Raw genomic sequence first — 69446 nt, forward strand, 5'->3', positions numbered from 1 at the left:
TACATGGGGGTGTGGAGGCTGGGAGACACCCGAACCAATGTGATAATGCCAATGTTCCCCACCAGAGTGACAATGTAAATCAATAGAAACAGGACAAAAAGAGGGATCTGTGCACATGGTCTGTCTGTAATTCCCAACAGGATGAATTTAATCTGTGTGTGGTTTCCTCCCATGACCAGGTGTTACCTGCTGAGGTAGAAGGAAGAGAAACATTGAAATTATTGTAAATGGAGATTCAGATTTGGACCATATTTATCTCCAATCAATGAGCACTATACCTGCCACAGATTCGATTATTCCAATATATTTTCTAACCAAAATTATATATACATATAGAATATTTTTCAGGTGAGGTATTTAGAAGAGAACAGGCATTTTGTTGAAGCAGTAATTGGCATTTTATTTTTTCTGTGATGGAACAATAAAAACTCTGCATTTACTCTAACACACATGGTTTTAGATTTGACTAAAGATTCAGATCTATGTTCACATTCAATGTGAAGGAAATTTGTGTCAGAAGACACCTCAAAGGAACCTCATAGGTTCTCATGTAATCGTGGAGCAAGAGAAATTCCCAGTCCCAGTGAAAAACCAGCTTACACATGCATGACATAGAGGCATTTTCCTTTCACTTTTGATTATCATTCCAGTCACAAAATCACATTTACCAAACTATTTGTGATTATTCACAACAAATAACATTGACATTGTTAAATACACGATTTACACACTTCTGAGCTCCAGCACGATAAACCACCTAAACCAAAGGGCATTCAGTTTCTTGCCTTAAAAAAGACTTGATGTTGTAACAGGCTGATTCCAAAGCCTGAATTGTTATGGACCATGTTCTGCTGACAAACTGAAATGTTGAATTTCTGTATAACAGACTAAGATTCATCCTCATGTATCAACTAAATCAGTGCATCTTGCTTCAGCTGCCTATGTAATAGAAAAACAATTTGTAAGCCAATGCTGCTGCTTCTTCTTATGAAGAAAATCCATGTTAGTAAAGCTGTTCTCTGGCACAGCTTTCCTGAAGAGGACCCGAGGACATGCAGAAGCAAGCCCACTGCCTCAGTGCAGGTGAGGCTGTGCTTTGTGTTGGTCTTACCTCCTGTGCCTTCCTTCTGCCACAGAGTGATGGGAGCCAAGGGTTTATCCCCAGTGCAGCAGAGAACATCCAGGTGCCAGCATCAGCTCTGTTCAGCTCCTGATGTGAAGAGAGGTGAGCTCCTGCCAGACTGCAAGAGCCCAGCTTGTGGTGCTGGGGCTGTAAATACAGTTGCATGTGCTCTCCTGGGAGGAAGCCTCCAGGGCTGCTCATGCTTTAGCAGAGGAAAACAAAGAGAAGGAAAAGCAAAGGGTGTGAAATCACCTCTGAAAGGCATTGTGGTGCTTGGGCATCTGAGAGACATGGCATGGATGAGCCATGCCTGAGCACAGCTGCACAGCAGCAGTGATGAGGGCTCATAGGATGCTTCTGACATACTTGTGGACCATGCAAAGGTTTTGGTCTGAACAGACTGACACAATGAGAATGGGTTGAGAGACATTCCAGATCTTGCACACAGTCCTCAAAAGGGACATGAAGCACAAGTGACTCCATCTCTGGAGCTGCTGATGTCCCTCTGTGAAGGGAAAGCCCAGTTTTCCATCCCCACTGGGTTTATCCACATGTAGTGCCTGGATGTCCTGCAGCTGAGCTGGTGCTTCAGGACTTCCCCTGTAATCAAGGGTGAAAAACAGGCATTTTGAGGCAGGGAGGAATTGTCCCAGCTTTAACTAATAGGCCTTCATCCCCCTGAGCAGCCTCAGCTGGGGCTCCATCCTCACTCTCTTCCTATTTTCCCCATCTCTATTTAAGCTCAGAACAGGTAGATTGAGCTTTACTAGAGCAGTTGTGGTTTCCAGTTTAGCAGCAGTTCAGCACACCTATGGAATCTTTTGGGGGTGACCAAGGATTTCTCACACACCTTCCTAGCAGTTTTTTCACCTGATCCTGCACAAGGGATTGACTCGACCTGACTTGGCTTGGTCTTGAATCTGCCTCCTCATCACCAGCTCTGCTGATGCTCTGGAGCCTTGGTTGAACTTGGCCCAGGTCTGTGTTCCTGCTTGTTTATTGCCTGTTGTTTTTTTTTCCTCCTTCTTGGTCTTTTCAGATGTTCACTTGACATGGCTCTGGAAGGGTTTGGAACCCCAAATGATGCCATGATTGTGGCAGTGTGCACTGATGGGGGATCAGGCTGATCCGTGTGACATGCACTTTCCTGTCATGTTTGGCTGTAGGTGGAGTTTCCCCATAAACCCCATGAAGGCTTTAACCTGACAGAGGAGAGACTGAGCTGAGCTCTGAGGCAGAAGCTGTTCCCTGGGAGGGTGCTGAGGCGCTGGCACAGGGTGCCCAGAGAAGCTGTGGCTGCCCCATCCCTGGCAGTGCTCAAGGCCAGGTTGGACACAGGGGCTTGGAGCAGCTGCTCCAGTGGAAGGGGTCCCTGCCTGTGGCAGGGGTTGGAGCTGGAGGAGCTTTCAGGTTCTTTCCAACCCAAAGCTCTCTGGGATTCTGATTTATGGTTTTTGAACCCAAAAGGAGAAATTTGCATTTCCCGTATCATGAGAAAGGGTGAAAGTGAGAAGGGGAAGGTTGGGTTGAGCAAGGACAGACCCATGGGCAGGACTGCATTCAGCTGGCTTTAGACACCTGCAGTGTCATCATGTGTGTGTATAAAGCTGAGACCACAGAGAAAAGGATGTTTCCATGTATGAGAAGATGTGGGATGGGTGATGTTTTGCACTGTTTACACAACCAGTGGTATTGAGAATACCTGGTTTGCTGTTGTTAGATGCAAGGTCTATGTCTGAGATGTCTGCTCTTTATATATCTATAACTTAGTTATATAAGTACTACCCAAAGTGAAGGAGATGAATGAGGATGAGGAGATGGCCATTGAGTGTGTGAGCCATTAGCAATGGGAAACAGCAGTTGCCTTCATCCCCCTGCCTGAGGTTGGTGTAGACAACTTCAGCTGGATCTTCTGAACCCATCTGAAGGTGTTAAAGCTTTACCAAAACCCTGTCTGCTGTCAGCTGCTTTTCTCTACATGAATATGTCCCACTCTTGGTTTTGTTTCCTCCTTTTGCACACACCAAAGAGCCACCCTGAGGATATTTAAATTCGGAGGAATATGAAGCAAAATGGCTTTTCAAAGGCCAATTTTGGGTCCAAAATGGGCAGGTGGAATCACACAGACTTCAAAAAGGGAAAATGCTGAGTCCTGCCCATGGGGAACAGTTGCTCCAAGCACCAAGACAGGCTGGGGGCACCTTAGCAGAGAGGGACAAGGTGGTTGTGGTGTCCTCTGTGTTGAAAGGAGCCATCAATGTGTCCTTGCAGCAAAGGCAGCCACCAGCACCCTGAGAAGAGCATTGGTGGTGGGTCAAGGGCCTTTCTGCAGTGAACATCTGAGCACAGGCTGGGGAATGGGGAAGTCAAAGCTGCTTTGGGAAGGGTGGAGGGAGAAGGTGAATTGTGCTGAAGAAATGGTCATCTTGCTGGGAAAGGGGCTGATGGGAAGAGGGAAGTGGGAGGGGAAGGAGGAGTAATGCTCATTTCTCAACAGGCACCATGCTTATTTTAAGGTCATCTCATCATTTTAAGGTCAATGCATATTTAAGGGTAACATGAGCAGCAGTCATCTTGTCATACAGATTTATATATACAGATGTTCTTTAAGTATAAGAACAGAGGAAGAAACACTTGCAAGTAGAATTGAGATGAGAAGGGGCTGGTTTTTCCCTTGAAGCTACAAGTCCATGGAACTGCAACCAGGGATCCTGGTCTCTCTTTAATTAACCCAAACATGACTACAGAGTCAGAAAATCACTGCGATGTGACCTCTTATCTATTTAATGCATCACTAATTCATGTGGCAAATGAAGGCATGATATTATTGTATTTACTTGTCCTTAAAGATCAATACCTCCAACAGGAAAGAAATCATCCCAAACAAGCCTACTTCTTAAGAAGAATTCAGACGTTCATGAGAAGATGCTTATGTTTTGCAGGACCAATTCCTTCCATAACAGCCCAGCCAGAGGTTCAGCATTTAAGACTTAAGATAATTTTATTTCCGTACATGAACTATTGACTATTATTTTATCAATGTATTATTTTTCAATATATTGTTTATGACCTTCACCCATCATGGTTTTATCTGTAAGTAATTGGGTGCATTCACAGAGGAAACCCCAAATCCTGCCTTAACCTCATGCCCTGTGTGTTCCTATGAGCTGGGAGAAGTGATCCAACCTCTTCCCATGTTTCTTTGTCTCCTGCTGCCAAGAGAGTGGCTGGAGGAAACCACCTGAGTGTTACCATGTTTGTCCTCTTGGGCTTCTCCAACCTGTAGAAGCTGCTCTTTGTGACTGTTTTACTGGTCTCCATCCCCATGGTGGTGAGAACCTCATCAAGAGCAGCTCTCAGCTTCATGTGCCCATCTGCTCATTTCCTCCTAGGAAATGTACTTATTTCCTCCATAGGATGTAGCTGGTGTCTTGCTTTCCTGGGTGGGCCTGCCCCATGGAAAGCTACCACCATGCTGACCTAGGAGCAGGGTGTAATTTCATCCCCTGTGATAAGCAGTCACCCAACTTGGTCCGGGAACAGCCTTTGCAGACCCTGTCTGAGCAGTGTTGGCTTTTCCTTGTCTGTTATCTGATGCTGATGACACAGATGCTCCATGCTTCTGGCCATATGTTGTATCCAGATGTGCTCAACTTATTTCATGGCTCAAAGTCTCTCGGTGTTGTCCAGAGCTCCCCCATCACCTCCTCTTCTCCTTATGTCTGTCCATCCAGGCAAAGATGATTTTCCATCCCAGCTGCTGCTTACTCATGATTTCTCATTCCATGGTCTGAGGGTTGAGTCACACAGGGCCAAGGGGTTATTCTATCTAGTTGTAAGTTGCCACATCGGAATTAATCAACAAAGGTTCCCCTTATGGAGACAAGGATGCATCTGGGGCTTGGATTCAGCTTGGATCTATTTTAAACATCCATATCAGGGGTTTCTTCTGGAAAAAGTGTTTGGTTCTCTGCACTTGCAGTGAAGGGTGATGGGCAGACACAGCTCCAATGTGGGTTGTGTTGAGAGCAGACACAGGCCATAGCCTGAAGAGCCAGTTGAAGTCCAATGGGAAACATGAGGTCACTGTGCTGATGTGCTGGGGTCCTTCAGAAACCCCACTCCAAAGTGAGGAGGTGAAAGCAGCTTTCATGCAACCATGGAATGGTTTGGGTTGGAAAGGAGCTTAGAGTTCATCCAGTTGTATCCCCTGCCACAGTCAGGGGCACATTACACTGGAGCAGCTTGCTCCAAGCCCCATCCAACCTGGCATCCATCAGTTCTATTGAACGATTTCTTACGCAGCAGAGCCTCAATGCTCAGCATCCATAAAACAATTCCTGGACAGAGCAGGAAATCAAAATGGCTGCAGGCAGTGTCCTGGTTGTGTGTTTGCTTTTATCAAGGCTGCTAATAGCAGATATTAACTTAATGAAGAAGGGTTTATATTCTGCATAGATGGATAGGAAATTCTTCCTTAGATAATACTGGTGTTGGTTTGCTCCCTTGAGAGCAATAAGAGAGAAACGTTCCTCCATAAACTTGGCTGTGCCTGAAGGGGCTGCAGGAAAGCTGGAGAGGGGCTTGGGACAAGGGCCTGTAGGGACAGGCCAAGGGGAATGGCTTGAACCTGCCCAAGAGAGGGGAGACTGAGCTGAGCTCTGAGGCAGAAGCTGTTCCCTGGGAGGCTGCTGAGGCGCTGGCACAGGGTGCCCAGAGAAGCTGTGGCTGCCCCATCCCTGGCAGTGCTCAAGGCCAGGTTGGACACAGGGGCTTGGAGCAGCTGCTCCATGGGAAGGGGTTGGGCTTGGAGCTGGAGGAGCTTTAAGCTCCCTTCCAACCCAAACCAGGCTGGGATTCTATGATCCAGGCCCATGAAATTGTCCTTAATACACAAACATGCCAACACACTGACCCTCCAACTCACTGCCTTTGGGCATGGACCAGCTCTGTCAAGCAAGGCAGCTGTAGAAGTGAACTTGGTTAACAAAGGAGAAAGTTTCTGTCTTGTTCTCCCAGCTAATTAATCTCTGGTGTCTTGTTATGAAGAATGAGGTAAGTCACATGCAAGTGTTGTGAGAAGCTTTTGTGGTGATGAGGAAAGTTCCTTGGTAAAGCCCAGAAGGTCTTGTTAAAGCTGATGACTCCTGGAAGGGTGGTTGGTCCCCAAGGAGCACTTCTTGCTTTGGGCCAGTGAGCAGCATCACTTGTGATGGAAATAGCTGTGACTGCTTGTCTTGTGACAGCCTGGATGTGGGGCCTGCTGGAGGCTTTCTGTGCCCATACAAGCTTGGTCATACTCTCTCTTTAAAGAGACATCCTTGTCTTCATGACATGTGCAGATAATGTGGTTCTTGCTAATGGGGTGCTTTGTCCTTCCTGCTTTTGGCCCCCTAATATAGAGCTGGGGAAGCTCATTGCATTTTTCCTTACCTTTGAACCTCCTCAATGACACCTCATACTTTAAACTTCTTGCCATTCTTTGCCTTGGGATGTATTTCCTTGTGTCTGTTCAGCTGTGAGGCAAGCTCAAGTGCACTACATCCATCCTCCATGCCTGACTGGCTTTCAGAAATGTGGTTTTTCTACCATTATCAATGTGATTTGTAGAATAAGCATGGGAATGGGGTCACCTGACTCAACATCTACAATTCCTTCTTTAGTTATGAGCTAGTCAGGTCCCTTCTAGAATGGATGGGAATAAAAGGATGTTTTCTCACATCCTAGGGCAGTTGGGGAGGATGGATGTGGTCCAGAACAGGTCTGAACATCAGAAGGACTTGTACCATGGACCCTCTGTGCATGGTCTGTGCATCTCAGAATAGCTTTCTCTGGATTAAACTAATTGCAGTCAGGATCTGAAGGCCTCCTGGAGGTCAAACTGGATCAGCTGCCCCCCTCAAACCTGTTTGCAGTTTGTTTGAATCCAAAAGACGGGACAAGAGGAAACAGCCTCAAGCTGCACCAGGGCAGGTTCAGGTGGAGCTGAGGAACAATTCCTGCCCCACAGGGTGCTCAGCCATTGGAACAGGCTGCCCAGGGCAGGGCTGCAGGCACCGGCCCTGCAAGGGTTCACATCCCATGGAGACGAGGCCTCAGTGCCATGGGTTAGGGGTGGCCTTGGCGGGGCTGGGAATGGTTGGACTGGATGAGCTTGAAGGGCTTTTCCAGCCTGGTTGGTTCTAAGAGTCTGAAAGGAGCCCAGTTCATGCAGCCTGAGCCCAGGCTGTGATGGGGATGGGAACACAGTGAGGGGAGAAAGCTGAGTGTGTGTTTGTGTGTGTGTGTGTTTGTGTGTGTGTGTGTGTATGTGTGTGTGTGTGTGTTCAGCTTGCACTCTTGCAGCTCACTCTTTATCTGAACAAATCCTGGAGCTACAGAAACACCTTCACTGAGCACAGATGGAGACACAAAACTCGGATTTAATGACTCAGCTTTTAGATAAATTTGAAGAAGATGAAACTACTTCAGATCTCCCAATCCCTCCTCCCAACAGTCTGAAAAACTTTATTTTAGTTTTCCTTTCAGTTGGACTAAGACTTTATAGAGGAAAAAACAAAAAAGATAATTGAAGGACTAAGAAGCCACTTTGTTGACATGTTTTCCTAAATGTGGTGGTGGAAACTATCACTTAAGTGGCAGGACAGGAGTCAGATGCAGTGAAATGTCCTAAGTCAGCTTTGGTTGCCCTCAGGTAGAAATGTGTTGCCATTTGTTCTGTCCTGAAGGGCCAAGGACATGGCCATGCACTTGACATGGACATCATGCAACCTTCAGAAGGGTTGGTTTGTTCTGGAGCAGCATCTGAAAGCTCAGAGGCAGACTCAGGGGCATCTCCAGTTGTTAATAGTCAATGTTGAGGCAGCTGAACTCAGTCCCAGATGCCTTTATGCTTCTTGACCCTGGTTCATCCAATTTGACCTGCTCTACCCATGCTCATGTGGATGTTTCATTGGGATAATAGTCTAGGACTATGGAATTATGTCTATGTGGAGCTGGTATCATTGTGAAGAAATAACTGGGACAGATCAGGAGCAGACACATAGAATCATGGAATAGTTGCTGTTGGAAAGGACCTTAAGATCATCCAGTTCCAACCCCCCTGCCATGGGCAGGGACACCTCACACTAAACCATGGCACCCAAGGCTTCATTTCCCAAAGCAGTGGTAAATGCTCCATTCCTGGCAGTGTTCAAGGCCAGGCTGGATGCAGGGGCTTGGAGCAAGCTGCTCTAATGGAAGGTGTCCCTGCCTGTGGCAGAGCTTGGAGCTGGAGGAGCTTTAAGTTCTCTTTCAACCCAACCCATTCCATGATTCTATGACTGAAGAGGCTCAGAATGCATGAAAGAATTACTGGGGTCATGTTCTTTTTGACTTGATGCCACCTCCAGTGACAGGGGTTGGAGCTGGAGGAGCTTTAAGGTCCCTTCCAACCCAACCCATTCCATGATTCTGTGGTTTCAGGGACAGAGAAAGGATGTGTGAAAGAGTTAATGGTGTCACATTCTTTTTGACTTGATGCCACCTGCAAGTTCTCCATGTGCTTGATCTTGCAGATGAGGGTAAATGTGAGATTTCCTATTGTGACTGTGCAATGTGGGAAATTCCAGTTAGAAACAGAGGGAGGGGAAAAACTGCACTGTAAAAGCAGTGAAGCACTGACATAGGGTCCAGGGAGGGTGTGAAACCTCTGTCCTTGGTTGTCCCCAAGGCTCAGCAGGAAAACAGCCATGGTCTGGGTTAAATAATAACCAGGGAATTATAAGGTAGCTTCTGGAACTGTCCTGGTTCAGCAGTAGCAGTCATTGTTCTCCTCCTTGGTAGCTGGTGCAGTGCTGTGGTTTGACTTTCGGGCTGGGAACGGTTGCTGATAGCAAGTATGTTTTGAGTTACTGCTCAAATGTTTGGTTTGTCCAAGGCCTTTTCTGAGCTCATGCTCTGCCAGGGAGGAAGTAGAGACAGGACACCTGACCCAGGCTAGCCAAAGAGGTATTCCATACCATAGCACGTCATACCCAGTATGTAACTGGGAGAGACCCGGGAAGGGCTGGAGCTCTGGGGGGATGGAGGATGTATCGGTCGGTGCTCAGTCAGGCAGGGTGGGGTGAGTTATGGGTCTATGGCTGGTGAGGTGTTGTATTCTCTTCACTTGTTATTGGCTTTATCACTATTATTTGTAGTAGTAATGGCAGTAGTGATTTGTGTTGTGCCTTAGCTATTAAACTGTGCTTATCTCAACCCGTGGGGGCTACATTCTTTGGATTCTCCTTCCTAATCTCCGGGAGATGGGGGAGCGAGGGGGGGAGTGAGTGAACGAGCTGTGTGTGGACTTGGTTTAAACCACAGCAGTGGGTAACACTGTGGTCTGGTAATGGGTTTCCAGTCTTAGTAAAAACTCATAAAGCTCTCCAGCTTGAATGTTTCTGTAGTTACAGGGTGCTGAGATGTCATTACTAAGAGATGCTCTTTGCCAATAACCTCACAGCAATTTCTGATTTCAGTGTATTCTGGCTCCCAGAAGACAGTCCATCTCAGGGGTTGAGGAAGTAATAGCTCCACATATCTGGCTTGTGAAGTCACTAAGGCAACGTTTCAATTACTTTTGAAGGGGGGAGAAAACAAGATTAGCATGGGATGATTTGCCCAATGAGATTGCTGGCTGCTTATCTCAACCATCTAAGCTGGAAAGCAATAAATAGTGAAGACAGGAGCCTCTGGGATACACAGCCATACATGGACAGCCAACACCATGTACAACTAAACAGAGAAGGAAAGGAGACTTGGAGGATTTCATGGAATGGTGAAGCACAGCATCATTGAATTACAAAATCTCTTCTCTCAACCTCTGATTCATGAAACAAGCTAGAAGGTGGAAAAATACTTTTTTCTATCAAGACAGAGATGCTTCTGTGCAACAGTCATGGAAATGGGCAAGGAAGATCTGCTTAGGGGCAATGCCAAAGTAATGTAGCAGTGATTGTCAAAGGAGCTTAAATTGCCTTTTCTCATTGCAAACATCTCCTTGCTTACTGGTAATGGTTATACTGGGACAAATATAAACATGTACAGCAGAAATGTTTAGTATCTTATGTATTTACCCCCTCTCCTGACACAATCCTTTTGGGGGATGTATTTTATCCTATTTAAGAGATCAGCATACACAATTTCAAGTGAATTTAAGAGGATATGCTCTATTTGTGTGTATTGCTGCCTTTCTAGCTCCCCTCAGCAATGATAAGGTGCAGGTTCTGCCTTAAATGATTTCCTTGGAGAAAGGAATAAGAGGTGGGCACAATAATAGTTCAGCCTGAAAGAGGCTGAGTCTTCAACAGGAAACCAGAAGTGGCATCTCAGGTACTGTTTTGGGGGATGGTGGTGGAACTAGATTTAAACTCCTCTCATATGTCTGTGTTTGAGACACGTGGTTATGTTATAAATCCTTTCTAAAAGGAAGTTTTACTTCCTAAGCTTAATCTGGCATGAAATCAGTTGCTTGAAAGTATTTCCTGTTTGCTTGAAATGTAAGCTGAATGATAGAAATTAAAGGGAAAAGCACATTTTTAACAAGTCATCAGTGAGGATGGAAGATACTGGAGAAGGAAAGATAAATGCATGTGCCCTTCTGTCTATTCTATGTATTTATTCTTATGAGATGAGAGCAGTTATTGAAATGCAGTTTAGCCCCCAGAGTAGCCACTAACCTTGTTATTAATCAGTGGCTTTTAATGAAAACCAACATATTGCTTTTATTTCTGAGCACTTAGACTAAAGACCAACAAATTCAGACCCTGAGCTACCTGGGGTAATTAAAAGAGTCTCTGGGACATCATCAACCTGAAAAGCAGCATGAAAGTTAATATTCCTTTACTTTGTGTATTATCAGAACAGTCAACATGAGCTGCTCTTCCCTTAAGGTGGAGAAAACTGCAGGCAGATGGAAACAGTGAAGACCACGGTGATGTCCAAGGGAAAACTTGTTTTGTTGGCTTCAGACTTCCTTTGAAAGCAGTGTGTGAAGGTAGAAGATATATTCAAAGCTTGGTTTAAGAACTTGAGTGATAGATGTAGTCAGTGACTCCCTGCATGGATAGGTGGTTATGGACCATCTAAGCATCCTGCCAAGGTGCCTGGCATTGTTCTTATTGTCTTCATTATCTCAGAGTACAGGATTAAACCCCACTAATAATTAAGCAAGGGATTAAGCCATCATAACCAAGCTCATGGAAACCACCCCCCTGTCTGGGAACAGGGAGACTCTTGGACCCTGATGGCTTGGGAAAACTGGACTACGGTGACAGAGTTTGTTTTCAAGGGGTTCACAGATTGCCTTGACTTCCAGGTTACCCTCTTTGTGCTTTTCCTGCTCATCTATGTCACCACCGTGATAGGAAACCTTGGCATCATTGCTGCAGTCTGGCTTGATTCCCAGCTTCAAACCCCCATGTACTTCTTCCTTGGCCACTTGTCCTTCTTGGATCTGTGCTACTCCTCTGTGGTGACACCCAAAATGCTGCTGAGCCTCTTGTCTAAAAGGAAGACTATTTCTTTTGCTGGCTGCTTCCTGCAGCTCTATTTCTATACTGCTTTTGTAATCACAGAGTGCTACCTCCTGGCTGGGATGGCATATGACCGTTATGTTGCCATCTGCAACCCCTTGCGTTACCCCATCCTCATGTCCAAGAAGGTCTGTGTTTCCCTCTTAGCTGGGTCCTATGCAGTTGGGCTTTTTAATTCAGCCATCTTCACAGGCTTTGCATTGAGGTTGTCCTTCTGTGGCCCCAATGTCATTGACCACTTCTTCTGCGATGGGCCACCACTCTCAAAGTTGGCTTGCTCTGATACTTCCCTCAATCAAATGTTGCTATTTGCTTTTGGGGGCTTCAATAAGGTCACCACAATATCAGTCATCCTCATCTCCTATGGCCACATCCTCTTCACCGTCCTGAGGACAGGCTCTGTGCTGGGCAAAGCTTTTGGTACCTGTGCATCGCACCTAATGGTTGTTACCATCTTCTATGGGACCCTTATCTTCATGTACCTACGGCCCAGTTCCAGTTACAGTCTGGGCAGGGACAAAATAGTTTCTGTCTTTTACACCATGGTGACCCCAATGTTGAACCCCTTCATCTACAGCCTGAGGAACAAGGAGGTAAAGAATGCTCTGAAGAGAACAGTGGGGAGAATGGTTATTTCCCTGCCAAAGGGATAAATAGTTTGACACTTGGGCAGTAATGGGAATGGGGTTGGTGGTTTGGAGTCTTTTTGAGGTTGGAGAGAAGCTGTGATAATACTTCTGTCTATTATTGTCCATTCTGTAGAACAGCTTTATCGATGTGGGCTTAATTTGCTGTACATTTGACTCCTGATAGTGTATTTCATGACAGGAGAAACACATACTCACTGAAGAGCCACCAAAGGTTGATTTGTAATGAAACATGATAAAATGTCCAGCTTATTCCTGAATATTTGGAGGCAAGAATGTGTTGAGTTTTCTTGTGTACCTGGCACTGCTTAAGCAACCCCAAACTGACTCTTTCTTGAAGGGAAATATGATGACAAGGCTCAGTCCTGTTAAAATAACCCATTTGTGAGATTTCTGCTGAGGACTTGGACTATTTTCTCATCTGTCTTTGGCCAGAGCCCACTTGTGGTTTCTTACACCTTGGACATCATTCATCAGTGTGGTGGACACTATCAAGTGCTGTACCTCTTCCAGCCATGAGATGTGATCTATGGACTTAAGATGAATTTCAGTGCTTCCAGGTAATCCCTATGACATATGGGAGCATGCAGGAGAACACACGGAGCAGACCAAGGAGGTTTGGAGGAGAGAGGAGGAAGAAAAGTTCCCTAAAGCTGCAGGAAACAGGGAAGTTTGAGAGGAACTTCTTGGAATCTTCTTCCATAATCACAGGCCAATCGATGACCCATCAAAGAATGTTCAAAGGTATTTGAAGATTTCCCTGGTGCACTTTAATCCTTCAAAGTGCTTTTTATAGTGAATAAATACTTCAAATGATATTGTTAATATACAGTGTAAAGGATTGGACAGTGATGGTTCCTAAAGGTACTGTTGAGTGGAATTGTTCAGTACATATATTCAAACTTAATGTACAGTAAAGCCATGCTGCATTAGTTGCAATAAAACTCTGATTTCTACGTTTATTCTCTCTTTTTTGTCTAAGCATGTAGTTCTCTATCTACAAGACCATTAGTTGTGGGATATAACTGGCCAAAAGTGGAGTTTCATAAGTAGACATTACATCTGATCTCAGTCTCCTCCTTAGAAGGAACTAAAGACCTTGGCAAAATCACCATGGGAAATGGCTCAAGTAAATGATGGTGCATAAAGATATAATAAAGATATATAAAGATATCAGCTGCATATAGAACATGTATCATGATTCTGACATATTTAACTTCAGGACATCTGAATTTCAGGTGGCTGAGGCCCACCCAGCCTATGGGTCATAGCACTTCATTAGGTCAGATTTCAGTTCTATATAACTTCAATGTATTTTTTATTTGAAACTCCTCCTTTCCATTACCACCTTCATTATAAGAGGAAAATGAATATGCTCAAAACATCCTCAGACACAACAGAGCTGATACAAGACAAGGAATTTAGTGATAAACACTTTGAAGGTTTATACCTAATAACCTGATGACTGTGTACCTGCTTTCTACAAGTTGTTTTTCCTCCTTGTCATGCTGTTGTAAGAAGCAAAATAAGTTTATTCTGGCAATAACTGGAATATGTGTTTTTATTCACCTTTTCAGGGAAGGGGAAGGTGTTTTGAGCTGCATCTGAAGGGCTGGTAATAAAGTGGGAACAAACAGGAATCACTGGTGAAAGTGTTGGCACAGAAACCCCCCAGTTATAAACCCTGCTGTTAAAATATTGCCATTTGTAGAAGCTAAACCCAACCAAACACTCCTCTGGGGTCACCACAGCTGTCTGCATTGCTCTTCTCCATCCATAGCTGGGTTTGTTGGTGCAGGTGCAGGGTGTTGCTGGTTGTGCTGGTGCCGTTAATGGTTTCCTCCAGAAGCTCATGGGCTCCAGTGAGTCCTGCAGTGTTTCTCACCCATTCCTTTGGCCAACTGAATGGCACCACTGGAGTTCACAGGCTGGAAGATAACCTGGGACACTTCATGTGCCAGTCTGTATGTCACGCTGAACTGAAGCGAGGTGAGCCCAAACCCATCCCATGTGTCCATCTCTCAGCCAGTCCCCTATGCTCTCAGTGATACAAATCAGTAGCTCAGTGACAGTCTCCCCAGGGAAGTGATGGATTCCCTAACATTGGACACTTAAGCTTCAGCTGGAGAAGGTGCTGGAACATCTAGCTTAGGTCATGCTTCGCCTAGAAAGGTTGGACCAGATGATCCTCGATGTCCCTTCCTACCTGGTGTTCTCTGGTTCTGATGGAGAACTTAGTCTGTTCATGTGACCATGTGTGGCTCTTCTCTGGACATGGCAAATCCTCCTTTGGGCTACATAGAGTCTATTGATCCATCCAATTCCCCCTGAGATATCATGGGATGTATGGACACAGGTCTGGCAGGTATGGCTTGTGTCCTTTAGGGGGGGCAGAGGGATGTATGGTGGGTCTCTGACAGTCCTGGACACCCACGTCTGAAGAGCTGAGCCACCACCTTCGTTTCTACTGACTGCAAAGAGACTCTTGGCAGTTGCCTCATATACCAATGCTTAATGCTGTTGGCAACTGATGGATGAATAAATCCCACTTATGGATCAAAGCTGATCCAAATATGGCTCTGTTCATGCTGTCAGTCTAATCTTAAAGAATGGGCTTCTATTATATAAAAGGAAAACTCAGCTATACTGAAAGAATCAGTGTGAATTGTAAACTCCCCAAAATGCTGCAAACACTGGAAGAATCTGGTGTCTATTGAGTGTGTTGAACAGAGACAAATGCCACTGAAGTTACCATGAATACACTATCAGTTTACTGCTACAACCCTCCCAAAACGTTTGCAGAAAGAACTGGATTAACATCACCTGTTTTCAAAACAGGCTGTAATGAAATGGGTTTGGTTCTTGCAATAGAGGTGGAGCACTGGAATGATCTGACTCTGTGCAAAACTGAGTCAAAAATGGGTAGCTGAGATACTCCTGGAAGTACCTGGAGCATAGTAAAAAGGTCTAATGGACAATCAGTCATGTTCTGACAAGTTGGTCCTGGACAGACCCTCACCCTGTTCTTAACCATCAGTAGCCTTTCAGGCTCATCTAGTGCTTGGAAGCTTGGGTCAGCCTTCATCTTCATCTGTCTGCTTCAGGCATCCATCCCCAGGTAATTATTAAGCTGCTTGCAGCAGGTGTTTAAGATAATTGAAATAGACTGCCCTTTAGTTGGTATTTGATCTCATGTTTTATATTAACAAATGATTTCTGGTGTTATTTCTGGTTTAAGGAAATATTAACTGATATTTCCAGGTATGTCAACTCCAGAACACAAGGTTTGCTCATGTGAAATGACAGAGGGGAGACGGAGCTGAGCTCTGGAGGCAGAAGCTGTTCCCTGGGAGGGTGCTGAGGCGCTGGCACAGGGTGCCCAGAGCAGCTGTGGCTGCCCCATCCCTGGCAGTGCTCAAGGCCAGGTTGGACACAGGGGCTTGGAGCAGCTGCTCCAGTGGAAGGTGTTGGGCTTGGAGCTGGAGGAGCTTTAAGCTCCCTTCCAACCCAAATAGGGCTGGGATGCTCTGAAATAAAGCTGGGACAGTCTGTTGCTCAACAAAGCCCTGCTGGGAAATGGGGACAAGTCCAATCTGAGCCTCTGCTCTGCTGGGAATTTAAGTAGGGGTGGAAAGAGCCTGAGTGCTGGTGGGAGGGAGGATTTGGGGTCTTCCTCCCCCTTCAACAGCCAAGGTGCTGCTGGCCTGGGTCTGCTCACAAAGCTCATGGAGCAAGTGCAGTACCCAGCTCTCTGCTTCTGGGACTTCAAGCTGCATTATTCACCCTGCACAAGCACACCCAGGTATTCTTTGTGACTCTTTTTGCCTTCATGTACTTCTTTTCAATCATCTTTGAATTACACAGTTTTCTTCTTTCCAAACTTTGATTGAGGGTTATTTCTCCCTCTGTTCTACTGATTTTCCCACTTCACAAACCTTGGGTGGAGCCCAGTGACCAGGGGGGAAGAAAGACATTCAAAACCACACAGAAATCCTTCCCTACCCTCCTCCAGTGCATCCCCTGCACTCGCAGTCTGGTGCCTTCCAGCAGAAAACCATCTAAACATCTAAAGCCACTTCTCCTTCTTCCTTCCCCACACTTTCATAGCTCCGTTTTCTATCTGCCCCATCCTTTGTCTTTTCTAAATGTCTGAGACAAGGTTATCATTTAATATTTTTGCTGAGGGTTTTGTAATGACTCTTCATCAAGGAGAAGCTTTCAGGACACGTCGGCACTCAGGGTTCTTCAGATGAAGACTGGGAAATCTGAGCTCATCCTGGTATATCCTCAAAGCAGCCATGTAGAACAATGCTTTTGAGCAAACTCTTGTACAGTCACTAGGAAAGTGTATGGAAATAAATGCATCTGATGGAAGGACTCCCCATGACCAGTGCAAACCATCCACACAGAGGATGCTTTGCTGTGTTTCTTTTCAGCTCCCTTCAATATGAATACTCCATCCCTAGCAGTTTTCAAGGCCAGGTTAGATGAAGCCTTGGGTGATATGGTTTAGTGTGATGTGTCCCTGCCCTTGGGAGGGGGTTAGCATTAGATCATCCTAAGGACATTTCCAACTCTAACTATTCCGTGATTCAATGATACTTATAGATGATGTCTGTGGATGTAAAGGGCTTCCTGAGGGAAACACTGAAAGAAAGAGGTATGTGATAGATGGGGAAATGCAAAGCAAAGTGTCCTGGGCCTGTCTTCCTGGGCAGGTCTCTGCAGCACAACTGCTCTTGGAGGTGCTGATGCAGCCAGAAGGAGTTGGGAGGGAGAGGAATTGAGAGGTTATTTTTGTGATCAAGTCAAAGCAATTATGTGATGGAGGAGGCTCCTTTGGGAGAACAGTTTGCACAACACAAGCCTCTGAGGTAATACCTCCTGTGAGATAAAACCCCTCCACCAGCCAGCCTGCAGCATCCTGCTCACAAGCATCTCTCCTTCAACCCATCGCATGTGTTCAACAAGGAGCTGCAGGCACTGCATCCACCAGCACCTTCCTCTTTAACCAAGCAGGTACAAAATGGTTTGATGGGTGCTGGGTCCAGTTTGACCATGGGCATGTTGCATCTCACTTGCTGGATGGCATGTTGAATTTCAGTCTTCTTCCAGGACTGTAGTAATAGGGCAAGGGCTGATGGGTTTAAGCTGGAACAGGGGAAATTCAGGTTGGAGATAAACAGGGAGTTCTTCCCTGTGAGGGTGCTGAGGCGCTGGCACAGGGTGCCCAGAGAAGCTGTGGCTGCCCCATCCCTGGCAGTGCTCAAGGCCAGGTTGGACACAGGGGCTTGGAGCAGCTGCTCCAGTGGAAGGGGTTGGGCTTGGAGCTGGAGGAGCTTTCAGGCCCCTTCAACCCAAACCATTCTATCATAACCCATGTTGTGAATAAAAGTGCCCTAGTATGGGGTAGGTTTGCTTCAGAAACACCCACGTTCCTGACCAAATGACTTAGCAATATTTTAGCAGCGATGTAGGCATTAATAGTTAGATCTTCCATCAGATAATGCATCTGCAGAGGGGTTGAATGGGGGATTTGAGAATATCCAAGCTAAAACCTTAAATGTTTGCTTTATACCTGATATATTTTACACCTGGAGGTGGATATTTGTGTTGGACATAGGAAGCTCACTGCAATCACAGCAAAGCTCTGCTAGAACCAAGACCACTGCTTTCCCTTCACCTTATGCAGGGTGGGGGTTCTTGGCAGCAGGTTAGGACTGGATGACTTTTAAGGTCCCTTTGACCCAAATCATTCTATGCTAGACCATGGTGTGAATAAAAGTGCTCTGGAAGGGATAGGTTTGCTTCAAAACCCCACGTTCCTGACTCCATCTACAACTGATTGAGGGGTAATTTCGCAGCAATGTAGCCATTCATAGTTAGACCTTCCATCAGATAACCCATCTGCAGAGGGGATGAATGGGGGATATGAGCATATGCAAGCTAAAGCCTTAACTGTTTGCTTTATAGGTGATATATTTAACGTCCTCAGGTGCATATTTGTGTTGGTCATAAGAAGCTCACTGCAATCACAGCAAAGCTCTGCTGGAGCCAAGAGCACTGCTTTCCCTTAACCTTATGCACCATGGAGTTTTTGGCAGCAGGTTGGGACTGGATGACTTTTAAGGTACCTTTGATTCAAACCATTCTATGCTAGACCATGATGTGAATAAAATGCACTGGAAGGGATAGGTTTGCTTCAAAACCCCACGTTCCAGACTCCATCTACAACAAATTTAGTGGTAATTTAGCAGTGATGTAGCCATTCATACATAGTTATTCCATCAGATAATTCATCTGCAGAAGAATTGAATGGCGGAGAAGATAATATCCAAAGTAAAGCCTTAACATTTTGGTCTGTATCTGGTATGTTTTACACCCTCAGGTGGATATATGGGTTGGTCATAGGAAGCTCACTGCGGTCACAGCAAAGCTCTGCTGGAGCCAAGACCGCTGCTTTCACTTAACCTTATGCAGAATTGGGGTTCTTCAAAAGCAAATACGCTTAGAACTTAAAGCAAAATTCAAGCACATGGCTTTGTGTTGTGATGAAAAGGATGCACCACAACTAAAGAAGCTACAGAAGAGCATTGATTCAGTATTTAAAACATAATAAAGAGGGAAAAAAATCTTAAAATTCTCAGAAATCAGTGAAGAAAATACAAAATCTTTTCTGTTTTCCACATTTGGCGATGTATTTATTAGATTTTATTGTATTACTCTTAGATAGACATGATGTTTATCAGGGTATCATTAGTGTCGTGTATAACAATCATATTAGAATTATTCTCTTTTAATTTCAGGCTGTGTAATGAGCTCCTTCACCTCTTTGACCTCTTCAGATCTTTGGCTACAGACAGAAACACACCATTACAGAGACAACAATTTTTACTGCATTTACTTTATGGATTAAACTCCAACTAAACTTCCACATTGTTTCTCTCGTAGGGGTGTATTTCACTGATTCATTTCATTTCAATCCAAACCCATCACCTTCTTGAAAAGACGGATGGAGGAAACCTCACTGCTCTCTCCAGCTTCATCCTCTTGGTCATCTCTGATGCCCCAGAGCTACAAACCACCATCTTCACAGTACTCTTATCCCTCTATGTTTTAATGGTGCTGGGGAACCTGACCATGATCCTGCTCATCAACACTGACCCCCACCTCCACACCCCCATGTACTTCTTCCTCACCCACTTATCTTGCATAGATTTTTGCCTTTCCTCTGCTACCATCCCCAAAGCTCTGCAGACCTTCCTGCGGGGGAGAAGCCACATCTCCTTTTGGGGTTGCTTTACCCAGATGTATATTTTCCTGGCTCTTGCTATCTGTGAGAGCTTTCTGCTTGGAGTAATGGCTTACGACCGGTACTCGGCTGTGTGCAAGCCCCTGCTCTACACCACTACCATGACCAGGGCACGTTGCTATGGCATGATGGTGCTGGTGTACGCCATGGGGTTCCTCACCTCCCTGCTGCACATCACGCTGGCAGGGAGGTTGTCCTTCTGTCAGGCCAGGAGCATCAACCACTTCTTCTGCGAGCTGCCCACCCTCCTGCAGCTCTCCTGCTCAGACACAAGCACAAATGAGCTCTTGCAGGTCTACAACGCTGCCTTTAATTCCATGTGCCCTCTCCTGATGATCCTGGTGTCCTACACCTACATCCTGCACACCGTCCTGCAGATCCCTTTGGCCAGCAGGAGGCTGAAGGTCTTCTCTACCTGTGCCTCCCACTTGGCTGCCATCACCATCTTCTACGCACCCGCGATCCTCACCTATGTCCATCCTCATGGGGCATCCTCATGGGATCAGGCAAAGCTGGTGTCGCTGTGTTACTGCATCCTCAGCCCAACCCTCAACCCCCTCATCTACAGCCTGAGGAACAAGGAGGTGAAGGGGGCTCTGAGGAGGCTGTGGGAGCGAAAGCTGCTGCCACATCTATCCAGGTTTTGAAAGCACACTTGGAGCTCTTCAATGCTTTGGAGGTAAAGAAGGAATATGTGGAATATGTGGTCATGGAACTGATCATTACTGGCCTTTGTCGCTCACTATTGGTCATTCTTACAGATAAGGAGATGACACAGCAAGTGCAGGGTACACTGAACGACCACAACAAATGGTTTTCTTCAAACAGCTTCAGGTGCTTTTAATCAAGGCCTGAGCCTTCAATAATTCATCCAAATAAGAGTCAGCTGTTTTCTACCTGGACTGAGACAGCACCATAGTGTTTTGTGTCTAAATTGTGCTAAATGAAAGTAGTTCCCCCAAAAAGGAGGCTCATCCTTGAGGTAAGGCAGTGACCACTGTCTCCATTGCCTGCTTGATAAACCTTTCTCAATGAAGAACTGAGGGAAGGACCAAAGGGTTTGATACAGCTCTGGTGTCCCAAACACAAGGAGGACATGGAGCTGCTTGAGCAAGTCCAGGGGTCGGCAACGAGGATGCTCAGGGGCTGGAGCAGCTCATGTATGGAGTCAGGCTGATAACATTGGGACTGTTCTGTCTGGAGAAGAGAAGCTGTGTGGAGACCTCAAAGCAGCTTCCAGTGTCTGAAGGGGATTACAAGAAACCTGCAGGATCTCTTTGGACAAGGGCCTGTAGGGACAGAACAAGGGGAATGGCTTGAACCTGCCCAAGAGAGGGGAGACTGAGCTGAGCTCTGAGGCAGAAGCTGTTCCCTGGGAGGGTGCTGAGGCGCTGGCACAGGGTGCCCAGAGAAGCTGTGGCTGCCCCATCCCTGGCAGTGCTCAAGGCCAGGTTGGACACAGGGGCTTGGAGCAGCTGCTCCATGGGAAGGGGTTGGGCTTGGAGCTGGAGGAGCTTTAAGCTCCTTCCAACCCAAACCAGGCTGGGATTCTATGATCCAGGCCCATGAAACTGTCCTTAATACACAAAGATGCCAACACACTGACCCTCCCATTCACTGCCTTTGGGCATGGACCAGCTCTGTCAAGCAAGGCAGCTGTAGAAGTGAACTTTGTTCACAAAGAAGAAAGTTTCTTTCTTGTTCTCCCAGCTAATTAATCTCTGAGGGCTTGTTATGAAGAATGAGGTAAGTCACATGCAAGTGTTGTGAGAAGCTTTTGTGGTGATGAGGAAAGTTCCTTGGTAAAGCCCAGAAGGTCTTGTTAAAGCTGATGACTCCTGGAAGGTGGTTGGTCCCCAAGGAGCACTTCTTGCTTTGGGCCAGTGAGCAGCATCACTTGTGATGGAAATAGCTGTGACTGCTTGTCTTGTGAAAGCCTGGATGTGGGGCCTGCTGGAGGGCTTTCTGTGCCCATACAAGCTTGGTCATACTCTCTCTTTAAAGAGACATCCTTGTCTTCATGACATGTGCAGATAATGTGGTTCTTGCTAATGGGGTGCTTTGTCCCTTCCTTCATTTGGTCCCCTAATATATGGAGCTGGGGAAGCTCATTGCATTTCTTCTCACCTTTGAACCTCCTCCATGACTCCCCATCCTTTAAGCTTCTTGCCATTATTTGCCTTGGGATGGATTTGCTTGTGTCTGTTAAGCTGTGAGGCAAGCTCAAGTCCACTACATCCATCCTCCATGCCTGACTGGCTTTCAGAAATGTGGTTTTTCTACCATTATCAATGTGATTTGTAGAATAAGCATGGGAATGGGGTCACCTGACTCAACATCTACAATTCCTTGTCTAGTTATGAGCTAGTCAGGTCCCTTCTAGAATGGATGGGAATAAAAGGATGTTTTATCACATCCTAGGGCAGTTGGGGAGGATGGATGTGGTCCAGAACAGGTCTGAACATCAGAAGGACTTGTACCATGGACCCTCTGTGCATGGTCTGTGCATCTCAGAATAGCTTTCTCTGGATTAAACTAATTGCAGTCAGGATCTGAAGGCCTCCTGGAGGTCAAACTGGATCAGCTGCCCCCCTCAAACCTGTTTGCAGTTTGTTTGAATCCAAAAGACGGGACAAGAGGAAACAGCCTCAAGCTGCACCAGGGCAGGTTTAGATGGAGCTGAGGAACAATTCCTGCCCCACAGGGTGCTCAGGCATTGGAACAGGCTGCCCAGGGCAGGGCTGGAGTTGCAGTTGATGCATGTTTATTTTAATTTGAAGAAGATGAAACTACTTCAGATCTCCCAATCCCTCCTCCCAACAGTCTTAAAAGCTTTATTTTAGTTTTCCTTTCAGTTGGACTAAAACTTTATAGAGGAAAAAAAAAAAGATAATTGAAGGACTAAGAAACCACTTTCTTTGCATGTTTTCCTATGAGTGGTGGTGGAAACTATCACTTAAGTTGCAGAAGAGGAGACAGATGCAGTGAAATGTCCCAAGTCAGCTTTGGTTGCCCTCAGGTAGAAATGTGTTGCCATTTGTTCTGTCCTGAAGGGCCAAGGACATGGCCATGCACTTGACATGGACATCATGCAACCTTCAGAAGGGTTGGGTTGTTCTGGAGCAACATCTGAAATCTCAGAGGGAGACTCAGGGGCATCTCCAGTTGTTAATAGTCAATGTTGGGGCAGCTGAACTCAGTCCCAGATGCCTTTATGCTTCTTGACCCTTGTGCATCCAGTTTGACCTGCTCTACCCATGCTCATGTGAATGTTTCATTGGGATAATAGTCTAGGACTATGGAATTATGTCTGTGTGGTGCTGGCATCGTTGTTAAGAAATAACTGGGAGAGGTCAGGAACAGGCACATGTTACCTCATGACTTCTGGTTGCCCAAAGCAGTGGTAAATGCTCCATTCCTGCAGTGTTCAAGGCCAGGTTGGACACAGGGGCTTGGAGCAGCTGCTCCAGTGGAAGGTGTCCCTGCCCATGGCAGGGGTTGGATTGGATGATCCTAAGGTGCTTTCGAACCCAAACCACTCTATGATTCTCTGACACATGGAGCTCCAGCTCCTGGTTTGGGCCTAATGAATGAATGTTTAATTCAGACAAAGCACAGTGTGAAGGTGATGTGCAACAAGCTCAGCTACTGCTGACATCCCATTTTATAGCAGATATAAATTGTGTATGGTGAGATGTGGGAAGGAGAGGAGAACTGACTGCCCAGTGACATCTCCTGTCCATCATGGTGCACTTCAGGATCACAAGAGCTTCTGTTCCTGCTTATAATGGGAAAAGTGTCAAAGTAAAACACAAACAAGACAAGGTTGTTGTACTTCTCACTGTGTGCATCTTTGGGGCCATAACCCCTGGGATCCTTCTGTTAGGAAGCTGTCTGTCTCTTGAGCAGTGTCTTCAGTGCCTCCTTCACCTCCTGGTTCCTCAGGCTTGTCATGGGTTCAGCAGTAGCAGTCATTTTTCTCCTTCATGTACCTGGTGCAGTCTGTGTTTTGACTTTCGGGCTGGGAACAGTTGCTTGATAGTGAGCATGTTTTGGGGGTGTTTTTGTTCAAGGCCTTTTCTGAGCACGTGCTCTGCTGGGGAGGAGGGGAGGCCGGGAGGAAGGAGAGACAGGACACCTGACCCAGGCTAGCCAATGAGGTATTCCATACCATAGCACGTGATGCCCAGGATGCATACTGGGAGAGAGAGAGCAGGAGAGGTGGAGCTCTGGAGGAAAATGGAGGAGGTATTGGTCGGTGTTCGGTCGGGCAGGGTGGGGTGAGTTATGGGTTGGTGGCTGGTGAGGTGTTGTGTTCTTGTCGCTTGTTGTTTGCTGTATCATTATTACTGTGTTGTGCCTTAGCTATTAAATCGTTCTTACCTCAACCCGTGGGGGCTACATTCCTTGGATTCTCCTTCCTAACTTTTCGGGAGTTGGGGGACTTGGTTTAAACCACGACAGTGACCAGCAGGTGGAAGGAGGTGATCCTGCCCCTCTGCTCTGCTCTCATGAGACGTCACTTGGAGCATTGTGTGCAGTTCTGGTGTCCTCAACATCAAAAGGACATGGAACTGTTGGAACAAGTCCAGAGGAGGCCACGAGGATGATCAGGGACTGGAGCAGCTCCTGTATGGAGACAGGCTGAGAAAGTTGGGGCTGTTCAGCCTGGAGAAGAGAAGGCTGCGTGGAGACCTCAGAGCAGCTTCCAGTGTCTGAAGGGGGCCTACAGGGATGCTGGAGAGGGACTGTTCATTAGGGACTGTAGTGACAGGACAAGGGGTAACGGGTTGAAACTGAAACAGCAGAGGTTTAGATTGGATATAAGGAAGAAATTCTTTCCTGTGAGGGTGCTGAGGCACAGGAATGGGTTGCCCAGGGAGGTTGTGAATGCTCCATCCCTGGCAGTGTTCAAGGCCAGGTTGGATGAAGCCTTGGGTGCCATGGTTTAGTGTGAGGTGTCCCTGCTCATGGCAGGGGGGTTGGAACTAGATGACCTTGACGTCCTGTCCAATTGTAAGTATTCTATGATTCTACGTTGAGTCATTATCAACACTTTCAGCAGTTATTGAATCATCAATGTTGGATTTCCCAGCCCTTAAAGCTGATTCAAAAGTAGACCTTTTACATAATTCACCAGTAAGTTAAAGAATGAAGATTGATGTGGATATCCTGAAGGGCTCTCTGTCAAAGAAGCAAACCCAGGTAAAAACTCCAAGTAACCAACATTAAAGTTGGGGTAAGCAATGTTCTTGCTCAAGTAAATCTTTCAACCAGTTGGAATTTCCTCCCAACCATAAGAAATAGGCCCCTTTGTGTTTAATTCACTCTGTTGTATCTCCAGTCTCTAAAGCAAATCACATGAATGAACAGCCCAGAAATGGCTGTTTGTCTCCAGCAATGGAAATCTGTGTGCACGCATGTATTTATGTGGATATCTAGGACTGGATCTATGGAAGAAATTCTTCACTGTTAGGGTGGTGAGGCACTGGAATGGGTTGCCCAGGGAGGTTGTGAATGCTCCATCCCTGGCGGTGTTCAAGGCCAAGTTGGATGAAGCCTTGGGTGCCATGGTTTAGTGTGAGGTGTCCCTGCCCATGGCAGGGGGGTAGGAACTGGATGATCTTAAGGTCCTTTCCAAGACTGACTATTCTATGATTCTATGACTTACTTCCCTGAAGCTCTGATTTATAAAACAAGCCAGGAGGTGAGAAAAGAAGTTTTGTCTCAAGGTAGAGATGATTCTGTGCAGTACAGTCATGTAGATCCACACATGGAGTCCAAGTCTGTGTGTGTCACTTTACTTGCAATACCAGTTTTGAACATTTAATGTGTATTTCTCTGTCACACATATATCTATTTACACACATAGACACATATAACAGATATTGGAGCTGAGGGAAAAGGTCCAGAATCTGTCAAGAAAACTGGATATTTATCAGTGACAGAAGTGAGAAATGAATAAAGCTGATTGGAGTTTCCTGTGAGGAAAAGGAGGCCTGGGATAATTCAAGGTAATGTTTTCCTAGATGCTGGTAGCTGAGAAGTGAAATGAGGTTTGAGGTTCCTGCTCCTCCTGGTTTCCTTCCAAAGAAGATGTAAGGGGGGTTCTGTTTCTCATTAAGTACCATCATTGACTTTAGTGCAGGAACTGTGAAAGAACATGTATAAAGTCATGAGGATGAGTGGAAAACCCCATTAGTTTAGACTTTCTCACTTGATGTAGGGTATTTATGTCCTGCATGATAAAGCCTTCTATGTTGCTACCAGCTGAACAACCTCCTCACACACTTGATCAGAGCCCCCTTCACCTCCTTGTTCCTCAAGCTGTAGATGAATGGGTTGAGCATGGGGGTGACTGCTGTGTAAAAGATGGAGGCCACCTTATCCAGGCTCCTGTGGCTAGAAGAGGGTTGTAGGTACATGAACAATCCTGTCCCAAAGAATATGGAAACAACCATCAAATGGGAGGCACAGGTGTGGAAGGCTTTGGCCCTGCTCTGTGCTGAGCACATCCTCAGCACAGTGCGAATGATAGAGATGTAGGAGAGCAAAATGACCATGCCTGTGCCTACCAGATTGATGGTGATGAAGGTGAAGAAAACTATTTCACTGCTGTGGGTGTCAGAGCACACGAGCTTTAGAACAGGAACAACATCACAGAAGAAGTGGTCAATGTGGTTGGGACCACAGAAGGAACCTCCAAACACACACCATGTGTAGACGATGGCACAGAGGAAGGCGAATAGGTAGGATGATGCTACCAGCTGCCAGCAGACACGGCTGGAGATGATGGTCACATAGAGCAGGGGCTGGCAGATGGCAACGTGCCGGTCGTAGGCCATCATGGCCAGCAGGTGACACTCACTAACACCAAAGAAAGCAAACATGAGGTACTGCATCATGCAGGCAGTGAAAGAAATGGTTTTGTCCTCTGATAAGAGGTCTGCCAGCATCCTGGGGGAGATGGCAGTGGAATAGCAGATGTCAATGAAGGCGAAATGAGTAAGGAAGAAGTACATGGGGGTGTGGAGGCTGGGAGACAACCGAACCAAGATGATAATGCCAACGTTCCCCACCAGAGTGACAATGTAAATCAATAGAAACAAGACAAAAAGAGGGGTCTGTGCATGGGGGCTCTCTGTGATTCCCAACAGGATGAATTTAGTCTGTGTGTGATTTCCTCCCATGGCCAGGTGTTACCTACAAATGCAAAAAGAAGGAAAACATCAAAATCACTGCAAATAGAAATTCACATTTGGACCATGTTTAACTACAATCAATCACCATTTTAACTGACATGTTTTGGTGGAATTAATATTTTGTATTGTATTTTTTAAACCCAAATTATATGATTTTGTTTTTCATAGGAGGTATTAAGAAGAGAACAGAGAGGGCGTTGAAGCAAATAAATACACTTTTGTTCTTCTCTGCTCAGAAACATAAACTATGAATTTATTCAAGCTCCTGATTTTTAACGTTTGGCTGAAGAATCAGATCTTTACTCACTTTCAGATTGGAGCAATTTGTGTCAGAATACAGCTTGGAGGAACCTCATAGGAGTGCAAGTAAACCTGGAGCAAGAGAAAGTCACATTCCCAATGAAATCCCAGCTTACACACTAATGACCTCCACACATTTTCTTTTTGCTTTTAATACTAATGCCAGTCTTAAATTTGCATTTAGCAAAGTGTTATTTATAATTCAAAAAGGATAAAATTCACATTGCTGAAGTTATGATTTATATCTTTCTGAGTTCCAGCACACTGAAGCACCCTAAACCCATAGGCATTAAGTTGCTTACTTGAAAACAGAGTTGGTGTTTAAATGTCCTGATTCCAAAGGCTGATTTGTAACTGACCATATTCCTCTGACAATCTAGAATGCTGCAATTCTTTATAACGAAATAAGATTCACAGGATCACAGAATCAGAGATTCCCAAGCGTTGGAAGGGACCTCCAAAGATCATCCAGTCCAACCCCCCTGCAAGAGCAGGGTAACCTACAGTACATCACACAGGAACTTGTCCAGGCAGGCCTTGAACATCTCCAACGTAGAAGACTTCACAACCCCCCTGGGCAACCTGTTCCAGTGCTCTGTCACTCTCACAGTAAAGATGTTCTTCCTGATGTTCAGGTCAATTGAGCCATCTACTCAACATGTTATGGGACTGACCAATGCAAACTTTGTCACTAATGCTGGATAAACTACTTTTCACTTTTGTAAGTGTGAATCCAGCTGTGGAAAGAAAGAATTAATGAAAAGGCCTTCACAGAGAACAAGAATCAACAAGGCAAGTTTTGACTTAGAAGTTAACTTTTTCAAAATAAGTGATTTAAGCCGAACTATTCAAAATCCTGTGATATTTGGGGGCATGATAAGTGTATCACATAGAATTTTAAAAATTAATTTCTTCCTTGTTTTAAGAATCATGTAAGTTGTATAAGTGCATTTCCTATCCATTCAGCAGAAATCAGGTCAACCCTACTTACAGCTACATTAGCATTCAGATCAAGCTCAGTTAACTCTCATTTCCACCCACACATCTTATTACTGCAGTCCGTCTAGGATCTTCATGGCACAACAGATTTTCTCATCCTTTCCACATTTGGCCACTTCAAGGTGTGCTTTCAGTTCCTCTACCTTGCACTACAACAGACCAAAGCATTCTTTGTGAGTTCATGGACCAAGTTTTGCTCAGAAGTTGTGTCATCCACATCCAAATCCTGATTCCACCCAAGCAGGCTGTAACATACCTCAGCAGGTTTGAGCATGCATTATGTATCACCTCACAAAAAAAAAAAAACAACCAAAAACAACTTTCGTGGAGAAAACATAATAATGTTGCATTGGAAAAAAAGTGACATTTTTTTGCAGTTTCTGGGATAATACTTTGAAAGACACAATATGCTCTAGGTTACAAAGATACATCCTCATTTAACTCTTGAGTAATTCAGTGCATCTTGCTTGAGCTTCGTCTGTAAATGCAAACCAACCTGTAAAAGACATTACTCCCTCTTCTTATAAAGAAAACCCACATAGGTAAGACTGTTTTCTGACACAGCTTTCCTAAAGACGATCCAAGGACATGCAGAAGCAAGCCCACTGCCCCAGTGCAGGTGAGGCTGTGCTTTGTGTTGGTGTTACCTCCTGTGCCTTCCTTCTGCCACAGAGTGATGGGAGCCAAGGGTTTATCCCCAGTGCAGCAGAGAACATCCAGGTGCCAGCATCAGCTCTGTTCAGCTCCTGATGTGAAGAGAGGTGAGCTCCTGCCAGACTGCAAGAGCCCAGCTTGTGGTGCTGGGGCTGTAAATACAGTTGCATGTGCTCTCCTGGGAGGAAGCCTCCAGGGCTGCTCATGCTTTAGCAGAGGAAAACAAAGAGAAGGAAAAGCAAAGGGTGTGAAATCACCTCTGAAAGGCATTGTGGTGCTTGGGCATCTGAGAGACATGGCATGGATGAGCCATGCCTGAGCACAGCTGCACAGCAGCAGTGATGAGGGCTCATAGGATGCTTCTGACATACTTGTGGGCCATGCAAATGTTTTGGTCTGAACAGACTGACACAATGAGAATGGGTTGAGAGACATTCCAGATCTTGCACACAGTTCTCAAAAGGGACATGAAGCACAAGTGACTCCATCTCTGGAGCTGCTCTTTTCCCTCTGTGCACACTTGACAGTCCAGTTTTCCATCCCCACTGGGGTTATCCACATGCAGTGCCTGGATGTCCAACAGTTGAGCTGCTGACTCTGGGCTTCCACTGTATTGAAGGGTGAGAAATGGGCAGTTTGAGGCATTGATGAATTGTCCCAGGCCGTTATCCCCCTGAGCAGCCTCAGCTGGTGCTCCATCCTCACCCTCTGCCCATTTTCCCAACATCTCTATTTAAGCTCAGGCCAAGGTGGTTGGACTATACTTGAGGATTTCTGGTTTAGCAGGAGGTGTGCACACCTATGAAATCCGTTGATGATCCTTAGACCTAGGTTTGCTCATGGACTTTCCTAGCAAATGCTGGACTTAAACCTGACCAGGGGATTGATTTGATCTGTTTTGGCTTGGTTGTGGACCTGTCTTGTAATCCCCAGCTTGCTTGTCTGGGCTGCACTTGGCCCAGGTCTCTGTTCCTGCCCTACTTCTCTTGCTCAGGTACTGTGTTATGGTCCCTGCACACCGTGGTGCTCTCCTTCTGTTCAGTTTAGATAGGTTAGGGAGATAAACCCCTGTGGTACTCTCCAGCCTCCTGCAGGATAGAATCTATCAACCTCTGCACCCAACAGCCCAGCCAGTGCTCACTGTTCTGCCAGTCCCTCTCCATCCAGACCATATCCATGCATGGGCAAAATAGGAGAGAGTCTATTCAGTGAGAGAATTAGAGTAATCACTTGAACTTTATGCTCAAGTGTTATTCTCTGGTCATTAGTATCACCTCCATTTCCTAAATGTAATTGTAGAATGTTTTTGAGTAGGTGGGTGTCCTGGTTTGAGCAGTAGCAGTCATTGTTCTCCTCCTTGGTAGCTGGTGCAGTTCTGTGGTTTGACTTTCGGGCTGGGAACGGTTGCTGATAGCAAGTATGTTTTGAGTTACTGCTCCAATATTTGGTTTGTCCAAGGCCTTTTCTGAGCTCATGCTCTGCCAGGGAGGAAGCAGAGACAGGACACCTGACCCAGGCTAGCCAAAGAGGTATTCCATACCATAGCACGTCATACCCAGGATGTAACCGGGAGAGACCCGGAAGGGCTGAGCTCTGGGGGGATGGAGGAGGTATCGGTCGGTGCTCGGTCAGGCAGGGTGGGGTGAGTTATGGGTTGGTGGCTGGTGAGGTGTTGTATTCTTTTCACTTGTTATTGGCTTTATCATTATTCTTTGTAGTAGTAATGGCAGTAGTGATTTGTGTTGTGCCTTAGCTATTAAACTGTGCTTATCTCAACCCGTGGGGGCTACATTCTTTGGATTCTCCTTCCTAATCTCCAGGAGATGGGGAAGCGATAGGGGGAGTGAGTGAATGAGCTGTGTGTGGACTTGGTTTAAACCATGACAGTTCTTTTTGGCACCCAACGTGGGTCACGAGGGGTTGAGATAACAACAGATCTGAGCAGATTTATAGTCACTCATCACAATGCTGATTTATTGGCTCTCAGAGGTTTTCTCTGGATCTCACAGTTTCAGGATTTTGCCAGGTACTTTGTGTATGGATTAGATGTATTTGTGTTTAACAATCATGGGGCTTGGGCTAAAGTTTTTGTTTCACTGTACTTTACAGCAATGACTTGTAATACGGTGGGGCTCCGGCAGCAGGGGGGGATGGACATGGCCGTGGACTTGTACCAGGCCGTCCCGCTGCTCTTCACCATCCTTGCCCTTGTCCTCGCCTCCGTCTGTGTGAGGCTGCGTGAAGCCAGGAAGGAGCAGCCCCAGGAGCCGGCAGCACCAGCTGAGGCTGCCAGAGAGAGCAGCCCTGGGAACCAAACGGCTGTAGCAGAGCATCCAGGGGAGGCGGCAGAGGAGCAGAGAGGGGCAGTAGCCAAGCAGGGGGAGCAGGCACCGGAAGAGCTGAGTCCTGCGGCCGTTCCGGACCCTGTGACAACTGAGAGTATTCCCCGGAAGTCACCCGCCAACCCCCAGCAGGATGCAGGAGACCAGGCAGCACTTCCCAGCAAGGCAGAGGAGGAAGATCCGGACTCGGGAGAAGAGAAGCTGGTGGTGGGAGAGCTGGCAAGCACGGCAGCTACATCAGCCCCAGTGACAAGTGCAGCAGGAGCAGCTGAGAGTTCTGATGGTTATGAATGGCTTTTGGGTGCTCTTGGGACCTGCCTGCTGATTGTGTTAGGGATCAGCATGGTGGCACACACACAGAGTGTGTTCTACCCACGGCCATTTTGTCTGATCCCAAAAGTTAAGCAGAGTCAGGTTTGGGTCTTGTCTAGGGTTAGACAAGGATATAGGGGCACCAGGAGACTGTCCCCAAGGCTGGACAGTCATGAGTGGAAGGGCATGTGGGACGGTATGGACGAGTATCTGGTCCACTGGGCCCCTCCTGTGCTTTGGAAGCATTGGAAGTGGAAGGCAGCTGTATGGAGTCCCCAGCAGCAAGCTGTAGAACTGCTGAAGGGGATGGTGAATGATTTTGAGCCTGGTGGGCCCAGATACTTCAGGCCATCAGTCCAGAGATGCAACACAGAGATTGACTCATGATTGAGGGGTGGACTTAAGAGTGATGGTGTATTGGAAATGTGGGATCTGGGCATGACGTGAATGGTATGGAATAAGGGTGGATAATGTCCTGGGTTCAGCAGTAGCAGTCATTTTTCTCCTTCTTGTGGCTGGTGCACTGCTGTGGTTTGAGTTCTGGGCTGGAAACAGTTGCTGATAGTGAGCATGTTTTGGGGGTGTTTTTGTTCAAGGCCTTTTCTGAGCACATGCTGTGCTGGGGAGGAGGGGAGGCCAGGAGGAAGGAGAGACAGGACACCTGACCCAGGCTAGCCAATGAGGTATTCCATACCATAGCACGTGATGCCCAGGATGCAACTGGGGGAGAGAGCAGGAGAGGTGGAGCTCTGAAGGGAAATGTAAGAGGTATTGGTTGGTGCTCGTCTGGGCAGGGTTGGGGTGAGTTATGGGTCGGTGGCTGGTGGGGTGTTGTATTCTTTTCGGATGTTATTGGCTTTATCATTATTATTTGTAGTAGTAATGGCAGTAGTGATTTGTGTTGTGCCTTAGCAATTAAACTGTTCTTATCTCAACCCACGGGGCCTACATTCTTTGGATTCTCCTTCCTAACTCTCCGGGAGTTGGGGGAGCAAGGGGGGGAATGAGTGAGAGTACTGTGAGGATTTGGTTTAAACCACGACATATTCAAAGTCCCAGCTTAGACCTTGATTCCCATTAGCTTCTGCTCTTTGAAAGGCACAAACAAATGCAATGAAACTTTTGAAACCTTTTCTCTTACTCTTTCTCAGCAAGCAAATGTAAAACTGCACTTCCTGTTCCCTCCCACCCCAGCAGCTTTAATAAAGAGCTCACAGGTAAGAGTGAGGAATTTTATTGGAGCTGAGGGACAAGGTCAAGGATCTTGCAAGAGAAACACATGTTTATGAATGACAAAAGTTGTAACTCAATGAAGCTCATTGGAGCTTCCTGTGTGGAAATGATGCCTGGGATAATTGAGGGTAATTTCTTCCTCCAGGCTGGGGACTGTGAAGAGAAATGAAGTTTGAAGCTCAGTCACCTCTTGTTTTCTTCCAAGAATGGTGTGATATTGAGGGTCTGTTTCTCATTCAATACTGTCATTGACTTTTTGTGTAAGACCTGCAGAAGAACTTCGATAAAGTCATGAGTATCACTGGAAAATCTCAGTATTTCAGTGCCCCATAGGCTTTCACACTGTATGTGAACTGACAGCCGGTAGCATCATCCTATGTATGTTCTGGATGAAAGAACTCGTCTCAGTTGCCTATGGTTGAACAGTCTCCTCCCACACTTGACCAGAGCCCCCTTCACCTCTTTGTTCCTCAGGCTGTAGATGAATGGGTTGAGCATGGGGGTGACCACTGTGTAGAAGATGGAAACCACTTTATCCAGACTCCTGTGACTAGATGGAGGCTGTAGGTACATGAAGAATGCTGGCCCAAAGTACATGGATACAGCCATCAAATGGGATGCGCAGGTGTGGAAGGCTCTGGCCCTGCTCTGTGCTGAGCACATCCTCAGCACTGTGCGAATGATAGAGACGTAGGAGAGCAAAATGACCACAATTGTACCCACCTCGTTGATAGTGAGAAAGGCAAAGATGACCGTCTCACTGCTGTGGGTGTCAGAGCACACAAGCTTTAGCACAGGAACTTCATCACAGAAGAAGTGGTCAATGCGGTTGGGACCACAGAAGGAACCTCCAAACACGCTCCATGTGTAGGCGATGGCACTGAGGAAGGCGAATAGGTAGGATGATGCTACCAGCTGCCAGCAGACACGGCTGGAGATGATGGTCACATAGAGCAGGGGCTGGCAGATGGCAACGTGCCGGTCGTAGGCCATCATGGCCAGCAGGTGACACTCACTAATACCAAAGAAAGCAAAGGTGAAGAACTGCATCATGCAGGCAGTGAAAGAAATGGTTTTGTCCTCTGATAAGAGGTCTGCCAGCATCCTGGGGGAGATGACTGTGGAATAGCAGATGTCAACGAAGGCAAACTGGGTGAGGAAGAAGTACATGGGGGTGTGGAGGCTGGGAGACACCCGAACCAATGTGATAATGCCAACGTTCCCCACCAGAGTGACAATGTAGATCAAAAGAAAGAAGACAAAAAGAGGAGTTTGTGCACATGGTCTGTCTGTAATTCCCAACAGGATGAATTCAATCTGTGTGTGATTTCCGGCCATGACCAGGTGTTCCCTGCTGAGGCAAAAGGAAGAGAAACATCAAACTGATCAAAAATGGAGATTCAGATCTGGACCATATCTATCTGCAATCAATGACAGCTGTACCTGTTACATTTTCTATTATTCCAATATACTTTCTAACCAAATAGACATACATATATATGTGTTCTGTTTTTCAGATGAGGTATTCAGAACAGAACAGGGAGTTTGTTGAAGCAGTGAATGGCATTTTAATTTTTCTATGCTGGGACAATTAAAGCTATGGATTTAGTCAAGCACATGTGTTTGAACAAAGAATCAGATCTTTAATCACTTGCAATGTGAAGGAAATTTGTGTCAGAAGACACCTCAGAAGATCCTCACAGCATTGCACATAAATGTGGAGCAAGAGGATTTCTCAGTCCCAGTGAAAGCCCAGCTTACACATGCATTACCTACAGACATTTTCCTTTGGCTTTTGATTATCATTCCAGTCACCAAATCACATTTAAGGAACTGGTTGAGATCATTTACAATAAATAACATTGACATTGTTAAATTCATGATTTATACTTTCCTGAGCTCCAGCACAATAAAGTATCCTAAACAAATGGGCATTCAGTTTCTTGCCTTAAAAAAGGAGTTGATGTTATAACAAGTTTATTCTAAAGGCTGATTTATTAGTGAGTGTATTCTGCTGACAATTTGAAATGTTGCATTTCTGTATAACAGAATAAAATTAATTCTCATTTAAGTATCAAATAAATCAGTGCATCTTGCTTTAGCTACCTGTCTAATAGAAAAAAACCTATATAAGACATTGCTCCCCCTTCTTATGAAGAAAACCCACATTGGTAAGGCTGTTCTCTGGCACAGCTTTACTGAAGAGGACACAAGGACATGCAGAAGCAAGCCCACTGCCTCAGTGCAGGTGAAGCTCTGCTTTGTGTTGGTGTTACCTCCTTTGTCTTTTCTCTACCACCAAGTGATGGGAGCCCAGTGTTTATCCCCAGTGCAGCAGAGAACATCCAGGTGCCAGCATCAGCTCTGTTCAGCTCCTGATGTGAAGAGAGGTGAGCTCCTGCCAGACTGCAAGAGCCCAGCTTGTGGTGCTGGGGCTGTAAATACAGTTGCATGTGCTCTCCTGGGAGGAAGCCTCCAGGGCTGCTCATGCTTTAGCAGAGGAAAACAAAGAGAAGGAAAAGCAAAGGGTGTGAAATCACCTCTGAAAGGCATTGTGGTGCTTGGGCATCTGAGAGACATGGCATGGATGAGCCATGCCTGAGCACAGCTGCACAGCAGCAGTGATGAGGGCTCATAGGATGCTTCTGACATACTTGTGGACTATGCAAAGAATTTAGTTTGACCTTGCCAACAAAATGAGAATGGATTTTAGGGACATTTCAGATCTTATAGAGGGCGCAAAATGGCACATGAAGCACAAGTGACTCCATCTCTGGAGCTGCTCTTTTCCCTCTGTGCACACTTGAGAGCCCAGTTTTCCATCCCCAGTGGGATTATCCACATGCAGTGCCTGGATGTCCTGCAGCTGAGTTGGTGACTCTGGCCTTCCACTGTACTCAAGGGTGAGAAAAGGGCATTTCCAGGCAATGATGACTTGTGCCAGGCTGAACTAATAGGCCTTTATCCCCTTGAGCAGCCTCAGCTGGGGCTCCATCCCCACCCTCTGCCCAATTGCCCCCATCTCTATTTAAGCTCACTCCAGGGAGGTTGGGTTTTATCAGAGGCATTGTGGTTTCCAGTTTAGAAGGAGTTGTGCACACTTAGGAAATTCTTTGATGGTGACCTAGGTCTCCTAATGGGTTTCCATGGCCATTGCTGGACCTGATGCTGACCAGGGGACTTACTTCATCTGGGTCTTGTTTTGGTCTTGGACCTGCCTCATCATCACCAGATTTCCTGATGCTCTGGAGTCTTGTCTGAACTTGGCCCAGGTCTCTGTTCCTGCCATATTTCTGTAGTTCAGGTACTGTGGGATGGTCCCTGCTCACTGTGGTGTCCCCTTTGGCTCTGTTTAAAGAGATGAACGATACAAACCCTGTGGCAGTCCCCAGGCTCCTGCAGAGCAGAGCTATCATCCTTCATAGACAACAGTGCTCACTGCTCTGACTGTCCCTCTCTATTTGGAACATGTTCCTGCATGGGCAGAATAGGAGCTAGTGTTCTCCGTGAGGGCAATAGGGTAAAGAACTGAACATTATATACAAGTGTCATTCTCTGGTCCATAGTGCTTTCTTCTCTCCCAAGTGTAATATTATACTTTGATCGAGATGAAATCTGATATATATTTCGTGTGTGCATTTTGTGTCTCCAGCAGGAGTTTCTGCATTGTGTAGACCCTTTCCCCTGCAATGACTGAAGCAGAATCATGCAATGATGCTCTCAGTATAAAACGTATTTCCAAAACCTGAGGCCTGTTTCTTGTATTGCTGGAACTGACAATTGTGCCTCCCCTGGACAGTTCCCTGGTTTGGATCCATCACACACAAGACTATGGCAATCCAGGCCTCCCTTAGGAATGTAGCACCAAGTGTGGGTAAACCTTTAAGCATTTCAGGTGTCTCTGCTTTGGAAACTTCCTGAATCCCAAGAGGAAATAAGGACAGCAGAGTGGGGTAATTCATCAACCAGGGATGAGCCCTACACATCACACTGCTCATCTAGGCTCCCTTTCCCACAAAAGATTGGATCAGATGATCCTTTGAGGTCCAGCTTGGGATTCCTGTGGCTCTGTGATTCTATACATATAATTTAAGCCAAGATATCCATGTAACAAGAAGTAGGAAAACATGTTATGGTGAATCTTTTCAAGGAAGCTGTCTAATATCAAAGGTCCTCTTAAGTTCTTCAGCATTTAATGACATTTTTTCTTGTCTCCATCATTGGCCACAGGTAGAAACCACATTTCCCTGAGACCTAAGGCAACATCTCCTCTCTTGCTGTGCTTTGCCAGAGCACACAAAAGACCCTGCTCACCATCCATATACTTTCTCAATATAAGTTAATTCCCACTCAAACAGGCAAAGGAAAGTTATTATCCCACACCAGTGTGTGTTGGCTTCTTTGAGACACATACAGCTCTCAGTTACCAGCAATTCTGTGCTCAAGATGGTCTTTCATCTACGGAAACGAGCCACAGGCTTCATTTGTCAATGAAATACATCCTTTTCCTTTTGTGCTTGTTCATGCCCAGCTCATGCTAAAGGGATATGGGTGCTTATCTCCAGCTGGAATTCCATGTATCTCTCCATGTAAGCATAGGGCGCTTAGGATGAATAGGAGGACCCCTTGATGTGCCCCAATTGTACTTAACACTGGGTGGTGTTAGCACAGTTCAGCCTATATTATTAATTATATTATTATTAAAGTAACATAATTATATGCATTAACCATCCTGACATTAGTTACAATGAATTAATTAAGTCAACAATTTCTTCCTTGAGGTGAAACTCAGTCTGAAGCTGCAGCCTGGGGAGGAATTCCCCTTCATATTGAATGGAGCAGCTTGAAAGGTGGATTCCCACCAACTTCTGCTCTTTGAAAGGCACAAACAAATGCAAAGAATCTTTTGAAGCCTTTTCTCTGACTCTTTCTCAGCCAGCAAATGTAAAACTGCACTTCCTGTTCCCTCCCACCCCAGCAGCTTTAATAAAGAGCTCACAGGTAAGAGTGAGGAATTTTATTGGAGCTGAGGGACAAGGTCAAGAATCTTGCAAGAGAAACACATGTTTATGAATGACAAGAGTTGTAACTCAATGAAGCTGATTGATGTTTCCTGTGAGGAAAAGAGGCCTGGGATAATTCAGGGAAATTTCTTCATACAAGGTGGTGACTGTGAAGTTATTTGAAGGTTGAGGTTCCTCTTGATATCCATCTAAGAAAGAAGGAAGTGATTTGTGGGGCTATTTCACATTCAATAATGTCAGTGACTTTTGTGCATGAACTGTGGAAGAAACTACATAGAATCATGAGGATTAGTGGAAAATCCCATTGCTTCAGTGCCTCATAGGCTGTCTGACATTGCATGAAATCTTCATGTCCTTAATGATAAAACTCTTCTATGTTGCCAGTGGTTGAAAAACCTGCTCTTGCAGTCCACAAGAGCCCACTTCACCTCCTTGTTCCTCAGGCTGTAGATGAATGGGTTGAGCATGGGAGTGACCACGGCGTAGAAGATGGAGGCCACCTTATCCAGGCTTCTGTGGCTAGAAGAAGGTTGTAGGTACATGAAGAATGCTGACCCAAAGAATAAGGAAACCGCCATCAAATGGGAGGTGCAGGTGTGGAAGGCTCTGGCCCTGCTCTGTGCTGAGCACATCCTCAGCACTGTGCAGATGATAGAGATGTAGGAGAGCAAAATGAACATGCTCGTGCCCACCACATTGATGGTGACAAAGGCAAAGATGACCATCTCACTGCTGTGGGTGTCAGAGCACACGAGCTTTAGAACAGGGACAACATCACAGAAGAAGTGGTCAATGCGGTTGGGACCACAGAAGGAACCTCCAAACACACACCATGTGTAGATGATGGCACTGAGGAAGGCGAATAGGTAGGATGATGCTACCAGCTGCCAGCAGACACGGCTGGAGATGATGGTCACATAGAGCAGGGGCTGGCAGATGGCAACGTGCCGGTCATAGGCCATCGTGGCCAGCAGGTAACACTCACTAATAGCAAAGAAAGCAAAGATGAGGTACTGCATCATGCAGGCAGTGAAAGAAATGGTTTTGTCCTCTGATAAGAGGTCTGCCAGCATCCTGGGGGAGATGACTGTGGAATAGCAGATGTCCATGAAGGCAAAATGGGTGAGGAAGAAGTACATGGGGGTGTGAAGGCTGGGAGACACCCGAACCAATGAGATAATGCCAACGTTCCCCACCAGAGTGACTATGTAAATCAACAGAAACAACACGAACAGAGGGGTCTGTGCACGAGGGCTGTCTGTAATTCCTAACAGGATGAATTTAATCTGGGTTTGATTTCCTCCCATCACCTGGTGTTACCTGCTGAGGCAAAAGGAAGAGAAACAGAACACTTTTAAAAAGTTGACATTCACTTTTGGACCATATTTAACAACTATCAGTCACTATTTTAACTTCCACATTTTGCATAAATTCACATATTCTGCTATAGATTTAACCCCAAACTATATGTTTTTTGGTTTTCAATGAAGGTATTTGAAAAGAACGGGAAGCACAGTGAAGCAACAAATGCTGTCTTTGGTTTTCTATGCTGGAACACTGAAAACGATGGATTTATTCAGGCACTTTTGGACCATAGTTTAATCCAAACATTGTCCAGTTTAACTGTCAAATTACTGTATATTCTACTGTATTTTCTAACCCAAATTACATATATTTTGTGTCATACAGTTGAGGTATCTTGAAAAGAACAAGGAGCACGTTGAAGGAACAAATGGCATTTTCAGTGCTAGGACCCTTAAAACTATCAATTCATTCAAGCACATGTGTTTTCAGATTAAAGAAAAGAATCAGATCTTTCTTCACTTTCACTTTTCAGTTTTCAGAGCTAATTTGTTCAGAAGACACCTGAAAACCTCATAGTAACACATGTAAACCAGGAGGATAGAAAGTCCCAGTCCCAGTGAAATCCAGCTTACACATGAATGAACTGCACCCATTTTCACTTGGCTTTTAGTTATCATTCCAATCAACAAACCACATTTATCAAACTGTTTGAGATCATTCCTAACAGATAACATTCACATGATTTATAGTTTTATGAGCTCCAGCACATTGAAGCATCCTAAATCTATGAGCATTCAGCTGCTTGCATTAAAAACATGTTGATGTTACAATGTGCTGATTTGTTAGTGACTACATTCTGCTGACAATCTGGAATGTTGCATTTCTTTAGAACAAAATAAGATTCATCCTCATTAACTCTTGAGTAATTCAGTGCATCTTGCTTTAGCTGCCTATGTGAAAGAAAACAACCTGCAGAAACCATTGCTTCCTCTTATAAAGAAAACCCACACAGGTAAGGCTGATTTCTGATGCAGCTTTACTGAAGAGGAAAAGAGGACATGCAGAATCAAGCCCATTGCATCAATGCAGGTGAGGCTGTGCTTTGTGTTGGTGTTACCTCCTGTGTCTTCTCTCTACCACACAGTGATGTGAGCCAAGGGTTTATCCCCGGTGCAGCAGAGAACATCCAGGTGCCAGCATCAGCTCTGTTCAGCTCCTGATGTGAAGAGAGGTGAGCTCCTGCCAGACTGCAAGAGCCCAGCTTGTGGTGCTGGGGCTGTAAATACAGTTGCATGTGCTCTCCTGGGAGGAAGCCTCCAGGGCTGCTCATGCTTTAGCAGAGGAAAACAAAGAGAAGGAAAAGCAAAGGGTGTGAAATCACCTCTGAAAGGCATTGTGGTGCTTGGGCATCTGAGAGACATGGCATGGATGAGCCATGCCTGAGCACAGCTGCACAGCAGCAGTGATGAGGGCTCATAGGATGCTTCTGACATAATTGTGGACTATGCAAAGGTTTCACTTTGACCTGCCAACAGAATGAGAATGGGCTTAGAGATTTCTGGTCTTGCAGAGGGTCTCCAAATGGGATATGAGGCACAAGCTGCTGTTTTCCCTCTGTGCACACTTGAGAGCCCAGTTTTCCATCCCCACTAGGGTTACCCACATACAGTGCCTGGATGTCCAACAGCTGAGCTGGTGACTCTGGGCTTTCACTGTATTGAGTGATGAAAAATGCACATTTTGAGGCAGGGAGGAATTATCCCAGGGTGAACTAAAAGGCCTTTATCTCCCTGAGCAGCCTCAGCTGGAGCTCCATCCCCACCCTCTGCACATCTGTCCCCCTTCTCTGTTTAATCTCAGCCCAGTGAGGTTGAACTTCGTAAGAGGAGTTCTGCTTCCCAGTTTGGCAGGTGCTGTGCACACCTGTGACATCCTCTGATGAAGACCTCTGTTTGCTCATAGACTTTCCTAGCAATTGCTGGACCTGAGCATGATCCAGGGATTGACTTGATCTGACTTGGCCTGGTCTCGTACCTGTCTTGTCGTCACCAACCTGCCTGATGATTTGGAGTCTTGGCTGAACGTGGCCCAGCTCTCTGTTCCTGCCATACTTCTGTTGCTCAGGTACTGTGCGATGCTCCCTGCACACCAGGGTGTTTCCCTTAGACTCTGTTTAAAGAGATTAAAGAGAAAAAACCCTGTGGTACTGGCCAGCTTTCTGCAAACCATCCTTGGGTGCCATGGTTTAGTGTGAGGGGTCCCTGCCCATAGCAGGGGGTTTGGAACTGGATGCTCTGAAGGTCCTTTCTAACCTGAACTATTCTATGATTCTATGAAATGAGAACCTTTCTCTGGCTGCACCCAACAGCCCAGCCAGGGCTCACTGCTCTGGCCATCCCTCTCCATTCAGAGTATGTCCCTGCATGAGCAAATTAGGAGATAGTCTTCTCAGTGGGGCAAATAATCAACTGACCATTCCATTCAGTGTTATTCTCTGGTCATTAGTATCTCCTCCATTTTGAACTATGATGTTAGAATTCTGGTCTTGTTCTGGGTTCAGCAGTACAGTCATTTTTTCTCCTTAGTAGCTGGTGCAGTGCTGTGGTTTTGACTTTCAGCCTGGGAACAACACTGATAACACCCATGTTTTTAGATACTGCTCAAATGTTTAGTCTGACCAAGGCCTTTCTGAGCCTCATGCTCTGCCAGGGAGGAAGGGAAGCCGGGAGGAAGCAGAGACAGGACACCTGACCCAGGCTAGCCAAAGAAGTATTCCATACCACAGCACATCATGGCCAGGATGTAATGGAGAGTTACCCGGAAGGGCGAGGGGATGGTGTGGTTGGACTAGGTGTTTGGTCTGGCAGGGTGGGTTGAGTTATGGGTCGGTGGCTGGTGAGGTGTTGTATTCTCTTCACTTGTTGTTTCCTTTACCATTACTATTACTGGTGGTAGCAGCAGTGATTTGTGTTATACCTTGGTTACTGGACTGTTCTTATCTCAACCCGTGGGAGTTACCTTCTTTTGATTCTCCTCCCCATCCCTCCAGGAGCAGGGGGAGGGCAAGAAGGGGGCAGGGGGTGAGAGAGGGACTGTGTGATTTATGGCAGACTGGGTTTAAACCACGACAGCTCTTGAATAGATGGGCAGCACTTTTAATGGAAATGGGTTTCAAGTCTTAGTAAAGACTCTTTAATCTTTCCAGCTTGAGTGTTTCCTTACTTGGAAGATGCTGAGGTGCCATCCCTAAGAAATGCTCTTTCTCAGTAACTTCAGAGCAGTTTCTGATCTTGTTCTATTCTGTCTCCCAGAACACAACTCATCTCCAAGGTTTCTTAACAGCTCCACATGTTTAACTTATGAACTCACTAAAAAATTGTTCAGTTACACGTGAAGGGGAGAGAAAACAAGACTGACATGGGGTGATGTGAGCAATGAGGCTGCTGGCAGCGTATCCCAACCATCCAAGGTAGAAAGTAATAAACAGTAAAGAACAGGAGTCTCTATTAGATGCAGCCAAACATTGACACCCAACACCCTGTAGAACTGAACAGAGGTGAAAAGGACACTTGGAGGACTTACTTTTGTGAAGCTCTGATTTATAGAACAAGCCAGGAGGTGAGAAAAGAAGTTCTGTCTCAAGGTAGAGATGATTCTGTGCAGTACAGTCATGTAGATCCACACATGGAGTCCAAGTGTGTGTGTGTCACTTTACTTGCAATACCAGTTTTAAACATTTAATGTGTATTTCTCTGTCACACATATATCTATTTACACACATAGACACATATAACAGATATTGGAGCTGAGGGAAAAGGTCCAGAATCTTGCAAGAAAAGTGGATATTTATCAGTGACAGAAGTGAGAAATGAATAAAGCTGATTGGTGTTTCCTGTGAGGAAAAGGAGGCCTGGGATAATTCAAGGTAATGTTTTCCTAGATGCTGGTAGCTGAGAAGTGAAATGAGGTTTGAGGTTCCTGCTCCTCCTGGTTTCCTTCCAAGGAAGATATAATGGGGGTTTTGTTTCTCATTAAGTAATTTCATTGACTTTAGTGCAGGAACTGTGAAAGAACATGTATAAAGTCATGAGGATGAGTTGAAAACCCCATTAGTTTAGACTTTCTCACTTGATGTAGAGTATTCATGTCCTTCATGATACAGCTCTTGTACGGTGCCACGGGTTGAACAACGTCCTCACACACTTGATCAGAGCTCCCTTCACCTCCTTGTTCCTCAGGCTGTAGATGAATGGGTTGAGCATGGGGGTGACCGCTGTGTAAAGGATGGAGGCCAGCTTATCCAGGCTCCTGTGGCTAGAAGAGGGTTGTAGGTACATGAACAATCCTGTCCCAAAGAATATGGAAACAACCATCAAATGGGAGGCACAGGTGTGGAAGGCTTTGGCCCTGCTCTGTGCTGAGCACATCCTCAGCACAGTGCGAATGATAGAGATGTAGGAGAGCAAAATGACCATGCCTGTGCCTATCACATTGATGGTGACAAAGGCAAAGATGACCATCTCACTGCTGTGGGTGTCAGAGCACACGAGCTTTAGAACGGGAACAACAACACAGAAGAAGTGGTCAATGTGGTTGGGACCACAGAAGGAACCTCCAAACACGCTCCATGTATAGATGATGGCACTGAGGAAGGCGAATAGGTAGGATGATGCTACCAGCTGCCAGCAGACACGGCTGGAGATGATGGTCACATAGAGCAGGGGCTGGCAGATGGCAACGTGCCGGTCGTAGGCCATCATGGCCAGCAGGTAACACTCAATAGTAGCTAAGAAAGCAAAGGTGAAGAACTGCATCATGCAGGCAGTGAAAGAAATGGTTTTGTCCTCTGATAAGAGGTCTGCCAGCATCCTGGGGGAGATGACTGTGGAATAGCAGATGTCAATGAAGGCGAAATGGGTGAGGAAGAAGTACATGGGGGTGTGGAGGCTGGGAGACACCCTCACCAATGTGATAATGCCAACGTTCCCCATCAGAGTGACAATGTAAATCAATAGAAACAAGACAAAAAGAGGGGTCTGTGCACGGGGGCTCTCTGTGATTCCCAACAGGATGAATTTAGTCTGCGTGTTATTTCCTCCCATGACCAGGTGTTACCTACAAATGCAAAAAGAAGGAAAACATCAAAATCACTGCAAATAGAAATTCACATTTGGACCATATTTAACTACAATCGATCACCAGTTTAACTGACATGTTTTGGTGGAATTAATATTTTGTATTGTATTTTTTAAACCCAAATTATATGATTTTGTTTTTCATAGGAGGTATTAAGAAGAGAACAGAGAGGGCGTTGAAGCAAATAAATACACTTTTGTTCTTCTCTGCTGAGAAACATAAACTATGAATTTATTCAAGCACCTGATTTTTAAGGTTTGACTGAAGAATCAGATCTTTACTCACTTTCAGATTGGAGCAATTTGTGTCAGAATACAGCTTGGAGGAACCTCATAGGAGTGCAAGTAAACCTGGAGCAAGAGAAAGTCACATTCCCAATGAAATCCCAGCTTACACACTAATGACCTCCACACATTTTCTTTTTGCTTTTAATACTAATGCCAGTCTTAAATTTGCATTTAACAAAGTGCTATTTATAATTCAAAAAGGATAAAATTCACATTGCTGAAGTTATGATTTATATCTTTCTGAGTTCCAGCACACTGAAGCACCCTAAACCCATAGGCATTAAGTTGCTTACTTGAAAACAGAGTTGGTGTTTAAATGTCCTGATTCCAAAGGCTGATTTGTAACTGACCATATTCCTCTGACAATCTAGAATGCTGCAATTCTTTATAACGAAATAAGATTCACAGGATCACAGAATCAGAGATTCCCAAGCGTTGGAAGGGACCTCCAAAGATCATCCAGTCCAACCCCCCTGCAAGAGCAGGGTAACCTACAGTACATCACACAGGAACTTGTCCAGGCAGGCCTTGAACATCTCCAACGTAGAAGACTTCACAACCCCCCTGGGCAACCTGTTCCAGTGCTCTGTCACTCTCACAGTAAAGATGTTCTTCCTGATGTTCAGGTGAATTGAGCCATCTACTCAACATGTTATGGGACTGACCAATGCAAACTTTGTCACTAATGCTGGATAAACTAATTTTCACTTTTGTAAGTGTGAATCCAGCTGTGGAAAGAAAGAATTAATGAAAAGGCCTTCACAGAGAACAAGAATCAACAAGGCAAGTTTTGACTTAGAAGTTAACTTTTTCAAAATAAGTGATTTAAGCCGAACTATTCAAAATCCTGTGATATTTGGGGGCATGATAAGTGTATCACATAGAATTTTAAAAATTAATTTCTTCCTTGTTTTAAGAATCATGTAAGTTGTATAAGTGCATTTCCTATCTATTCAGCAGAAATCAGGTCAACCCTACTTACAGCTACATTAGCATTCAGATCAAGCTCAGTTAACTCTCATTTCCACCCACACATCTTATTACTGCAGTCCGTCTAGGATCTTCATGGCACAACAGATTTTCTCATCCTTTCCACATTTGGCCACTTCAAGGTGTGCTTTCAGTTCCTCTGCCTTGCACTACAACAGACCAAAGCATTCTTTGTGAGCTCATGGACCAAGTTTTGCTCAGAAGTTGTGTCATCCACATCCAAATCCTGATTCCACCCAAGCAGGCTGTAACATACCTCAGCAGGTTTGAGCATGCATTATGTATCACCTCACAAAAAAAAAAAACAACCAAAAACAACTTTCGTGGAGAAAACATAATAATGTTGCATTGGAAAAAAAGTGACAATTTTTTGCAGTTTCTGGGATAATTCTTTGAAAGACACAATATGCTCTAGGTTACAAAGATACATCCTCATTTAACTCTTGAGTAATTCAGTGCATCTTGCTTGAGCTTCGTCTGTAAATGCAAACCAACCTGTAAAAGACATTACTCCCTCTTCTTATAAAGAAAACCCACATAGGTAAGACTGTTTTCTGACACAGCTTTCCTAAAGACGATCCAAGGACATGCAGAAGCAAGCCCACTGCCCCAGTGCAGGTGAAGCTCTGCCCTGTGTTGGTCTTACCTCCTGTGCCTTCCTTCTGCCACCAAGTGATTGGAGCCAAGGGTTTATCCCCAGTGCAGCAGAGAACATCCAGGTGCCAGCATCAGCTCTGTTCAGCTCCTGATGTGAAGAGAGGTGAGCTCCTGCCAGACTGCAAGAGCCCAGCTTGTGGTGCTGGGGCTGTAAATACAGTTGCATGTGCTCTCCTGGGAGGAAGCCTCCAGGGCTGCTCATGCTTTAGCAGAGGAAAACAAAGAGAAGGAAAAGCAAAGGGTGTGAAATCACCTCTGAAAGGCATTGTGGTGCTTGGGCATCTGAGAGACATGGCATGGATGAGCCATGCCTGAGCACAGCTGCACAGCAGCAGTGATGAGGGCTCATAGGATGCTTCTGACATACTTGTGGACCATGCAAAGGTTTTGGTCTGAACAGACTGACACAATGAGAATGGGTTGAGAGACATTCCAGATCTTGCACACAGTCCTCAAAAGGGACATGAAGCTCAAGTAACTCCATCTCTGGAGCTGCTGTTTTCCCTCTGTGCACACTTGACAGTCCAGTTTTCCATCCCCACTGGGGTTATCCACATGCAGTGCCTGGATGTCCAACAGCTGAGCTGGTGACTCTGGGCTTCCACTTTACTGAAGGGTGAGAAATGGGCAGTTTGAGGCATTGATGAATTGTCCCAGGCCGTTATCCCCCTGAGCAGCCTCAGCTGGTTCTCCATCCTCACCCTCTGCCCATTTTCCCAACATCTCTATTTAAGCTCAGGCCAAGGTGGTTGGACTATACTTGAGGATTTCTGGTTTAGCAGGAGGTGTGCACACCTATGAAATCCTTTGATGATCCTTAGACCTAGGTTTGCTCATGGACTTTCCTGGCAAATGCTGGACTTAAACTTGACCAGGGGATTGATTTGATCTGTTTTAGCTTGGTTGTGGACCTGTCTTGTAATCCCCAGCTTGCTTGTCTTGGCTGCACTTGGCCCAGGTCTCTGTTCCTGCCCTACTTCTCTTGCTCAGGTACTGTGTTATGGTCCCTGCACACCGTGGTGCTCTCCTTCTGTTCAGTTTAGATAGATTAGGGAGATAAACCCCTGTGGTACTCTCCAGCCTCCTGCAGGATAGAATCTATCATCCTCTGCACCCAACAGCCCAGCCAGTGCTCACTCTTCTGCCAATCCCTCTCCATCCAGACCATATCCATGCATGAGCAAAATAGGAGAGAGTCTATTCAGTGAGAGAATTAGAGTAATCACTTGAACTTTATGCTCAAGTGTTATTCTCTGGTCATTAGTATCACCTCCATTTCCTCAATGTAATTCTAGAATATTTTTGAATAGGTGGGTGTCCTGGGTTCAGCAGTAGCAGTCATTTTCCTCCTTCTTGGTAGCTGGTGCAGTGCTGTGGTTTGATTTTTGGGCTGGGAACGGTGCTGATAGCACTGATGTTTTGAGTTACTGCTCAAATGTTTGGTTTGTCCAAGGCCTTTTCTGAGCTCATGCTCTGCCAGGGAGGAAGCAGAGACAGGACACCTGACCCAGGCTAGCCAAAGAGGTATTCCATACCACAGCACGTCATACCCAGGATGTAACCGGGAGAGATCCGGAAGGGCTCAGCTCTGGGGGGATGGAGGATGTATCGGTCGGTGGTCAGTCAGGCAGGGTGGGGTGAGTTATGGGTCAGTGGCTGGTGAGGTGTTGTATTCTCTTCACTTGTTATTGGCTTTATCACTATTATTTGTAGTAGTAATGGCAGTAGTGATTTGTGTTGTGCCTTAGCTATTAAACTGTGCTTATCTCAACCCGTGGGGGCCACATTCTTTGGATTCTCCTTCCTAATCTCCAGGAGATGGGGGAGCGATAGGGGGAGTGAGTGAACGAGCTGTGTGTGGACTTGGTTTAAACCATGACAGTTCTTTTTGGCACCCAACGTGGGGCACGAGGGGTTGAGATAACAACACATCTGAGCAGATTTATAGTCACTCATCACAATGCTGATTTATTGGCTCTCAGAGTTTTTTCTCTGGATCTCACAGTTTCAGGATTTTGCCAGGTACTTTGTGTATGGATTAGATGTATTTGTGTTTAATAATCATGGGGCTTGGGCTAAAGTTTTTGTTTCACTGTACTTTACGGCAATGACTTGTAATATGGTGGGGCTCCAGCAGCAGGGGGGGATGGACATGGCCGTGGACTTGGACTTGTACCAGGCCATCCCGCTGCTCTTCACCATCCTTGCCCTTGTCCTCGCCTCCGTCTGTGTGAGGCTGCGTGAAGCCAGGAAGGAGCAGCCCCAGGAGCCGGCAGCACCAGCTGAGGCTGCCAGAGAGAGCAGCCCCGGGAACCAAACGGCTGTAGCAGAGCATCCGGGGGAGGCGGCAGAGGAGCAGAGAGGGGCAGTAGCCAAGCAGGGGGAGCAGGCGCCGGAAGAGCCAAGTCCTGCGGCCGTTCTGAACCCCCCGATGGCCGAGAGTGTCCCCACGGAAGTCACCCGCCGAGCCCCAGCAGGATGCAGGAGACCACGCAGCACTTCCCAGCAAGGCAGTGGAGGAAGATCCGGACTCGGGAGAAGAGAAGCTGGTGGTGAGAGAGCTGGCAAGCAGGGCAGCTACATCAGCCCCAGTGACAAGTGCAGCAGGAGCAGCTGAGAGTTCTGATGGTTATGAATGGCTTTTGGGTGCCCTTGGGACCTGCCTGATGAGTGTGTTAGGGATCAGCATGTTGGGACAGACACAGAGTGTGTTCTACACACAGCCATTTTGTCTGATCCCAAAGTTAAGCAGAGTCAGGTTTGGGTCTTGTCTAGGGTTAGACAAGGATATCGGAGCACCAGGAGACTGTCCCCAAGGCTGGACAGTCATGAGTGGCAGGGCATGTGGGACAGTATAGCCGGGTATCTGATCCACTGGGCCCCTCCAGTGCTTTGGAAGCATTGGAGGTGGAAGGCAGCTGTATGGAGTCCCCAGCAGCAAGCTGTAGAACTGCTGAAGGGGACAGTGAATGATTTTGAGCCTGGTGGGCCCAGATACTTCAGGCCATCATTCCAGAGATGCAACATAGAGATGTCTCATGATCGAGGGGTGGATTTAAGAGTGATGGTGTATTGAAAATGTGGGATCTGGGCATGATGTGAATGGTATGGAATAAGGGGTGGATAATGTCATGGTTTGAGCATGTTTTGAGGGTGTTTTTGTTCAAGGCCTTTTCTGAGCACATGCTCTGCTGGGGAGGAGGGGAGGCCGGGAGGAAGGAGAGACAGGACACCTGACCCAGGCTAGCCAATGAGGTATTCCATACCATAGCACGTGATGCCCAGGATGCATACTGGGAGAGAGAGAGCAGGAGGGATGGAGCTCTAGAGGAAAATGGAGGAGGGAGCACGCGGTGCTCGGCCGGGCAGGGTGGAGTGAGTTATGGGTCGGTGGCTGGTGGGTGTTGTATTCTTTTCACTTGTTATTGGCTGTATCATTATCATTGTGTTAGGCCTTAGCTATTAAACCGTTCTTATCTCAACCCGTGGGGGCTACATTCTTTGGATTCTCCTTCCTAACTCTCCGGGAGTTGGGGGACTTGGTTTAAACCATGACAGGGGGTTAAAGGAATTCCTTTGCTTAAATAAAAGTATTGTCTTTCTTAAGTACTTAACATGCCAAGGCATCGACTACTGATGAGGGGGAGAAGCAGATGCTTAGTTCTACTGATGAGGGACAAAAGCAGATGCTCAGCTCTACTGGTAAGACACAAAAGCAGATGCTCAGCTCTACTGGTAAGGGACACAAGCAGATGCTCAGCTCTACTGGTAAGACACAAAAGCAGATGCTCAGCTCTACTGGTAAGGGACACAAGCAGATGCTCAGCTCTGCTGGTAAGGGACAAAAGCAGATGCTCAGCTCTACTGGTAAGGGACAAAAGCAGATGCTCAGCTCTACTGGTAAGACACAAAAGCAGATGCTCAGCTCTACTGGTAAGGGACAAAAGCAGATGCTCAGCTCTGCTGGTAAGACACAAAAGCAGATGCTCAGCTCTACTGGTAAGACACAAAAGCAGATGCTCAGCTCTGCTGGTAAGGGACAAAAGCAGATGCTCAGCTCTACTGGTAAGGGACATTCAGATGCTCAGCTCTACTGGTAAGGGACAAAAGCAGATGCTCAGCTCTACTGATAAGGGACACAAGCAGATGCTCAGCTCTGCTGGTAAGGGACAAAAGCAGATGCTCAGCTCTACTGGTAAGGGACACAAGCAGATGCTCAGCTCTACTGGTAAGGGACACAAGCAGATGTTTGGTTGTGCTGACAAGTGGGGCAGAAGCAGACGGGACATGGACCAACCCCAGCACAGCCCCAGCCCACAGGTGAGCTCCTCACCTCTCCGGCTCCTGCCCTTCTCCTGCTCCCTCTGGCCTATGGCCAGGGGACGGTGGCCCAGCAGGGCCTGGCAGCAGGAGGAGCGCCCCGGGGCATGCTGGGAGCTGTAGTGCTGGGGCTGCCGGCGGCCATGTTGGTGCTGGGGCTTGCAGGTTGTGCTGAGGGGAGGGCCGGGGCCAGCGCTGAGGTGAGCGAGCCCCTGTGGAGATGGAGACAGCCCCGCTGTGGGCACAGGCACCGGGCACCCCGACTGCCAGAGCGCCGAGAGCTGCCCCAGCCCGGCCTGCGGCCTGCAGCTGGCCCTGGGCCTGCACAGGAGGAAAGGGGAGAGCACAGAGAGGCAGAGAAAGAAGGGCCTGGGCTGAAGAGGTTCCCTGGCAGGACGGAGAGCGGGAGCTGTGGTGAGTGCCCGGCCCTTGGGGCCGTGTCTGCCTCTCATCTCTCCAAGCTCCCCGCTCCCTTTCCCCTTGCTGTCATTGTCTCCCTTCCCCAGACCTCTCTTCTATTCCTGTGCTGTCCTCCACGTCCCTCTCTTCTCCAAGTCCTTCTTTCTCTGTCTCTCTACCAGCCCCTTCTCCTGCTTGCAGCTCATTCTGTATCCCACCGTCTCTGTCTTTCTCCCTGCCTACTTCTCCTCTCTCTGGCTGTGTCTGCTGCTCCCAGACCCTTCCTCCATCACTCTGCAGGGCTTCTGATGCTTCTCTTTCTTTCTCCATCCCTTTGAGCTGCTCCTTGCTCCTGCACTTCTCTTTCTCTTAGTTGTTAGTCTTGTTTGTTGCTCTGGTTTTAGAATCCTAGAATAGTTAGGGTGGAAAGGACGTTCAGATCATCCAGTTCCAAGCCTGTGCCATGGGCAGGAACACCTCACATTAAACCATGTCACCCAGGGCTCTGTCCAGGCTGGCCTTGAACACTGCCAGGGATGGAGCATTCCCAAGTTCCTTTGGCAGCCTGTGCCAGCACCTCACCGCCCTCACAGGGAAGAACTTCTTCCTTATATCTAACCTAAACTTCCCCTATTTCAGCTTGAACCCATCACCCCTTATCCTGTCACTCTGGTCCCTGATGAAGAGTTGCTCTCCCACATCCTTACAGGCCCCCTTCAGACACTGGAAGCTGCTCTGAGGTCTCCATGCAGCCTTCTCTTCTCCAGGCTGAAGACCCCAGTGTTCTCAGCCTGTCTCCATACAGGAGCTGCTCCAGCCCCTGATCGTTCTCGTGTCCTGCTCTGGACTTGTTCCAACAGCTCCGTGTCCTTTTTATGTTGGGACCACCAGAACTGCACCCAGTGCTGCAAGTGGGGTCTCAGAAGAGCAGAGCAGAGGGGCAGGATCACCTCCTTCGCCCTGCTGGTCACACTCCTTTTGGTGCAGCCCAGGACACGGTTGCTTTCTGGGCTGTGAGCACACAGTCATGTTCATTTTCTCATTGACTGACACCCTCAAGTCCTTCTGGACAGGGCTGCTCTGAGTCTCTTCTGCTCCCAACCTGTAGCTGGGATTGCTGGGATTGCTCTGACGCAGGTGTAGGAGCTTGCATTTGGCTTGGTTGAACTTCATGAGGTTGGCATTGGCCACCTCTCAGGCGTGTCAGGGTCCCTCTGGATGGCATTCCTTCCCTCCAGCGTATCGACCGAACCACACAGCTTGGTGTTGCTAGCAAGCTCTCCCTGCCCCTATTTGTTTTTTACCCACTCACCTTTCCGCTACCAACCACGTCTTTTGATGATCTCTGTCAATCCCGTAGTCCTTACTTCTCTCTGCCCTGCTCCCTCTCCCACTGTTTGCCTCTCTTCCTCTTTCCCTGCTGCTTCTTTCTCCATCTCTGTGCAGATCCCTACTCTTTTATTCTTATAATGTCCTTTCTTTCTTTCTTTCTTTCTTTCTTTCTTTCTTTCTTTCTTTCTTTCTTTCTTTCTTTCTTTCTTTCTTTCTTTCTTTCTTTCTTTCTTTCTTTCTTTCTTTCTTTCTTTCTTTCTTTCTTTCTTTCTTTCTTTCTTTCTTTCTTTCTTTCTTTCTTTCTTTCTCTCTCTCTTTCTCTCTTTCTCTCTTTCTCTCTTTCTCTCTTTCTCTCTTTCTCTCTTTCTTTCTCTCTCTCTTTCTTTCTTTCTTTCTTTCTCTCTTTTTTCTTTCTCTCTTTCTTTCTCTCTTTCTTTCTCTCTTTCTTTCTCTCTCTCTGTCTTTCTCTCTGTCTTTCTCTCTGTCTTTCTCTCTTTCTGTCTTTCTCCCTTTCTCTTCCCTCCTTTCCCTTCCTTCCCTCCTTCCTTCCTTCCCTCCTTCCTTCCTTTTCCTTCCTTCCTTTTCCTTCCTTCCTTTTCCTTCCTTCCTTTTCCTTCCTTCCTTTTCCTTCCTTCCTTTTCCTTCCTTCCTTCCTTCCTTTTCCTTCCTGGAAAGCAGCAGCTCTACTGTGATAAGGCTTGATGTGGATGTGATAAGGCTTGAAGTAGCTGAAGGTACTATTGGATTGTGTTTTCCCAGTGAGGTTCAGCCCCAAATGCACCTGACAGAAATGTGGCCATTGAGCAGCTAATGCAGTGCCTGCCCTCGGCTGCCCAGCAGCAGAGAGGGGCACGAACAATTGGCCCCTGCACCCAGAGCCGAAGAGCCAGGAGGGGATACTTCCTGATGTGTAGGCCTTCCCTTTGCACATGAAGGCAGCACGGGCAAGTGGGGTGCCCGGAGGAGCTGTGCTCCAGTGCCCATCACTTCTGAAGCAGCTCGAAGCCCTCCAGAGCTGCCAGGATCTCTGTTTCAGGGGCTATAACCAACCTTGGATCCTGTGTATCCCCGACTCCGAAAGCCGAGGGGTCGACCTGGAGTCTGCGCTGGAGCTTTCTGCCAGAGACTCCAGGTAAGCCCATTCTCCCCAGTGCGGTGCAGAGCACATTTCACACCTTGCCCAGTGCGCACTGCCCAAGGGCATGAACTATCTCCTGGTTCATTTGTTCAGAGGCTGTTGTTGCTCAGGGCCCCATCTGCAATTGTTCTTCCTTGGCTCACTGCTGCAGTTTACAATCAGACTGTCCTGTGGGTTGTGCACGGGCCCTGTGGGGCTCCTGAAGGGTGAGTGGGTCCTGCTGAGCAGTCCTGGGCTCTCCAATTAATGCATCAGCTCATGGATGGCAATCGAGGAGTCTCGCTCAGTGCCATCTTGCCACCAGTGCACTGCTGTGGTAGTGATTGGCACTTGTTGTTCTTCTACCTTCAGCATCCCCAGCACAGAAGGATCCTGTGAGAGACCAGGCAAGGCAGAGCTGCTGCATTTCCTCTGTCTCTAAGACAGCTCTACCAACAGCTCCTCAGTCACCTTTGGGCAGTGCCTGTCACAGGGGTTGGAGCAGCCTCAGTGCCTGTTGCTGACATTGAAATAGTTGTACCACCTCTTGCTGAGGTAGCAGTTGTGGTGCCTGTTGTAGGGCTTGGAGTGGCTGCAGTGCCACATATCTTTTATTTGTATATGTGTGTCTGTATATTTCTGTGTGCCCTGTAATGTGATGAGGTAGTGGATTTTTGCTGGAAGCTTCAGCCCAGCCCTGGATCTAGGGCTTTTCTTTAGGGTATCTTAGAGCTGCCTGTGAAGGAGAAGGGGTATTGCAGCCCAGCAGAAATAATGGCAGAATCCCAGCCCCTCCAGCATGTCTGTGAAACCCTCCCACTGTCCCGCACAGCATTAGTCAGTGTCTCTTGCAGGACTGGTCCAGGGACATCTGAATCAATAGGCAGGAGCAGGACTGCAGCAGAAGTAGCATGAGCGCCTGGCAGGGTTTGACTAGGACTAGTAATTGGTAGTGAGGGTGCTAGTGTTTGGTTCAAGTGTGTGGTACGTGACTACTTGTATGGTGTGAGAACCCTGTGTAAAACCACATTTGGGGTTCTCCAGTGTGTCTGGGATACTCTGCTATCAGGGCAGTAGAATCTCCATTAAGGTTTCATACAACTTTAGGATAATACTGGACAAGAATTGGGAAAAAAGAAACGAAAACAAAGAAACCCCAACAAAACCAAACCACAAAACCTAAGTCAATGAAGAAATAATCGAAGCTTTTGTGCATTCTTTATAAAACAATCTGAACTCATTTGAGGTTGTCTGTTAAGAAGGAGGAAAAGAACTGTTAGAGCTGAACCCAGTGCAGTGATTGGGAGAAAACTCCAGGCACAAACTTGCCAACAAAGTTTCCAAGCTGACAAGCAGGTATTCTTCATTGCGGCACTGGGAGACACGGGGGAGAGCTCCTCCTGCCGTTGTGTCCCCCTGTTGCTCCACAGGCCATCCTTATGTAGTCGCTGGGCATACATACATAGTCATGAGGCTACGTGTGGATTATGTTGTTTTCCAGAACGTTCCCTGCATGCGTACAAAAATGTGGTGGTCTCTGAGGGTATTTACTTCTTCCAACAATCTTCATCACTTCTGGCAGAAGTTCTAATCCAGGTCCTGGAAGGATACCTGTCGGTAATAGTAAAATTGGGTATTACAGCAGCTAAGGTGCCTGCCCCCTTCCAGCTGGGGGGGTAGAGTCTCATAAGCATTTTCTCCACATAACCAATACCATCCTTTCCGTTTAGGAATGGGCCACCACTGAACCAAGTTACCATCTATATTAATAGTGTGGTTGCAGTTTGAATGGTGACCCACATCTGTGGCATTTGAACAAGCATGATCTCCTGCCCTGGTTCCTGGTGTAATACATCTTTTTGCACAGGTGTGATATTTATTACCTGGATTAGGATTAACTATTCCAAATGTTAACCTTTCGTTTGAATACAAATTGCTAGTGTTCACCCACAGATTTGTCCATGAAACAGTGTTAGGAATTGGAACTCCAGTTCATGGGAGTTCCAGCCTTTCTCCTGATTTAGGCACCTGTGCACACACCCAACAGTCACTATGATTAAAAACTTCAGTACCATTTTGCATTAATTTCAGGTATAAATTCTGGTCCCAAGCTTGTGCACCAGTTATCATACGAGTCCAAATTACGACCGACGCAAGTTCATACGTAAGGGTCCTGAAGGTTCCATCTGCCACATCTCTGGTTCTGGTGCTTTCTTTATTCTTGAATACTGTATCCGAGCAGGTTGTTCCTTTATCTTCCCTGCTGTAAAGGTGGTCAGTAATATCTGGTACGTTCCGCTCCACTTCTGCTGTAGAGGATCTCCTGAAAAATTCTTAACATAAACCCAGTCTCCAGATCTGAAAGGGTGAATGGGATAATCCAAACCTCTTGCTCTTGTCCCTGCTACTCTCTTATTTATCTCCTCCAATTGTTTTCCCAGATTGACCAAAAATTGTCAGAGATAGCCTTCTGCCACTTCCTGAAGACTTCCTGCTTTAAACTGGGACTGTTATGGTCTTCCATATAAAATTTCAAATGGGCTAACCTCTTCTTTTGACTGAGGTTTAGTTTGAATTCTTAATAGAGCCAGTGGTAAACCTTGGTACCAATAGAATTTCATTTCCTGACATATTTTCCTAATTTGTTGTTTGATCAGATGGTTCATCTTTTCTACATGCTCACTGGCCCGAGGCCTGTATGGAACATGTACTTGCCAATCAACTTCCCCCTGATCCTGGAGGGATGGGAAGGAGAATGGAAAGAGTGTAACTCCCAGGGGCTGAGGTAAGTCAAGTAACTAAGGTATAACACAAACCACTGCTGCTACCACCAATAATAATAATAAGGGAAATAACAAGGGAAGAGAATACAGCTGCTCGTGAGGATCAATGTTTACAGATATGTAAAGGGTGGGTGTCAGAATGATGGTTTTTTTCAGTGATATCCAGTGATAGGACAAGGGGCAATGGGTGTAAACTGGAGCTTAGGAGGTTCCATGTGAACGTCAGGAAGAACTCCTTTACTGTGAGAGTGACAGAGCACTGGAAGAGGTTGCCCAGGGGGGTTGTGGAGTCTCCTCCACTGGAGATATTCAAGGCCCGCCTGGACAAGTTCCTGTGTGATGTACTCTAGGTTACCCTGCTCTTGCAGGGGGTTGGACTAGATGATCTTTTGAAGTCCCTTCCAACCCTTGGGATTCTGTGGAAAATGAAGATCTGCCCCTCTGCTCCCAGTGCCCAGAGGGGATGTGCTGGCAGTCAGCACGGAGGTCTCGATCCCATCAGAGCTGTAGGGTCTGACAGAACCTGCATGGCAGAGAGCAGAGGCTCTCGTAAGGGATGCACTGGCTGCCCTGTTTAAAAATCAAAGCCCTGGCTTGGGTTCCAGCCCAGGAGAGCCTCTGCACAGCTGTTGTTTGACAAAACTCCCAGTGTTTTTGGCCAAAGACTTTCAGGTACAAATGCAGTCAAATAGTTGACTAAGCAAAAGACAATCCAGTGGTCCATTCTTGAGCAGAGCAACGATTGCTTTGGGGTTTTGCTTGAGTTCAGACAGTTGTGGCTGTGACATGGTTGTAATGGGCCTGTGAAGGCACCTGCCCGGGGCAGGTAAAGCCACATTCATCTTTGCTTTTATTTCTTGGTGCCTGCTTCAGTTTGGAAGCTCGTTGCACAGCAGGGCTTGTGCCTGCAGCCTGCCCAGCACCTCTGAGCACAGCGTGCGTGCTGCAGGGAGCTGCCCCAGCTGCCTGTCAGCAGCAAGAGATGGGCCTGTCCCTCCAGCGCTTCCCAAGTGATAAATAACCCAAGCTGCTCCTTTCACAGCTTCTGAAGAGCCTGTGGGGCTTCGTAGGTGCTGGGGTTGTGGCCGGTGCTCCTGTGGGCTCAGGTTGAAAGGCAGGTCACGGGCTGGGCTTGTCCCCTCCCTGTGTCTCCTGGTCTGATCTTTCTCTCCCTTGCTTCAAATCACAGACCCACGTGCCGGTGTTTGAAGGTGCCCCGCAGGAGAAGTAGTAGCCCTGCTGTGGATGACCAGCTTGCTGCAAAGGCAGGAGCCCAGGAGCCCAGTCCTGCTGCAAATGGAGCTGCCAGGGGATGTCTGAAGCTGCAGATGCCAACCAAGCTGTGGTGGAGCAGGTAAAGCACGTGAGGGCTGTTGTTTGTCTTGCTCAGGAGAAGGTGGAGGGAAGGAGCGCTTGTGGCAGCTGGTCTGGTCCTTGGAGTTGACCATGGGAGGATCCTGCTGGGCTGTGGGTGCTCGGGTGTAAGTGTGGTTTGAAATGTGTGTGATGCCAGGAAGTAAAGAGCTGCCATGTGCTCAGGCTCTGAAGGAAGCTCTGTATCTTGGGGGAGGAGAGGAGGAGCCTGTACTCCCTAGGCTGTGGTGTGTCTTGGTGCTGGGTGGCATGGAGAAGGCCCCGGCAGGAGGGAGAGAAGAGCTGGGTGTGAGGGAAGAGAGACTGAGCCCTGCTCTGGCTGCATGACTTTGACTAAGCCCTGATCCTGCAGTGTGGGGGTACTGTAGGATGTTTCTGTCCTCAGTATCGTGGTGACTTTGATGGTTTTTAGCTGCCAGTGGAGACATGAGGCCAAGGCAGTTAGGATTAAGGCAGTGTCAGCCCCAGGAATGACTGTTGAACCATTCTGTAGCTCCTGCACAGTTATCAGTGCCCCTGACATCTGTCCCCTTTCCTGTTTAACCTGAGATGTGGTGCCAGTACCTTGCTGAATTGGGCCCGAACCTCCATCCTGAATGCGCCCATCTTTCTGTGCCCTGTCTCCTGGCAGTCACAGCCTCGGTTGCTGCCCTGCTCGTGTCAGAGATTGCCCCTGAACTGTGAGTAACTTCTTGAATGTTCTGAAATTTGCAGCAAGGCAGCTGCTGGGTTAAATGGTTTCACAGTGTGAAGGGAGCAGAAGAGCAAGGAGGCATTACACTTGTTGGGCCCAAGTTACTTCTGTTTTGTTTTAAAAAGTGATGGAGGGAAAACAGTTCCTCAGTTCAGATTTGACTGCACAGCTGACGTCAGGGTCTCCAAACTGGGGGTATTTGAAATGCTGTCTGGATTTAGGAAAGGAGGAGAGAAGCCTTTGCTTGAGCTCTCCAGTTGTCACCTGGATTCGTGGCTGGACATGATGCGGGACATGTTTTGGAGTGTTTCCACAGGCTGGCTGCCTGGAGAGCCAGTTAGCACTCGGGGCTCATCTCCTCCCTGGCTGGTTTGTAAACCCCCAGATGCTGAGTGTTGGTTTCAAAGTGAGGGCTCCACGTTCCCCACCAAGCAGACGTGAGGATTTGCTTTGCCTGTGGCCGAGAGTCTCATGGGAAGGTTTTGTTTCTGGCAAAGGCTGTGCTGAAAACGTGTGAGGCTCCTGGCAGCTGAGATGCCCCAGGAAGCTGGGTGGCCTTGGCTGGTGCGTGTGCCCGTGTGCGCAGGCTGATTGGGTACAAAGTGATGGATGGGTGCTCAGCAGGGACAGCAAGAGGGGTCACCCCAAAGGCAGCCTGGCCATGGCTCTGGTGTGAGTGAGCTCCTCCTGGGCCAGCAAAATAGGAATTAAATGGTTGCTTTGTAGTCAGTGTGGAAGCTTTTTTCTTTACTCCTGCAGCAGGGAAATGATTGGCTCATGTGCAGTGTATAAACCAATTGATCTGCCGCTCACGGAGCATGAACAACTGCTGCTGTAAGGTGCACTTTAATGGTGCTGCAGCCCTTCAGTGCGGGGCAGACATTGAAGGCGTAGGGGGGCTGCAGGGATCTGCAAGGCTGTAACTTTAGCAAGGCCCTGCAGTGGCCGTGGAAGCCAGCAGAGGAGAGACAAGGCGGCCGACAGTGATAGCGAGAGAGCTCAAGGCAGGAAGCAGCAGGGTCTCCACTCCAGGCTGGAGCTGGAGAAATCCCAGAGCCACAAGTGGTGGTGGCCTTGGTGTGGAAGTGGTGCGGGAGGGTGAGCACGTTCTTTCCGGGGGGTGTGGACCTCTCCTATTGTGACATAGAGGGAGCTGCTGCTGCTCAATGCACTGAGGCAGGAGCAGGCTTGAGCTACTGTCAGGCTCTGAGCTCTGCTTTGTGGAGGCGCTGGTGAAACCCTGCCCTAGCTGGCAAAGCCAGAGCGTTGAGGAGAGGGGCTGGGCAGCCCAGGTGCCAGCCCTGTCCTTTGGTGCCCAGGTTCCCCTGGCTGTTGGCAGCCCAGCAGCAGTTCCCTGCTGTGCTGGTGGGCAGCATCCCCACCGAGGCGGCTCCTGTCCCTCCAGCTGCCCACAGGTGCTGAGCAGCACGAGGGCATTGGGGAGCCAAGGCCCTGCGGGGAGGAATCCTCCAGGAGAAGCGTGAATCACCCGTGCTGAGGTAGCATCTGGCCCTGGGCAGGGAGGAGGCAGCTCCGTTGGCAGCAGGGATGGGGCAGTTGTGTGATAGCCGCAGGATTTAAACACCCCTGGGCTAAGAGCAGGGCTGGGCAGGTAGAAGGGCTTGAAGGGGCTGTGGAACTGCTGTGCGGCTTGCAGCGATGGTAGAGACTTGGAGCTAGGCTGTAGGTCCTGCAGCAAAGGGAGCCTTGTCTGTGTGAGGTGGGGAGCAGGGAGCCCCGGGGTGGTGGGCTGGAGGGGTGCTGTGTCCTGGGTGCTGGTTTGTCCTGCCCCTGCAGGGAGATGTGCCCGATTGCTCCGTTGTGCTCCTTTCCTGCTCCTCTGGGAGGCTGGTCCCTGCGGGCTCTGGGGCTGTGGAAGAGCCTTGCTCCAGGGCTCAGGGGAAGCTGCTGGGCTGGCCGGGCTGTGGAGGTTGGAAGCCCTCTGGAAATAAGCGTTGTGGGGGTGACGACAGGATTCGTTTCAAGTGAAGTGAAATCACAGTTTGGAGAATTGGGACGAATGAGGCAGTTAAGAGCCGGTAATAAACCCTGAAATCAGATGAATGTTGGATCATCCCCATGAGGTTTCTCCCCTGACAAGCAGTTCTTTCCAGCTTTAAAGGCCAGCTCTTGCTGCAGCAGGTCCTCCTGAGCAGAGGCAGTGCAGAGCTCTGGTGTTTGTTGCAAGAACAAAAGGAACCGGTAGCCTTGTTTCCTGAAGCTGCCAAGGGCCCAGCACCACAAACACCGTTTGTGCCGTGCTGTAGCTGTCTTGGGCATAAAGGCATGAAGTGATTGCCTTGCGTGCAGGGTGTGGGGGAGAGTCGAGGGGCAGGGAATGGCCATCTTTGCCTAGATGCTGCCTTGCTGTGTAGAGCAAGTGCACACAACAGAGGTGCTGTGGAACACAGGGAAGCAGGAGGGAATATCCTCCTGGATTTTCTTTAGATTTGTGGTAATTGCTCCTGTGCCTTTGATGGTTTCCTGCTTCTTTCCTGCTGTGGCAGCCTGGAATGGCTGTAGGGAGCCTCGAGTTTGGGTGTTACCAAGTGACAATGAGGGCATCCTTCTGCATGGAGAAGTGCTCTTGGGCAGTGGGGTGGTTTCCTGGCTGGAAGGAGCCGTTTTTGCCAGCTAATCTTTGTAACTTCAAGCAGGCAAAGTAGCCTTGAGAAACTCTGGTTCTTAACCAGAGTCTTGAGCTCTGTGCTGAGTTAGTTAGAAACATCAGCAGGCTCCTTGCAGAAAGGGTGAGAAGTGCCAGCAGCCCCTGGTGTGTCTCCGTGGCTGGTGGGACTGCACCCAGAGCAAAAGGCTGTTTTGGCTCAGGGGCTGTCTGTTGTGGGGTTTTACGTCTATGAATGGAGCCTAAATGTGGTCTAATGATGAGTGAGGGTGGGGAGGGCCTGCGTTCTGCGCTTAGGAAGGATGCCAGAGGCTGGAGACACGGCTGTGTCCTTTGGGTGTGCCAGGAATGGCGAGGCCCTGGCACAGATTGCCCAGAGAAGCTGTGGCTGCCCCATCCCTGGCAGTGTTGAAGGCCAGGTCGGATGGGCCTTGGAGCAAGCTGCTCTAGTGGAAGGTGTCTGTGGCCATGGCAGGGGGTTGGGAGTGGGTGAGTTTTAAGGGCCTTTCCCTAAGGTTGTGGGTTCCAGGCTTCCATGGGTGTGGGGTTTTAAGGTTCTGGGGTTGTGGATTGTCCAATTGTTGCTTCTTCCAGGTGAGCTCTGCGACATGGCCAGTGGCAAGACCCCCCGGCCCATGAGGTCCTCCAGAAGGGCGGATGGATTCCAGAGCAGAGTGGTAGCATCTCGTAATCCCAAGCTGGTCAGAGAGGCAGAAGAGTCTCTCAGCAGCAAGCAAAGGCTGGCGAGGCCTCGGGAGATGAGGCGGCCCCGGACTGCCCAGCTTCGGGACATGGGTGAAGTCTGCCATCAAAAGGTAGCCTTTCCCTGGCCTTTTCCTTGCTGTTTGACGTGCTATTTGAAGAGGGCACGTGCTTGTGGCTGACTTGCCTCCAGCTCACCCAAGCAGCTTGATGATTAGGTCCTGTTGTCATTTCCGACTGGTGGTGGTAGAGTTCTTTCTGCTGGGGGAAAGGCAAAACGTGTGTTTGCAGTGAGCCATTGAAGTCCTGATCTGCAGGAAGCCAATGGAACCTGTGCTGCAGTTGGTGGGTTTTGCTGGAGTTGAGCTACCATCGCTAAAGCACGCTACTGGGGGTAGGGCTGGGGCAGGACACAAGGGCAGGAGCTGCTATTTCTCATCCTGCTGTTCAAAGACCCACCTCTGGCTTTGTTGTAGTCAACTGCCACGTGCTTGGGGTCACAGGACTCCCTCAGTGGTGGCAGTAGTGGCCTTTGAAGGCTGAGGGCCTGTGGCAATTACTTAAGCTGTAAGAAACCCAATTGCGTCAATGCATGAATGGGTTGGAAGAAGGCGTGGGAGCCTTCCAGGGTGTTTGAGTTTTCAGGCTGCTGGATAGCCGGGGAATCGCCCTGGGCAGAGGAGAGTGGATGCACTTTCCCTGGATCAGTGCTCTCTTAGATGGATGTTTAAAGCTGCTTTTCTTGCAGGACTGCTCAGTGTAACAGCCAGTCCAGGTGGGTGGACGACTGAGGTAGGGCTGTTGAGCAGAAAGTTGCCAGCAAGTGAGCTGTAGCACATCAGTTCAGGGTTGTCCCAGACAGCACACGAGGTGGGAACACGTAAGACGGGTGCCCAAATAACTGGCAGTGCTACAGCTTCTGGCCTCAGCCTGACCGTGGCTTTTGTGGGGCAGCGGGAGACCTGCCTGTGTGTCTCGAGTGGCAGCAGTGCAGCTGGGAGAGGGGAGACCAAGCAGGGAGGAATTATCTCCAAGTAAAGCCTCTGCTGGGTCAGCATTTGTTCTTTGTGTGTACTTTTCAGAGCTGCTTCTGCAGTGCTGTTAAATAAACCAGCAGTAATAGAATCCAGTGAAGCAGCAACTTTAAAGCTCCTGGGGAGAGGGGATACGAATTGCAGCCTAGCTCAGGTTGCCCAGTAATGCTGGGGAAAGAGCTGAATTTCATCCCCATCCAGCATTCACCTCATTTATCTGTTTCCCAACTGCCCTGTTACTTTCTTGTTGGCCTTTCCTCCCTGGTACTGGTGTCTTCCGCCTGGTTTCTCGGCTCTCCATCAAAAAAAGATATGTGGGATGTGTGGGACTCAGTGTCGCTGTCCCAGAGGGAAGTTCACCTGCAACTTGTTTCCTGTGGAGGCTCATGGAAACTGCTGGGTTTTGCTTGCTCCCCGAGTGCTGGTGGCTGTTCCAGCAAGTGTCTGGAGTTGAGCGAGCAGCTTAGCAGAGGGCTCTGCTGGAGGTGAGCGCTGCTTTGCCTGTTGGAGAAGGCAACCTGCAGAAAGAGCCTCCAAAAGAGCTTCTTAGCTTGAGGCTGCTCAGCATGGTCCAGAACCCTTTGCTGAGCTGAGAGCAGAGGTGGGTGAGCTGCCATCTCCTAGCGTGAGCTGGGCAGATGTAGTCACCAAGAGACTGTATTTACTGGAGATGAGTGTGGGATCTTCCTTCGTTAATCTTTCTCCCAGCAGCTGAAGCTCTCTCTGCTCTGTCTTGCATCTGCAGTTCTCAGCCGTTGAGCGGGACCAGAGGTCGTTCCAGCCTTTCCCATCCGAGGTGGTGTTTGAGAACTACATTCCCCACCAGTTCTACATAGCGTCGCTAGCTCTGAGGAACAAAGACAGGGTAAGTGCTGGGCTGTGGAGGTTGAGCACTGGGCTGGAGGAGGAGAGCAGTGGAATTCACATGGTGTGCAGCAGAGCAAGTTCCCTGCTGCAGTGCAGCGCATGCAGAATAAAATGTCTCACCAGCGTTATTCTGCAAGATGGGGAAATGTTCCCATGCTGGGGATTCTGGTTTTGGCCGTGCACTGGTGGTATCTACCCAAAGGAGCTCTTTGAGCCAGCATGCTTCCCCTTGAAAGCCCTGGACTGATGGGATTGTCGAGGGCTGTGCAGTTCTTGCCTGCTGTCATGCTTTACCTCGAGTGTGCACCGTGTCCTGGTGGCTCTTTGGTCAGTCTTGGTTTCTGGCAGGCCATGTTTTCCTCTCTCAGCCTGTTCAGCCACCTGTGTGCAAGTGCCTGTCAAAGCACAGGGAAGAGCAGTGGAAAGAGGCTAGCTTAGCAGGAGCAGTTAAAGGGGATTCAAGTCCAGCCTTGTGTGTTCCGTGCGTGTACCTTCAGAGCTAAAAGTGTTTTGGGAAGGTGGTAAGGAGGCTGTCACGTGGCCTGTCCTGGTCCCTTCTCAAGTTTCCCCAAGTGACAAAATCATAGTTGTGTGTCTTTCGTGCAGGTTCCTCGTCTGCTGAACGTCATCCTGGGGAACTCTCCTTACTTTGAGTTGATCAGCCCAAGTGATGAGGACTATAAGGTAGCCCCGGGCACGTCTTCAACCTACCGCATCCTTTTCCGACCTGATGAGAACAAGGTGAGAGTGGAGGTCCTGAGAGATGATGCCTTGAGGGGAAGGTGAACCTGCAGGGCTGGATTCCAAAGCAGGCATCTGGTGTGGGTTTTGAAGAAGTGTCCTGGGTTCAGTGGGGTTGCACTGGATCTAGACCTGGGGGAGACTCTTTGCTGGTGCTGAAGGTTGTGCTCCCATAGGCTGGAGGCTCTTGCCTATTTCAGGCTCTTTTGTCCTTCAGTGGTGGAATATTTCATGGAATGTCTGTTGGCTTGAGGGCTGAGAGTCTGCTGCCTGTGCATGGCCTTTTACTCATCTTGTGTTTGCTGCTTAAATGTAGTTGAATAGTCTGTCCTATCCTCAAGCAGCATGCCTCTAGAAAACTACAGAGGATCTGCCCCATGGTCCCTGGCTGCCCCTGCTTGTGAAATAATCTGTAATGAAAGGCCATGAAGGTAAAAAGTGCAAGTACATTATCGAATGCTACTGTGAGAGTCACAGAAACCAGCAGCAGTTCTTCTGGCATGGGCATGGTGCTAAAGGCACTGTGCTGAGCTTGTTTCTTTCCCTGCAGGATTATTTTGAGGAGCTTATCATCATCACAGAGAGGGAGAAGTTCTTTGTGCCTATCCGAGCCATAGGTGCCCGAGCCAGCCTGGACTTCCCTGAGCAGCTGAACTTCTCTGAGTGTCCAGTCAGGTTCAGCACCCAGAAGACTCTGCTGGTGCGCAACGTGGGGAAGCGGGAGGCTTGCTACAGCATCACCACTCTGAGGTAAAGGAGCTCATCTCTTGTGCAAAACGCTGTTGTGTGGTCATGGAGTTGTAAACAGTGAGAAAAAGGAGGCAGAGCATGTGTTGAGAGCTCCTTGACAAGGGTTTTAAGAGTTCCCGAACTTCAGCAATGAACTATTTCAGTCCTGATTTGCAATAAAGAAATGAGAATCATTACAAAAGTTTAGGTGAGCTACACAAAAACCGTAGAATTGTGAGTAACTGGATGGCAGAGGTGACGAGCTGAGAAGTGTGTGCAGAGGATGGGGGCTGAGGTCATGTTATACCATGGGATCCTCTGCAGGGTTCTTCTGCATGGGATTCTTCAGCAGGGAGAGTCACCCGCTCTGTTTCTGATCCTGGATGCTCTGGTTTTCTTGTACCGCCTGTGGTTTGCTTGCTCCTTGCTTGCACAAGAGAGCTGAAGTGAACTAGACTGCAAAGTTAACGGAGGACCCAGATCTCTCTCTTTGTGTTGCAGCCCTTTCTCTGTGGATCCCTCCATTGGGACTCTTGGCGTTGGAGAAGCGATGCAAGTCACGGTGGAATTTCACCCACCAAAGACCGGTGTTTATACAAGTCCCATGATTGTTCACTATGACACAGGTAAGTGCTTGGTGCACCCTCGGTGTGTCCTTCCAAAGAGAGCAGTGTCTGCCATCATCGTCTGATGGCTTCATTGTCCTGTTGAATCCCTTCTGCAAGACTCCTTCACGCTGGGTAGAGCAAAGCTTCCATGCTGGCTGCCAGATATTGCTGTGCTGGAATATTTCAGCCTGTAACAAGGCAGCAGATCTTCGTAAGCACAGTGCACAGGGGGCAATGGGGAATATTCTGGGTGCTCCGTTGGGGAAGAAGGCATAGCAAGGAGCCTGATTGAAAAGGAGATGGCTTTTAACATGCGAGAGAGCTGTCTGAAGAGCCTGCAACTTGTCCCATGGAGCTCTGCTGACTGGTCATTGCTTTTCATCCCGATGTGTTGTGTTACAGTTCCTGGCAAGGCCTTTGAGGTAGAGACCCTCTTCTTGTGATGTGATGCACGGGTACAGTGGGTGCTCTGCCGAGAGCTGGGCCACGCTGAGGTCTTGTGACTGTGAGGAACAGTAAGTGTGGCAGCAGTAGCCATTAGGGTGCTCTGAGCTTTGCTGTAGCCTGGGAATGATTCTGTAGAACCCCCCTAGTGAGCAGCAGTTATTTAATGGTGAGGTTTAGGAAGAAGCTGCTGCTAGGGCTGGAGTCAGTAATGTGAGGGTGTAATGATGTCTGAAGGTAGGTGGTGAACAGGACCTTGGAGAAACCCTTGGGGATGGCTGTGCTGCTGTGCGTGTTGCTCCGATGCTGGAAGTCTCCAGCTTTCCAGCGGATACTTACTCTAGTGAAGGGACTCACTTATCCAGTGGTGAAGTGGTAACAGCAGCACGTTTGACAAGGGAGAATGTGCTGGCAGTGGTGAGGCACTTGGCTGTGACAGCAGCAGGAGCAAAAGAAGGAGTTGGCAGATGGATCCGAGGGCCCCATAGCACCCTGTTGAGTGCAGAGCTCAGCACAGAAGCTGCTCTGTACTTGCCATTGTTCTTTCTGCCCTTGTCCATTTCATTTCAAATGCTCCCGCTTGGTTTCTGAGATGAGAGCTATGGCCAATATTTGAGGAGCAGGAGATGAGGATGACACAAGAGTGGGGGCATCTCCTGCCTGCAGGAGAGCCTGGGAAAGCCATGACTGAGGTGGGCTCCTCAGCGTCACTGAGTGACTTGGATGTAGAATTCCCTGTGACCTGAGTGGGATGGCAGCCCAAAGGGCACCCGGGCACATCTGCAAAGTCTCACTGTAAATGCTGTCACCTTGGGGATAAATCTCCACTAACACCCCCCAAAATAAGGTGCCTAAGGTGGTGCCAGGACATCCTCATGCCATCTCATGTGCAGCTGTCAGGATACGATAAATGTCCTGATGTGGGGAACTGCTGATGCAGCTCAGAACTGCAGCTCTTTCTCCTGTTGCCTGCAGATTGCCCCGTTCCTTGTACTTCCATCAGCAAGTGAGATGAGCCAAGACTTTGCCTTTGCTTTGTTCCAGGTGAAGATGTTCACAAAAGCCTCTGTGGAACAGCTGTAAATGCTGACATCAGGCTTGACAAGAGCTCCTTGACAGTTGAGAAGACTTCCCTCACGCTGTCAAAGCAAAGTTCCCTGGTCATCCACAACCAGAGTGGCATCACGGCCCACTTTCAGTGGAAGCTTTTTGTTGATGAGGAAGAGGAGGAGCGGCAGAAGCTGAGGTTTGTTTGAGAGATTCCTCCCAGCAAGATAGATGCACCAGGGGAAAACTAACACACAGCCTCAGAGGGCTCTTGGGGCTTTTGAAGGGATTAGGGCAGACAGAGCCATGCACAGCATGGAGCTTAACCCTTGCCATTCCAGTCCCACCCGTGCTACAGCTGAGGATGATGTTTTGGGGAGAGAAGGTTGATTGCAATCACTGGCTTGCCTCAGAGGGCAAATTCACCTTTGGGAGCCGCAAACTATTGAGTTCAGAGCTGCGTGCACTGTGGAGGGTCCATGAGACTGAGGCAGGTGTCAGCACTCGGTACCTGGGACTGCACTGAGCAGTAGCACTGAAGAGCTGCAGGTGGCACAACTCTTATGATACTCAAGCAGTTTCTTCTTTGATAAGGTGTCAGGCTCCTTTTCCAGCCACACGCAGGATACAGTGCTCGGTTGGCCCAGAAGGTGGAGGCCGTCCTGCTGTAGGCTGGGGAATTGCCTTCCAGTGTCCTGTTTTCTGGCCCAAGGAGGTGTTTCTGGCTTTGCTCCTCGGCTGGGCAGATGTGGAGGGGGAGGGCTGTGCAGGGAAGGGAGGGCAGCCAGGACTTGGAAGTGCTTTTGGGCTTCAGCAACCTGTGTCCTGGTGGTGAGAGATGGGGCAGGTTCTTCCAGGGGTGCCTCTGGTGAAGCTTTGAAATTGCCATTTCAGGCAGCAGAGAAACACTGACAGCCTGGGGGGATGAACTGGAAATGAGACTTAAAAGCTTCTGTGACCTGGGGAATCCTTGTGCAACTTTTCAGGCTCCCAGTAAGGAGCAGCCACTGTGCAGCACTGCTCCCCTCTCATCTCCTGCTTGTGATCTCTAACCACTAGAATGATTTCTGCTGCAACCAGCAATAAAGGCAGAGGTTAACTGCATTGCATCTCTGCAGAGGAGGCCAAAATGAGGGAAAAGATGAGGTGGTTCAAGGCTCAGCATAGGGTTTGCATTCAGAGATGCTGACTTCTTTCCTGGGTGATGCTGGGCAAAGTCCCTTCCTCTCTTGGCACCTCTGTTTTCATGCACAGAAACCCGTTTGTGTCACTGAAGTGGTGGGATGCCAAACCCATTGGTTTGCTTTGGAAGTGCACCGGGATCCTCTGGCGCAAGGCAGTGCAGATACTGTCTCCTCATCCCTGTGGGTGCAAAAGGGAAGGGGAAAAGTGTGCTGCTGGTAACGTGCAGCTGAAACCTGGTTGCTTCTCCCCTCCCAGTGCAGGAGGCTTTTTCTTGAGGGCTGCCAGCTTTAAGAAACCTCTGATGAGCTTGTCAGTGAGGAGTAAAACTCGCTGCTGTGCTGGGAATAATGGGATCCATGGGGGAGCCTGTGTCTCAGGGTCAGCCCCGTGCTGAGCTGCTGCTCTTCCTCACCAAGTGCTTTGCTGGTCGTGCACGGACACGACAGGCTCTGCAAATCTGCTGCTTCTTCAATGATCTCCTTGGTTTGTCTCTCCCATGGCACAGGCTGCAGAGGCAGGAAGAGGACAAGCTGGTTGATGTTCCTAAGGAGCACGGGGTGGTCCCCCCTCTCAGAGAACACCCTTCCCTTCCCGTCTGCACCTCCCAGAACCAGGGGACAGAGGTGCAGGGAGACTCCACGCCTTTCTGCAGTGATATTTTCACCATTGTGCCCATGGTAAGTGATGGCTGAGAACCTCCCTTCCTGCTCCTCGTCCTTCTCCTCTCTGAATGAGGTCCCTTGGCAGATCCCACGTCAGCTGCTCCATGTGTCAAGAGAGGAGACATCAGGTTTCTGGTGAGGCTGGTGGCGCTTGTTGCAGAAAGCATTTCTGAGCAGCAGCAAGAGCCGACCCCAGGCTGGGCTCTGCTGCAAGGGCTGTGACTCAAGGGCACTTCATGAGTGTCCTCACAGTGTTCAGAGGTATCAGTTACTCTCTGTAAGGACACATTTCCACGTAGCGCATGGGGGTGAAGAAGGGACACTGGTGCACTGTTAGTTCACATCCTGACCTGCAGAATGAAATGATCTTCTGTGGAAAGGAGTCCAAATTGAGCCCAAGTTTAATCGGGGGGACAGCAATCCATTCCTAAAACCTGGATGTATACCACATCTGAGTGTCCCTTCCAGTGCCGTCTGTGAGCCTGGACACGAGGCTGGCAGGTTTAAACAAGCTTTTTGAGTTCTACTGCAGATAGGTAGAGAAAACTGCTCACTTTCCTGGTGATGCAAGCAAAACCCCCATGTCCTTCAATCAGCCAGAGCCGTTGCTGTGGGTATTCACATGGTCTGAGCTGAAGAATGGCTGCTATCTGAGCAGTGCAACATCCCTTCTCATCTTGGAGTGAAGCCTGGAATAATCCCA

At 47.8% G+C, this 69446-nt stretch overlaps 5 protein-coding genes across 5 annotated transcripts in view; 2 read left to right on the forward strand and 3 right to left on the reverse strand.

Moving 5' to 3' along the window:
- The first annotated feature begins 11390 nt into the window (after nucleotides 1-11390).
- LOC101870520 (uncharacterized) lies at nucleotides 11391-20285 on the forward strand. The gene is made up of 3 exons (XM_034064528.1): nucleotides 11391-12319; nucleotides 19278-19281; nucleotides 19335-20285. The coding sequence occupies exons 1-3, from the start codon at nucleotides 11391-11393 to the stop codon at nucleotides 20283-20285; spliced, it is 1884 nt and encodes a 627-aa protein (XP_033920419.1).
- Nucleotides 20286-25901: 5616 nt separating this feature from the next.
- On the reverse strand, nucleotides 25902-26828 carry LOC117436505 (olfactory receptor 1038-like). The gene has a single exon (XM_034064819.1). It carries the CDS (start codon nucleotides 26826-26828, stop codon nucleotides 25902-25904), a length of 927 nt encoding a protein of 308 aa, XP_033920710.1.
- Nucleotides 26829-33049: 6221 nt separating this feature from the next.
- LOC117436468 (olfactory receptor 1020-like) lies at nucleotides 33050-39011 on the reverse strand. The gene is made up of 3 exons (XM_034064529.1): nucleotides 38118-39011; nucleotides 37572-37598; nucleotides 33050-33595 (listed from the first exon to the last, which is right to left on the reverse strand). The coding sequence occupies exons 1-3, from the start codon at nucleotides 39009-39011 to the stop codon at nucleotides 33050-33052; spliced, it is 1467 nt and encodes a 488-aa protein (XP_033920420.1).
- A 4149-nt stretch (nucleotides 39012-43160) lies between these two features.
- LOC117436469 (olfactory receptor 1020-like) lies at nucleotides 43161-44111 on the reverse strand. The gene has a single exon (XM_034064530.1). The coding sequence runs from the start codon at nucleotides 44109-44111 to the stop codon at nucleotides 43161-43163; it is 951 nt and encodes a 316-aa protein (XP_033920421.1).
- A 13257-nt stretch (nucleotides 44112-57368) lies between these two features.
- The window catches only part of LOC117436470 (hydrocephalus-inducing protein homolog), a 25381-nt gene continuing 13303 nt past the window's right edge, over nucleotides 57369-69446 (forward strand). The window contains exons 1-8 of the mRNA XM_034064531.1: nucleotides 57369-57384; nucleotides 61319-61539; nucleotides 63206-63325; nucleotides 63934-64068; nucleotides 64619-64818; nucleotides 65299-65423; nucleotides 66894-67095; nucleotides 68587-68758. Coding sequence (XP_033920422.1) covers nucleotides 61333-61539; nucleotides 63206-63325; nucleotides 63934-64068; nucleotides 64619-64818; nucleotides 65299-65423; nucleotides 66894-67095; nucleotides 68587-68758 — 1161 coding nt within the window. The 5' untranslated portion in view covers nucleotides 57369-57384; nucleotides 61319-61332. The remainder of the gene's footprint in view (nucleotides 57385-61318; nucleotides 61540-63205; nucleotides 63326-63933; nucleotides 64069-64618; nucleotides 64819-65298; nucleotides 65424-66893; nucleotides 67096-68586; nucleotides 68759-69446) is intronic.

The sequence above is a fragment of the Melopsittacus undulatus genome, chromosome 7 (assembly GCF_012275295.1).
Source record: "Melopsittacus undulatus isolate bMelUnd1 chromosome 7, bMelUnd1.mat.Z, whole genome shotgun sequence".
Lineage (NCBI taxonomy): Eukaryota > Metazoa > Chordata > Aves > Psittaciformes > Psittaculidae > Melopsittacus > Melopsittacus undulatus.

What these genes read in the sequence shown, in the direction of transcription:
- LOC117436505 (XM_034064819.1), bottom strand. Translation starts at nt 26,828, where the DNA reads ATGGGAGGAAATCACACACAGACTAAATTCATCCTGTTGGGAATCACA.
- LOC117436468 (XM_034064529.1), bottom strand. Translation starts at nt 39,011, where the DNA reads ATGGGAGGAAATCAAACCCAGATTAAATTCATCCTGTTAGGAATTACA. An exon ending in AGGAGGTGAAGTGGGCTCTT is followed by an intron (nt 37,599 to 38,117) that starts GTGGACTGCAAG and finishes AAAGAGTCAGAG; the next exon opens with AAAAGGCTTCAAAAGATTCT. An exon ending in TTCAAAAGATTCTTTGCATT is followed by an intron (nt 33,596 to 37,571) that starts TGTTTGTGCCTT and finishes GTCTGCTGGCAG; the next exon opens with CTGGTAGCATCATCCTACCT.
- LOC117436469 (XM_034064530.1), bottom strand. Translation starts at nt 44,111, where the DNA reads ATGGGAGGAAATAACACGCAGACTAAATTCATCCTGTTGGGAATCACA.
- LOC101870520 (XM_034064528.1), top strand. Translation starts at nt 11,391, where the DNA reads ATGGCTTGGGAAAACTGGACTACGGTGACAGAGTTTGTTTTCAAGGGG.